Consider the following 60948-nt stretch of genomic DNA (forward strand, 5'->3'; position numbering starts at 1 on the left):
AATACTATGACCAGGACTAGAGGGGCCCTGCCTCCAGCCAGGTGGAGAAAAGGGACAACCAGGTTTACTGGACTGTGTGGATTCGGTGGCCTGGCACATCAGACCCACAGGAGTATAAGGCTCTAGTAGACACCGGTGCACAGTGTACCCTAATGCCATCAAGCTATAAAGGGGCAGAACCCATCTGTATTTCTGGGGTGACGGGGGGATCCCAACAGCTAACTGTATTGGAAGCCGAAGTAAGTCTAACTGGGAATGAGTGGCAAAAGCACCCCATTGTGACTGGCCCAGATGCTCCGTGCATCCTTGGCATAGACTACCTCAGGAGAGGGTATTTCAAGGACCCAAAAGGGTACCGGTGGGCTTTTGGTATAGCTGCCTTGAAGATGGAAGAAATTAAACAGCTGTCTACCTTGCCTGGTCTCTTGGAGGACCCTTCTGTTGTGGGGTTCCTGAAGGTCAACCTGAAGACCAACAGGTGCCAGTCATCACCACAATGGTGCACCGGCAGCAATATCACACCAACTGAGACTCCCTGATTCCCATCCATAAGCTGATTCGTCGACTGCAGAGCCAAGGAGTGATCAGCAAGACTCGCTCACCCTTTGGTGACTGACCCCACAGTCCCATATGGCCAATGCAAAAGTCTAATGGAGAATGGAGACTAACAGTAGACTATCGTAGCCTGAATGAAGTCATGCCGCCGCTGAGTGGTGCCGTGCCGGACATGCTAGAACTTCAATATGAATTGGAATCAAAGGCAGCCAAGTGGTATGCCACAGTTGATATTGCTAATGCATTTTTCTCAATCCCTTTGGCAGCAGAGTGCAGGCCACAATTTGCTTTCACTTGGAGGGGCGTCCAGTACACCTGGAACCGACTGCCCCAGGGGTGGAAACACAGCCCTACCATTTGCCATGGACTGATCCAGACTGCACTAGAACAGGGTGAAGCTCCAGAACACCTGCAATACATTGACGACATCATCGTGTGGGGCAACACAGCAGGAGAAGTTTTTGAAAAAGGGAAGGAAATAGTCCAAATCCTTCTGAAAGGCGGTTTTGCCATAAAACAAAGTAAAGTCAAGGGACCTGCACAGGAGATCCAGTTTTTAGGAATAAAATGGCAAGATAGTCATCGTCAAATCCAAATGTATGTGATCAACAAAATAACAGCCATGTCTCCACCAACGTGAGGAGACATCCTTTCCAAAAAGGAAACGCAAGCTTTCTTAGGCGTCGTGGGTTTTTGGAGAATGCATATTCCAAATTACAGTCTGATTGTAAACCCTCTCTATCAAGTGACCCGAAAGAAGAACAATTTCAAATGGGGCCCTGAGCAACGACAAGCTTTTGAACAAATTAAAGAGGAGATAGTTCATGCAGTAGCCCTGGGGCCAGTCCGGGCAGGGCAAGATGTAAAAAATGTGCTCTACACCGCAGCCGGGGAGAATGGCCCTACCTGGAGCCTCTGGCAGAAAGCACCAGGGGAGACTCAAGGTCAACCCCTAGAGTTTTGGAGTTGGGGATACACAGGATCCAAGGCCCGCTATACTCCAACTGAAAAAGAGATATTGGCAGCATATGAAGGGGTTCGAGCTGCTTCGGAAGTGATCGGCACTGAAGCACAGCTCCTCCTGGCACCCCGACTGCTGGTGCTGGGCTGGATGTTCAGAGGGAGGGTCCCCTGTACACATCATGCAACTGATGCTACGTGGAGTAAGTGGGTCACACTGATCACACAATGGGCTCGAATAGGAAACCCCAGTCGCCCAGGAATCCTGGAAGTGATCATGGACTGGCCAGAAGGCAAAGATTTCGGGATATTGTCAGAGGAGGAGGTCACGCATGCTGAGGAGGCCCCAATGTATAATGAACTACCAGAAAATGAGAAGCAATATGCTCTGTTCACTGATGGGTCCTGTCGTATTGTGGGAAAGCATCGGAGGTGGAAAGCTGCTGTATGGAGTCCTATGCGACAAGTTGTAGAAACTGCTGAAGGAGAAGGTGAATCGAGCCAATTTGCAGAAGTGAAGGCCATCCAGCTGGCTTTAGACATTGCTGACCGAGAAAAGTGGCCAGTGCTCTATCTCTATACTGACTCATGGATGGTGGCAAATGCCCTGTGGGGGTGGTTGCAGCAATGGAAGCAGAGCAACTGGCAGCACAGAGGCAAACCCATCTGGGCTGCCGCATTGTGGCAAGATATTGCTGCCCGGGTGGAGAACCTGGTTGTAAAAGTCCGTCGCGTAGATGCTCACATACCCAAGAGTCGGGCCACTGAAGAACATCAAAACAACCAGCAGGTGGATCAGGCTGCTAAGATTGAAGTGGCTCAGGTGGATCTGGACTGGCAACATAAGGGTGAATTATTTATAGCTCAATGGGCCCGTGACACCTCAGGCCACCAAGGAAGAGATGCAACATATAGATGGGCTCGTGATCGAGGGGTGGACTTGACCATGGACACTATTGCACAGGTTATCCATGAATGCGAAACATGCGCTGCAATCAAGCAAGCCAAGTGGTTAAAGCCTCTTTGGTATGGAGGACGATGGCTGAAATATAAATATGGGGAGGCCTGGTAGATTGATTATATCACACTCCCACAAACCCGCCAAGGCAAGCGCCACGTGCTTACAATGGTGGAAGCAACCACTGGATGGCTGGAAACATATCCCATGCCCCATGCCACCGCCCGGAACACTATCCTGGGCCTTGAAAAGCAAGTCCTATGGCAACATGGCACCCCAGAAAGAATTGAGTCAGACAACATTTCCAAAAGAACCTCATAGACACCTGGGCCAAAGAGCACGGCATCGAGTGGGTGTATCACATCCCCTATCATGCACCAGCCTCTGGGAAAATTGAACAATACAATGGACTGTTACAGACTACGCTGAGAGCAATGGGTGCTGGGACGTTCAAACATTGGGATACGCATTTAGCAAAGGCCACCTGGTTAGTCAACACTCGGGGATCTGCCAATCGAGCTGGCCCTGCCCAGTCAGAACTTTTACGTACTGTAGATGGGAATAAAGTCCCTGTAGTGCACATAAAAAATATGTTGGGGAAAACAGTTTGGGTTATTCCTGTTTCAGGCAAAGGCAAACCCATCCGTGAGATTGCTTTTGCTCAAGGACCTGGGTGCACTTGGTGGATAATGCGGAAGGATGGGGAAGTCCGATGTGTACCTCAAGGGGATTTGATTTTGGGTGAGAATAGCCAATGATTTGAACTGTATGATGTTAATTGCTACGTAATATTATATGCCATACCAATGGTATTACAGTAAGAATCACCCAGATTAATGAAGAATGAACTTCGATGAAACTGAGCAAAGCACAGTGATGATGGAACCAGAACTGACTTCAACGTGAAAAAATCCAACTCCACATACCATCTCCATCTTTCCTGCCCTGAAAGATTAGTATGACAGACGGAGCCCAAAGTCATGGACTAAATGAACTCAATGAACATGTTAGAGGGATGGCCCACAGACTAAGGGAATGATACCTGTGTGCATATATATCAAAAGATAGAAAAAGGGGTGGTGATTAATGGGAATGTATTGCAAAGTGTGGGACCTGGGCATGACGTAGGTGGTATAGAGTAAGAGGTGGATACTGTCCTGGTTTCGGCTGGGATAGAGTTAATTTTCTTCCTAGCTGGTACAGTGCTGTATTTTGGATTTAGTATGAGAATAATGTTGATAACACACCGATGTTTTAGTTGTTGCTGAGCAGTGCTTACACTAGTCAAGGACTTTTCAGCTTCCCGTGCTCTACCGACTGAGAAGGCTGGAGGTGCACAAGAAGCTGGGAGGGGGCACAGCCAGGACAGCTGACCCCAACTGGCCAAAGGGACATTCCATACCATGTGACATCATGCTCAGTACATAAACTGGGGAAAGCTGGCCGGGGGGGCCGCTGCTCGGGGACTGGCTGGGCATCGGTCGGCGGGTGGTGAGCAATTGCATTGTGCATCACTTGCTTTGTATATTATTATTATTATTATTATTATTATTATTATTATTATTATTATTATTATTATTAAACTGTTTTTATCTCAACCCACAAGTTTTCTCAGTTTTACTCTTCTGATTCTCTCCCCCATCCCACTGGGGGCAGGGGAGTGAGCGAGCGGCTGTGTGGTGCTCAGTTGCCAGCTGAGGTTAAACCACAACAGCGTGACAGTGCAAGCATGACTCCACATCCATTTGCAACTAAACTTCAGATGTTACCTGATAGTCATCAGGTTCCTGGGTCTGAGAAGTGCCCAGACAAGCGTTGGCCTCTGGGTACAAGCACTGTGAGCTGGCACTAGAGACATGCCTTAGGGAGCAGTGGAGGTGCCAGCTCACTTAAGATGAGCTGAATTCCTTTACTAAAATGAGATCCTGCCCCGACTTAAAAGCTGCTAGAGGTCTGCCCATGTTACTTTTAGTTGTATCACTTTCTATTCCTTAAATGTCTTTCATATGTTATTCAATGCAATTCTAGTTCAAAAAGCCCGAACTGTGATTTATACCCATTTCCCAAAATAGTTCGATAACATTTGGTTGATAGTATTCCTTATAATCCATTTAAAATTATTGTGAATTCACGTCAGCACAAAATAAATATCTAAACTGGATAATTTGAATGCATTAATTATTTCGACCAATTTCGAGAATTTTGTTATAAAGAATAAAAATAGCTAATACCTTGAGAACTGGGCTTTTAGATTGTATGTTTTAAAATGAAAGAAAAGATACTCTAGCTGTAGATACTCTTCATTTCAATACAGATACAGTGACTGATGCTGAGGTTTTGACCCTATACATGATCTGCATTATTATAAAATCTCTCCTCAAAAGTCAGTAATATTCAAGGCAAGTTCATCCTCAGTGAACCTGCAATGGCTCCAGGTGGATGAGTGGCTCATTTACCGGTATTTTAAAATTATCTTTCAGTAATGCAATGAATTACTTAATGTGTTTATTCTCACAGAGGCATTTACATATTATGAACACTATCAACCAGCAACTGCATTAAATATTTTCCAAAATATACAAGTGCCCCAAACTTTCATTATAAAATGAAAAGTCGTCAAAGTTAACATCATCCACATTGATCCCCATTCCCCTCAGCTACCTTTGGAAGGCTCCTCCAAATAAGAAATGGTAGTGGTTTAATATTTTACTAATTTAATTAAACCCATGCTAAGCCCTAATGCGGTCACTCGCTCCAGTTTATGTGTGGCATATTTCAGTTTATTTTATACTGGCTCCTATCCAATTTAAGCTCAATGAGCCATTGTTACTCACATTTAAGAGTACCCACACAAGGGTTAGCACTGGTTTAATTAAAGACATCTAATTAAGCCAGAATTTTTACTGCCCATTAGCATTCTCTTACATCTGCATTTTGAGTAAGTTTTTGACACTAGGAGCCTAAAGTTAAAGTCCCAGTGCATTGTCTGGGGGGAGCTGCTCAGTGCTTAGCATTTGCAATTCATGGCCTGAGCCACTCATTATTCCCTTGCAGGCCATGAGAACTGCAATTGTCCCATCACTTTGGAAAAAGTGGTCATTATTTAGAAGTGTAAATGAAGATGCCAGAGAGGCTAACCTCAAGTCCTGTCTGAAAGAAAGACTGGCGTCTTTAATCTCGGGACCGTAGCAATGGATTGGACGTATCGTAACAGAGAAATACTACATTTATCCTCAACATTACATATTACATGCACCAGAACTATTTTTCCTTCCATATTCCTCATACTCTCCATTCCTTTTCTAGCTTCTTCCTGATCCAAATTCTTCCTGATCGTCCCTCCCTGACTTAAAGCTGAATCACTGAAATTCCTGTTCATTTGCTTCCTGCCAAAATGAGCCGGTATTTCCAAAAGCACCGCTTCCTCCCAGTGACTAATATGTTACAATACAGGTTTGCTTTGCTTGCTGCGTGTTCTGTTTTGTCCCACAATGGTTATAGAATTAAACAATTTAGTTACAAAGTGAATATGATAATATGCAGATCTTGATATGTACATGCCATGTACAATAGCAGAGGAAAAATAAATCAGGAAAGAAACAATAGAGAAAACTGAAAAACTGAGACTGCAGGACTGATGTAAAAATTATCGATAATGAAGAGTTGAACCATTGCTGAAAATGGTTGCCAGATACAATCTGTATTTGCATGAAATTTGGAGGGAAAAAAATAAATCTATAGTCTGTCTCACCAAAGCAGAGACTACAGAATGGCTTTCCCCAGTGGCAGGCATTTCCTAGCAGACAGCTCTTGTGCCAGGAGAGGTTAAAACAGGTGAAGATGGAGAGTTGGCCAATTATAGAAAAGCAGAAGGATTAGAAAGGGATTAGAAAATGAGCAGAGAAAGACAAGTAGATTGCAAGGAAATGGCTCACCTGATGGCAAACTAAATCAGACACATTTTAAATCGCTGAAGTGTCTGATGTAAGCTAGCTCTCAGGGTGGATACAGGCATTTCATCCTGATTTTAGAAAAATTTTATAAGTAGTTTAGATGGGAGTCCTCTGGGAGTCCTGATTAAAGTGAAATTAATTCTTTCACAGGTGTAGATATGTTTTCAGTCCAAACTGATCATTTCCTTCGGCCAGTCTCTTCTTTAAATTAACCGCCATCGGTTATGTGATCCCCAGAGCAGAAGCAGAGAGATCTGTAGCAAAAACAAATTGGTCATTGTTAAATCAGTTCAGCTCCTATGCAGCCTTCTCCTGTCCCTCCTCATGGACTATCTTCCAGTACATTAGCTTTCCTAGAAGTCACTCACCACTCCATATTTGTGGTCAAATCCCTAGTTACTTCCACTTTGAACAGCATCTCCAAGTGCTGATCCAGAGATGCACCTTTTAGTTATGGCCGGTAAAAAAGGCATTATTTTCAGCAGTATGTCATGTGCTGATATTAAAGATGAATGAACCTAGAAAAACTAGGTAAAAGAGTTTTCACTGGGAAACCATTTGGATATACAGCTCCTAGTACAGACTAGAGCTACTGGTTATCTGGCACATCCATGTTTGACTTCTAACTCTTCCATTATCACTCTTCAAGCCAGTTGTCTCAAATGAAGGCTAATATAGTGTAGGATTCCTTAAGTATAATTCGTTGGCACTAACGCATTTTGTAGAGCTGACTAATCATGCACTGGTAGAAAAACATGAGCCATGGTCTCCCAAAAGTGTTGTAAGCCCAGAGCTGTCGCCTACTTTGGATTTATCACCAAAATAACTATTCTGAAAATTCTGATGTCTATGGCAAGATAAAGTATTTTTGAAATTTTGAAAATATCTTCAGGACAAAAAACCTCTTTCCTGCCCAAGCTCAGCTGACATGAAAATATAGCTCACCATGTCTAACAGTTTCTGCATTTGAAATGCAGAGCTCTGTAAGACGACAGGAACGGTGTCAGGGGGCAGCACGGGCAGGCTGCTCCACCAGGGAAGGCATGGAGGCCGGGAGCTGAGGGTGACAGCTACGCAGGCAGGAGCACTGCCTCGCCGACAAGGTGTCGGGAAGTTGAGTCGGCGAGTCCGGATCAGGAGCAGGTCTGGAGGCAGTGACCAGAGTCAGCCTCAGGCCACCAATCAGCCGGGAGGTCTGTCATGATGAAGCAGGTCTGAGGCCAAGCCAGGGACTCAAGTCAAGGCAGGGAGTCAAGGTCCATGTCAGAACGAGAAGGCCTGAGAGGAGGTGCAGACACAGCTGCACCTGTGTGCAGCTACACAGCTGCGAGGTAGCGCAAGCAGTGCCAGGCAAAAGAGCATTAATTTAAAAGCAGCTCCCAAGGGAAGGAGGGGCGGGCCCCCTCTCTTCATTTCCTTCACAACTGCTCTTACCAGTGAAGAGGCTGAGCTTGACTCAGCCAGCCAGACTCCCTGGACCTGGGGGAGGCACTGAGGGCTCTGACAATGGCGTATTGGGATAGACTGAAGGTCCAGCTGTGATAGTGGCCAGCTGTAGGAAAGAACTGGCTTCACTCTCTTTGTTTTGCTCTGTAGGCCAGGCACTCTCTCCTAGCTGTCTTTCTCTGCATTTTCTTCTCCCCTAACACCCAAGTAAAGAGAGGTAGAAACAAGCAGAAGAACCAGCACCACTATGGCTGCAGCCCTCAGTGCCCCCACCACCAGCATCAACAGTGTGAGAATTGCCACCACCATCTTCTGAAGTTTCATCTTCCATTATGTTTGGGAAGAGCCAAGGACTCTGCGACTACTGCTGCACCGAACACCTTAGTACAGCAAAATCCACAAATCATCACCTGAAGAAATAGCTCCCACCATTCCCAAATTTTCCTCTGTGCCCCCAAGGGCTGTTGGGATCAGCCTTATTTTGTTATGCATTATCACTACCCTTCTCAGCTACTGCTTCTCCTGTCCCTCTACCTATTGCCTCCTTTTTTAGCACAAACGAAACCCATTTACCTTTCATTTCCTCTCTATAATGTTTCTTTTGCACGCAGTTCCTTCTGCTCTCAATCTGTTTTCATTTTCTTCTTTGTCCCTTTTTTTCATTTTTCTTTCACCTGCCACCAAACCATGTCATTTCTTTCCACCTGTCTATAGGCAAAGGGTGAGTTGCATTGTATCATAGTGCACCTCTTGGTTCCTGCCACTTGACATGGTTAGGTGGTGCTATTGGTGGAGGTTGAGCCAGCAGTGGTAACAGAAGTGCTGCAAATTCAACTGCAAGGTGGAAATTGTGGAGTGCTGTGGTGGTGCCCCTCTTTTCTTTCCCTGTGCAAGGGTTGTGAGGATGCAAGAAAAAAGCTCCAGTCTACTCGTACATGCCTCCATTTCCCGCTGTTTGTTTGTGCTGGATGCCGAGGCAGAGAAGATCCTCTAATCACAGGTGGTGGCAAGTGGTGGCCAGCAGCTGGGCTAGCATCTGCATTAGGTGGAGTGCTGCTGCTCTGGAGCAACTGAGAGGCCAGAGAGTTCTCCTCCATGACTATGCTCAAGCTTCCCCTAACCCACGTGAATTTTTAGCATTCCTGATATCACCTGCCCAGGAGCAACGTCTCCTGTGCAATGAACACAGTCTGGAAACCAGCAGCTGGAGTTTAGGTTACTCTGGAAAGAATTGCAAGGAGAATATAAAGTGTTTTAAGGAGACCTACAGAAAGGCTAAGGGCAATAGTCCAGAAGAACCTAATTTTATGAAGAAACAGACCGTGTTACTAGTACCACAAACTCAGGGCCTAACTATATCCAGTGCACAGCACAGGGCCAAAGGCATTATAAAGAGAAGGAGATCAAGAGTGAAACTGGATGTGTTGCAGTGGGTTAACCAGAAATGTTAACCAGAAACATTCTCCCTAGCTTCACAAACATTGTACAAAAGATGTGATGCCTCTAAATGGCTGTTGCCTTCCTTGGACTGCAATGGCAACCACTTGGAAAGCACCACAGCAGTAGTTTCAGGTAGCAGCAGTACACACTACTATCATCCCTTTGCTAAGTATTTGCATAGCGTGCAAGTAAAGTTCCTGAAAAAAGATTAATCATAGCCAGCCAGTGAGGGGCAAATCCTTTCTGTGCTTGTGTTTGAACTCATTGTCTTTGGTGTAGTACTGGACCGCGTGTTGAGGGTACCTCTTCTCTAGCATCTATTGTCACAACTCTTCCTAAATCTTTGGATAGCATGAGACGTAGCAAGCTGCGGATCAAACATCCTCCTCTCTCCAAGGGGCAAATGAGTCCAGGTGATACATTATTTAAGTGAAAAGGCATTATTAGTAAAGGACAGGAGACCAAAATAGAAAATATCAGTATGCAACTATAAATCCATGGTGCACCCCTTTGAATACAATGTACAGGTCTTGTCAATAGCTTTGGTACAGCAGACCTAGAAAAGTTACAAGGATGAAATTTAACATGGTAAATAGGCAATGGGATGGTTTCTGTACAAGGAATGAGTGCTTGGACTTTTAGCCTGTGAAAAATAGGTTTATTAGAAAGAGAGAAAATCACGAGTGCATGGGAAAGACAAATGGGGAATGGTTATGTGCTGTCTCTCATAATAAGAGACCTAGAAGGCATAAAATCAAATTCTCAGGTGGCAAACAAAAGAGATACTTTTCTAGCAGTGCATAATTAAGCTGTGGAACTAATTGCAAGATGCCACGGGTTCCAAAAGCTTACATGATTCAAAGAACAATTAGACAAATTCATGGCTGAAAATAATCTACCAAGTACTATTAAATGAAATCATACCACAGGATCAGGCCTTGGTCTGGATGTGCTAGTGAGAAGCCTGGTTCACTCCCTAGGATTAAGCCCAGAGGATAGCCTGGAGATGCTGATCCTCCCCCAGGCACAGAAGTGGCAGTTGCTGTACTGATGATGATGAAAATAATAATTAACATTACAGAGCTAGATAAAATTATAGTTCTGAAGGATACTGCAACAGGGTGGACCTAATTTGAGGGTGGGAAGCATGGCAGAGACAGGGCATGTGAAAACTAAACGCTATAAGGAAACTGGTGATTTTTGTTTACAAACTTTGCACTTATTAATTTAAGAAGGAATAAATATTGGTAAAAGGCATCTGTCATGATTGCTGTAACCCATAAGTAGGCCTCAAAGACTATAATTAGAGGGGGGTAAAAAGAATAAAAGGGGATTCTTACCATAACCAGTTTTAACTGGGAATATGTTGATACAAGGTGGTACGTGCTGAACAAAGTAGTTTAACAAGAGGAAATAGAAACCTAGAAGGCTGATAAAAATACGCAACTTGTCTTGTCCCAATGCAGCAAGTGAAGGATGTAATCACATACTTATTTTAGGCATCTAAGTTAGATGCTGAAATGCCCACGGAAAATGCATAACTATTCAATTAAAGAAACAAATGTGGCCTTCTGGTTTCAGATACTCTGAATTTGTGTTTAAAGTAGGCTAAGGTAAGTAGCGTGTGTGCCCCAGGATGGCATTCTTGTATTTTTCCAGGCACTGATGTACAGTGTACTCTTCCATTTTCTAAGCATTAGCTGTACTGAGGTGACACAAGGGAACTCTTCTGGATCCACTACAAGCAGGAAAAATACTAAAGGCCAGTAATGAGACAGTCATCACACTTCACCCAAGATAAATGGACATCAGGATCAGCACAAAGCAAAGGGAGAACAAGAGAGAGACCACCCTGAAGAGATACCTGTCACTTCCCTAAAGATTTTTTGACAGAGTGGGGGCCAACAAGGGGCAGGTGCTGTACAGATACTCGCTCTGGTTACCTGTGGGAAACACTGGAAAATCCTGGAATCGGGCATCCTGTGCACCAGGACAGGCAGATGTGTCCTGGGCCATCCACCGGTGCACAGTAAACCTCCCTACACTGAGTGTTGCTCTGAAACTAAGGCCACCCTTAGGATACTGTGCTTCAGTTAATGCCAAACAGCTGCAATCCAGTTTTGAGATCAGCGTACACATTTGTATCTAGCTGTTTGCAGCTGGCTAGCTGTCTGCCTGCAAAGATTCCAATAATATCAAGGTTATTTTATTAATACTGAATTTCTTAACAAATGGATTTGGTTATGTGACACACGGCTGTATGAGCACTTGCAAAAAATGCAAGGCATTGAATCCAAACCATAAAATAGCAACCTATCTTAAAGTATCGTAAAACAAACATCAGACAAACAGTAACAAGACAACTGACTGAAAAGGAATGGGAATATGCCATCTTCATTGCACAACGCTATATTCTTCCACTGCAGTCTAAAACGTCCTCATCTGAACTCTTACCATTCGTCACCGCAAGGCTGTAAGCACAAGACATTCCCTGTTTGTGTTACCATCCCTGCCCAGCCCGTGTGAGTCATTTACCTCCTAGCTGCCTGTTGTACATCACTGATGCCTTAACTTCACCTCTGTGCATAAATTTCTTCCTTCTCCTCATAGGTCCTTTGGAGGTCACTGCATGCGGCAGCAGTACAGATGACATTGGCTTCACTAGTGTTGTAGGCAGAACCACCCAGCCTTTGGCCCAGCCGTATGCTCTCCCTTCACTGCAGAGCGGCTGAGCACAGTAAGACCTGTTCCCCCACGCAGGGCAGCTCATCTGCCTGTGCTGCCCCTGTGTCTGGCAGGAAGGGACTGAAGGCAGAAGCATGCCCATGTGGAAAGTCCTTGGCTGAACATGTCAGCAAGCTACACCCACTCCAACCAAACCAAGCCAAATGGCAGATATTTTCTCTTTCTAGAGGGAAGCAACCAGCTTCTCTGCTTTCCTCTCTCTCTTTCTTTTCTCTGGGAGAAAACAAACTTTACAATGGGCTTTTCTTAGCTTAAGCCCACCAAGTGAGTGCCCAAGAGCCACATCTCCCAGGAGTCCCTTGCACTGAGGCTCCCAGTGAGTTCCATCTCTCCCTGTTGGAAATAAGTTGTTGTGCCCTCACTAGAGCTGGCATTTCGGGTTTCTTCCTAACCAGTGAAGGGTCAAGACCACCTGCAACTTAGCAAATACGGTCCCGCCCCCATGGCCAGTGACTGAGGAGGGGGAGGGCAGTGCCACCACCAGCTCCAAAGTGTCGGTTCATGCTTCTACCCACCCATACAGATTTTCTGGAAAACTTTTTAATCCAAGGAGGCTTTTTTGAGTTTTTGGTATTATACTAAATGTATTTAAAACTTATTAATAGAGGTCTAACTTTTTAAATTTGCCATCTTTCAACTTAAAGCTAGAGGTTTCTTAAAGCATTCAATTTGCTCCAGAAAATCTGAGTGTTGAAGCTAATTAATACTGCTGACTGCATACCCTTCAACTTCATATTGTTCTCCAGAAACTGTGACTTCTCCTTTTTTAAATATAATTTCCCATAAGTCAGAATGCAGTTCTACTGGTATGCTTTTCTTTCTCATTTTTTGAATTCAGTATAACTTGATCCCCATCTCATGTTACTGGAAAAGTATTTATGTTTCATAACCATTTGGCTCCTTTTACTGAACTTGATAATATTTACTGTATCCCTTTTGCTAATATCTTGACTAGGATCTTTACATCTGAATTTAATAATAACTTTGTCCTGTACTCTGCTTTCCTGTGTCAGGGATTATTATCTTATGAGCTTGAACAGAAGCCGGCTCATTGGCTCCCCAACAGATCCGCTGGTGCTGTGAGGGTGCAGAGTTTTACCATCCTCCATGGTGATATTCTGGCAGATAATACTCTGTCATAGATACTCCATTGTGTCTAATAACTGGAGTGACAGTAGCTTTCATTTAAGAGTTTTCAAAGATTTTTACCTGAGAAGCCGTGGAGAGAAGGTGGCTGCACAAAAGCAGAGGGTTTGAGGAAAAAGGCTAGGCTGGGGACGAGGGAGGATTTTAACACCTTTGAGTTGATGTCCAGCACCACACATGGCAGGCTCAGTATTTCTGATATCACTCATGCAGCCCTTCATGCTTGGGGTGGTTATCTGATTCAGATAGCAGGAAAAATAAAGTATGGAAGTTCCTCAAATCTATCCAATGTACAGCTGAGAGAAGGGAGAGCGCAGGGCTGATTGAAAGGTTCGACAAAAGCACAGGCAGTGCTTGTGCTCCTGGGTACACGTATAAAGTAGGGAAACATTTTGCAGAAAATGGAGTCAGGAAGATGAAAAAAAATGCAAATTAAAATGGAGTCAGGAAGATTCAGCATCAGCCGCAGCATCAACAGCCACCCTGTGAAGCAACGCATGTTCCTCAGTGCTGATTTCAGACCAACCTCGTATGTGAGAGACCTGTACGATTGCAGCCTTAAGATGTCAGCAGTCTCACTGGTCTGTGCTGTGCCCCTGGATAAGTGAGTTTTGCCAGTCACCCCCAGCTGTAACCCCTGGCAGAGGCAAGCTGGAAAGTTGTTGGAGACCCCAGGTCCACACCTGAGCTCCTTAACTCGAGCCGTCTGCTCAACTCTGGCGAAGCCTTGGCTCAAAATGCGGTGGGCTGCTGATGGGCAGCTCTGGCACAGGAACCTCTGACAGACGGAGCTCTCGCACGGAGCCTGTCCTCAGCAAGAGAAGTCACTCTCTTTGCTGTTCTGCTCCTCTCTGTCAAGTCATGTCCAGAACTGGATTTAGGTACTTACATGACACAGTTTAAGCGGTGACTTGGTGTGATGTGAAAGCTCTGCCAGCGCTCATTTTGGATGATACATGTAGTTGTAGCACATATATGCTAAAATCATGTTGCCAATTGTCAACCATAAACACACAAATATTTTGCATTTCCATACCCTAAAGATCTTAAATTACTTCAGGCACTAAAGAATGAAAACATACGAGAGCCTTGTGGGTAATTCTGGCGAGCAACATTGTTCTCCACATCCCATGGATGAACGAGAGACAGGTGGAGACAGAAAGCCAAAGACCTTCCTTGCAATCACACTGGAAGTGTAAAGAACACCCAGATCCATCAGCTCCAAAGTCTCCTCATAACAATTCTTTGTCTTCCTGTTTTATTTCTAAGGGACATGAAAAATAAGAAGGAAGAGGACACGCTCTCTAAAACTCCTGGATAGACGGTATAGCTTTCCCCTGAGCCTGTTTTCCTCACCCCCATCACCACAGCAGCTCAGGCTCCTTGAGGCGGGGACCTTCCTTGTCGCAGCAGGGATGCGCTGTCACCCCCCTCCTGGTGGCACCCAGGCAGCGAGGCCCTGCCCCACACCGCACAGGTCCCTGTAGCGGGACGAGGATAAAACCCCGTGTGCCCCGGCCCCGGGCCGGGGAGACAGGGAGCCCGCGGGGCGGCGGGGACGCGCCGCCCGCTCCCCGCCACGGCGCCGCGCGGAGCCGCAGCCGGAAGCGGAGCCGCGGTGATGCTCCTGCCGGCCCAGCAGGTGTCACCACAGCACCAGGGTCGCCTCTGTCCCGGCGGCGTGACGCAGTGCCGGCGCGGGCCGGGCGGGTGGTGGCGTCACACCCGCGGCCGGTGACGTAGGCGGGCGGCGGCAGCCATAGCGAGCGGGCAAATGCAAAGGGCGGCTCTGGAGAGCAAAAGTTTGTAGGAGCGACTTCATTTTGTGACTTTTGGCCAGGCCACTGTTGACATTATTTATGGCATCATAGCAGGGCACTTATGCCTGGGGAAGGGTCAGGGCCCCGCTGCAGTGGGTGAACGCAAGGTGTGTGCCCGTGCCCAGGAAAGGTTACCCACTAAATTGCCTAGGCAGAAAATTGGGCGCGAGGGGCATGTCTTTGGATGGGATGGCAGGTCAGAGAGGTTCAGTACCAAAGCTCATGCACAGTGAAGTCACAGAGAGTGTTTGTGGTCAACAGCGCAGCTGAAAGGCCTAGGTTCATGCCAGCTAATGTAGTCATCACAGTTAGATATACACCTCCAAAGGCTGATTTAAATGCCCCTCCATGGGCTGAATCTGGACTTGTGTTCAATTTCCTGGCAAGTTACAGTGCCAGAAATTGCACATGTATCTCCCCAAGTGCATCAAACACAAGACCTTCCCTTCTCCCTGACTGCAGGACCTGTGACAGATTTGCTTATCTCAGAAATCCACAGTATGTCAACAGACATAATTTGTTTAAATGGGATTATCAGACTAACTCAGATTGAAACAGCTGGTTTTTTCCCCAATCACTAGCGAAGAGAATCCTTGCTTTTTGTACTCCTCCTTTCATGGAATTAAGGCTGGATAACAGGGTAATGCCAAGTCCCTTTGAAATGACTGCCAACACAAACACTGCCACCATTGCACATGCACCCTGTGTGCTCAACATAAGATCCTTTCTGGACCTCCAGTGTTCTTGGCTCTGCACTTTTCATCCCTTAACTACATGGAACCCTAAAATATTTTTTTTTTCCTGTGCATGCATTACATAAATAATGATTTTTTTAATTAAGGATGGCTTGTACAGTCCATTGGCCTCCACACATTTTATCTGCCGTAAGTTTCAGTGAGGTTAATTCATGGTACTTACCTCACTGGTACTGGAGCATCTTGCAAGCTAAATCTGGGATTTCAGATCAATCAACTTTTGACATGCCTTCACTCTTGGCAGACGGACACTGTCCTGAGTATCTTGCTGTTTATCTAAGTGACACTGAGAGAGTTAACTCAGCCAACACTGTTCTTTCCTGAGCTATTAACACAGGCAGCTCATGAATTGAGCATGTCACAGTCAAGCCATGGTCTTCTGGGCTGTTTCCCCTCAATAGCACCCTCCTGGATGCAAACACTCAATTCGGAAACTCCCAGCAACACCTTTTCAAAGGTCCCTTTCATCTACAACTATTGTGATGCCATTTACTTGAAACAGAGGCAAAAATAAGGAAAAAGATGAACCAAAGTGTGGTTCCCACCTCCAGTGCTCAGCCTGTCAAGATACAGGAGTATATTACACTCTTCTGAGTTGACTTTTTGATGGGATGAAAGTCTGAGAAGCCCCATCCTCTGCGCAGGTGCTGATACCCAAGGGACCATGCAGCCTTGTGCCGGCAGGTTGCCCTTCCTGAGGGCCAGCTCTGCGGCACTGATCCCAGTACTCACCATCCTCGTTCTTAAGCACTCGCTTCCCACCACATCTGCAGCCACTCCTCTGGCACAGGCCCTGCAGTGCCTGCTATCCCAGTGCCAGCAACTTCTGTGCCTAAACCAATTTCTGCTATGTAGCCTTCTGTGGTCCATCAGGGGAATCGCCTCTTCTTGAGGGATTTTCAAAACTCTGCCTTCAAAGTCACTCATTCATTTGGGTTTGTTACACATCCCTAATATCAATAATTCGTCCATGGAGGGAGGGCATTCCTGATGAAATGGCCTTCCCTAGAAGAAAGTGTCCTCCTGTCCTCTTTCTCTGGGCATAGCAGGGATTTGCCTTCCATGCATCTATTTTCTTCTCTTTAATGGAATCCAGGAAGAGTCCAAGGACAATCTGGAGTATTCTAGATCCTCTGAGACCAGAGAGGGAATACCCTCCTAGTATCCACCCATGTGTTCCGCATCTGTATATCATTATTCTTGTCAACCTACCAGACACTTTTGGCGTACTGTTGTACTTTGGAAAGACTGCAGCATCTGGTCTATCCAGTACTAGGTCACCCTCTTCAAGGAGGAAAATCACACCATCTCAGCCAAAGCATTTTGTTATTGGAGGCACATGGAAAAAGACTGGGAAAGAACATCAGCTTCCCAGGGAAGAGCAATTGCTCCCTGCTGGGATGAAACACAAGGCTCCTGCATGTCTGCCTCATTATGTGAATTTAGGAAGACTTCCCATAGCTTCTGAAATGCATCAAAGAGACTCTGAATGTTGTTCAAGAGATGAATATTGTGGGCTATGTCTGTTCAGTAGCTGATAGACAACCAGACGAACAACTATAAAGAGATCCAACTCCATGCCCTGCCTGTTTTCAGCCACATAGCTGTATGCAGGCAAGCTGGCCTAACAAAGCCTGGAGGTACGTCAGTCTGACCAATGTACTTGGGATGACGGTGTCCTACACGCTCTGGAAGGCATGATCTGGCCATCTGCCACATTTTAACTGCAAAAATAAGAGACATATATAAAAAGTTTCTATCACACCTATTTAGCTGATACCTGAGGTGGCATGACTCCAGCTGATTCAGGGTGCAGAAACAGACACCGCTACGTTCCCTTTGGGCTTTGGGGTGCAGAACTTCAGATCAAGAGAGAATAAGGCACAGCTTACTTTCCTGGACACAGGGAGCATGTGAAGAGCAGCAGTTACTGCCTTCCACAAGGGACGAGGATAGTCCCACCCAAACTGGGCTCAGGTACCATGTCCTCCCCTGCTGAACAGCTCAGGCTTCATGCTGCAAAATGGAAAAGACAAAAGAGGATTCACAAAAGTTTACTGGAGAGCCCTGGCTTTCCACTGCAGGCAGGAAAGTATGGGGACATGCATTTTATAGGTAATGTAATATTTGTGATGGTAACTCAAGGAATCCTAAAATACATGGGATGTCTGGCAATACCAGCTGTTTTATCTGGGTGATGCTCCCATGTTTGTCTTTAACCATCCCTAGCAGACATAGACAATGGAGGACCATCTATACAGACCAGACTGCCACGTGATGAAGCACTAATATCCACAGCATAATGCTGCCCTCATTTTGTGTGTAATGGATTGACACTTCCCATCCTACTGGTTCCCAGCTTTTCTTAGCTTTTAATTTCTAGGAAGCAAGTATACAAAGTTTCAGGTCTGAATCTGGCTTTTTACTCATTGTGATTGTGCTGGCTGGCTGTCAAGGCTTTGATTTGTCTGTAAAGACAGAAGCTCTATATTCCAGTGTGAGGATAGGTGTTTATTTAGCAAAGCTACCATTACGATGAGGTACTGTCTCCTGCATATGAAGTGCTGTCACAGATGCAACCCCAGCACCCAGGCGGGATCCCCAGCCTCCTCCTGAAAGAAAGAGAACTGCCCACAGGCTCTCCATACAAGGAATTCAGCACTTTGGAATGAAATCCTCTTATTCAGTTCAAAAAAACCCCAAATGTGGTGATCTTCTGGGCACTCTGCTAAGGCCACCTGTTAAAGCTGTTGGAGAAGGTTAAGGGTATGTTTCCAGAAAAGATCAGGCTGGGAAAGAGCTTTCTTTGTAGGTGCTTCTGTATTCAGCTAAACTCTGTGGAGCAAATATATTCTTACTTGAATGTCTTTTTAGTACTACAAGTATGACAGCAGATCAATTAGCCCGCAGGGTGCCCGGAACTCTGGTAAGAAGCACTTTCATGTGTAAAGGATATGTTACTTCAATATACAGAGAGAGGCAATGAGGTAGTTTAAAGGGAAGGCATTTTACATTACTTATTTACAACAACAAAAATACAGAAATCCTCTGATAAAAGTCTACCCTTACATAACTCCTATGCAATGCAAATATATTTACCTCCTCACAGACAGGAAGATGCACCACCATGCACGCATACAGCTGAGCAAATTTTCAAAGATTAAGAGTAATAAATATCAGGACAGGAAGATAACACAGCAACACAGTTCAGAGAGCTTGTCTGTGTAATGTAGGCTCTGGGCAGCAAATTAGACTCATTATTTGCAGTGTCAGAAACTTTCAGAGACTGAGGAAATCCTATCCGTATCTTATATTTAGGAGTACTTAATATAATGCTATTAGACTAGAGGCCTTGTAGGAAGTGTGAACTCCTTTTCTTTACATTTCTCTTTCTGACCTGTTTCGTTTCCTCTGTCAAGTCCCAACACCACAAGATGATGCAATATTGCATCACCACCTAATACTGAGACCTCTGACAGCATCCACAAAAACTTGTAAGTTTCCTCACCTCTTATGAATAACCAGTGGTCTTAAAGATCTGCTTACACACACTCTGCTACCACGAGGAGTACATGTCTCTCTGATAAACTCATACACATATGAACAGACAAAAATAGGTATTCAAGCCACTAAGAGGTATTATGTGAGTTTTATATCTCAGCTGATGTGTGTACGTATGTGGTATGGAGGAAACAGCTTGCACTCCCACCCCTGTGCTTTAAATACCTATTCTGAAGTATAAGAGCCTAAATCAGTAAAATGGGAGACAAAGCTTTCAGCAGATGTATCTCAGAAGGCTTCTGAACACCTGCTGTTTCCTGTTTTGAAAGCTTTAGATGTTTGAAGTGAGCGATTTTGTGCAGAAGCTTCATCACCAGGAGCACCAACCTAGCAGGAGAAAAGGAAAGAGTGAGTATTTCTTGGAGGAGAAGGGACTAGAGATAGGCAAGACTCTTCTTTTCCTTGTTTGAGCTTTCCTGACTCTGCTTTGCCTACAGAGGTTCACAGAGGTCATTCTGGATCAGGCCACAAGGCTACTTTCATGCCCAGCAGATCTTAAAAGATTCCCCTGGATGCCTCTCCCTGGGAACCCAAGCTCACATAGCAGTCATCTTACAGAGGATTTTACTGCCCACTGGCATCCCTTCAGAGGGATGCAGCAAGAGCCCAGCCTTAATTTGCTCTTCTTCTGGAAACCCCCACCACTCCCCCAGGGCCTTCTACTGCTTCCCCAAGCAATGACCCAGAACAGGCATAAAAAGAGATGGGCTGCCTTTCCCATGAAATAAAGAATGAATGGAGAACAGATCTGCAGGCAACACTTAGCTATCAGTTATATCCATTACACGAGCAGCCACCATACCTAGAACGTGATGCAAAAGCCAAACTAAAATCCAGCTCACTCCTCCTCTGCTTGTTGGCAAATTATAGCAAGAAGAAAAACTTGGGTTTGATACCAAAGTTACCATATGATCGTGCATATGGACAAAGCAACTGCAATGATGTTAACACAACTGATTGCATATTTACATGATCAGTTTTCAGAGCAGAGCTGTAAAATAAAGGGATTCTGTCAATTTACTTTAAATCCTGCATTGAATGCATCATAAAGTGCTTACAACCCAATTAGAAAAATCCAACGTAGAAATTCTGCAAGAAAGGAAAAAGCTACCTAGCATTCCATCAGGAAGCACAATGTATCCCACAATGGTTTTTTTCAGTTTTCTTTACGTAAGGAAGCAATTACAAAACTGAATGTAGCTATTGCTGGGATTAGGCAAGCAGGCTCTGGCTTTGTTGGTACAAGACCTACAAAGCTTCTGCATTTAATTTTTTCCTCTGCTGGCAATAAAGAAAATAAAAAACAACCCAAACTATTAGATACTATTTCCTAAATTGCAATGAACCCAGTCTGTCAATGACAACAGAACATTTACATCTAGTTCCAACATATGTCAGTATATAAAGTTGTTCCTGAGCATTTAATGTGGCTGTTATTCTTTATGGCAGTTCTCCATGAAACAACATAAAAACTTATGTTTGAGTGTGCAGAGGACACAAAAGAGACCATCTCGCATTTTTCCAACTGCCAAAACTCCCATTTAAGATCATGACAGCAATTCCTTGTCATATTTTTATTACAGCTGAAAGATAAAGAAAATAATTGCATTTTGACTGCACCCCACAAGATTATATTAGCAAAATGATTGCTTCTTTGCATGACTAATTTTGATTAAATCAGCTTCATTTAAATACCAAATTGTGTTCTTCACCTTCCTTCATTAAGCTATGGTATTCTTGACTGTTTTAAAGTTCCATTTTTTGTATGGTAAAATGTGCATTTCAATTTATTGTACAGGCTGTTCTTGACTGAAAAAAAAGACCAACAGATAATTTAAGGGAAAGGGTTTAAGTCACATTTGGAAATCAACAGGAATAAAATAATGTTAAAATGTGTATTTCCAAAGAATATACAACCTATAAGGAGAGTATCCTTGGCAATAGGAAAGTTTGTATTACTTGATTTGCCACAAAAGGCAATAAAGAAAACTGTGCTGTATGTAGAGGAGCTGAAGATTAACTGCAAAAATCTAGTATTTTACTAACTTACTAAATTCTGAACAAAGATTTTCAGTTTACCTCCTTTTCTCAAATATAATACATAAAATAATTTATTCTTTCATTGCAAATAACATTATGCTGACTTATAGCTGTTTAAAAAATATTTTATACAATTCTGGCTGAAGTCAACATGAAACATGTCATTTGCTCCAGCTGTAAATTATTCCCTCTATAACTGTCTTTTGACAAAGGACAGTCTTTTTTCTTCAGCTGCCTAAATCTCCGTATGTTTGTGCATCCCCAAATAAAGTCCACAGATTTTACCAGGATTAGTCACCAAACTGGCTACGCTTGTGTTCCTGGAGTGATCTATCTGGGGATCCAGCCAACAACAAAAAAGGCTTCAGATTTTGGTAAGGTTTTTTAATCTCTTTTAAAGTATTCAGTAATACATGTACTGTGCAAAGCTGAACTTCTCTGACTGATATTACCCATTGTATCAGGCAAAACCAAGCACGAAGTGACTGAGTCTTCACCGTGTTTCCCCTGTGCTGCACACACATCACGTGAAGGTTGTTAAAGGTTTTTACTTTGCTTTCATCTTTGTAAAAACGGGAACTTGAGGCCAGAATAGAGTTATGATTTCTTATAGCCACAGTTCAGTGTAATGTATATTCATTTTGAAACTCCATGTTTATACAATAGTTTCTCAATTACTTTCTACTTCAGGCTGGTATTACGATTCTTAATGTTGTCATGCAAATGATTTTTTAAGTTAAAGGAACCCTACTGCTATAATGACAATTATCCGACTTTTTATAATAGCATCTGTATGCATAACATACTACTTATTTCTTTCTGATGTTTTCTTTCTATGGAAGTTAATATGTACCTAGAAAAATCAAATTCCTTTTTATAGTCTTTGTGGCAACCTATGATCTTGTAAAGCGCTCCCTGAAGATACGTGTCAGCATGGCTTTCAGGGTGAGCGTGTGGGCTCTGTGCCGTACAGGGTTCACCTGTGAATCTCATTGCAAGATCAGGGTCAAAAAAGGTCTCGGCATAATCATGGAAAGAGTTTTGATGTTCATTCCAAAAAGGAGCTGTGGAGATACAAACACTCAGCTCCGTTCAGAGCCAAACAGCCAGCAGCCAGGGTGGGGAAAGAGCGGTGAGGGGGAATTGTTTGTTTGTTTGAATTGGATGTGAATGGTTATGCCTGAGCTGCATTTGGAGTCCTGGCACCGTAAAGCCGATGAATTAATCCTCCTGCTGTGGGCAGCCTTGGCAAGGCCTTAGCTGGAGTAGTACTATGTCCAGTTTTGAGCAGTGCCTTTCAAAAACAACGTGGCCCATTTGGCAAGAGCCCGGAGGCGAGCTACAGGAAATTGCAGGAGGTCTAAGGAACATGACCTAGAAGGAGAGAGGCACGGCTGCCCAGTCTGGAGATGGGAAAATAGTAGGAAAACAAGAATACAGCACCTTTGAACAAAAAGTAGCTGCAAAAAAACGGAGTAAGACAAGTAAGAGGCTAAACTTGTAGGAGCAGACATTAAGACAGCATGAAAATCTTTCAGAAGGCGGCCACTGTGCGCTAGAGCAGATTGCCATCACCAGGGGTTTTTGAGGACAGCTTAGACAAACTAACTCTGTCCTCTGCTTAGCGCGTGGGGCTGGCCGGGCAGCCCCAGCTCTGGCTGCTGGCACCGCCGCGGTGGTGGCTGCTCAGCAGAAGCCTGCCGCCGGGCACGCCAGCGTCGGGGGCCCCTGGGCAACGAACACCTCGTGAAGCTGCTTCCAGGGAGGTTTTCCTGCCTGTACTGACACCAGAACAGGTCCTGCCTGCCTTGTGCTGGTGATTAAACCACACTAAGGCTGTGGTGCTTTACCCTAATAGTGGATATATCCCCACTCCGGCTGATGTGGCCGTACCGGGCCAGCGGGTCCCGGACCGCGGCAGGGCTGCCCGCCGCCTCCAGGCGGCAAGGCCGGGCACCGCGTTCCGCAGACCCGCGCAGCGTCCCGATCCAGCGCCAGCCCCTTCCCCGGACCCCCGCCTCGCTCGGGGTAAGGGGTCCGGCCCCGACGCCCGGCTCGGCGGGCCGCGGCGGGGGCCGGGCGCAGCGGCGGGGGCCGGGGCCGGGCGCCCCGGCAGGGCCGGGCGGCGGCGATCGAGCGGGGCGGGGAGGCCCCACAGCCGGTTCCCTCTTTGCCCGGCGTGTGATTGGCGGCAGCTCCGGAGCTGCCTACCGCCGGCCATGGAGCCTCCCCTCCGGCCCCCGGCCCGCTCCGCTTCCTGCTGAGGAAAAACACCTGTCTGGAGCCGGGGCCGCGGCCGCGCCGCTGCGGTGAGTAGCTCCGTCCCGGGGGCCGGCGGCGGTCGCCGGCGGACCCTGCCCCAGGCCGGCGCTGCCCGGCCGTGCCCGAGGCCCGGGCTCGCAGGTGGCGGCGGGGGCGCAGGGCCAGGGCGGCGCGGCCCGGCTCCCCGCGGTGGCGGTGGAGAGACCGGCCGGCGCGCCCGCGGCTGGCTGGCCGCGGTCCCCGGCTGCCCCGCCGGGCTAGGCGCGGCGAGGTTTGCCCTCATGCGGCCACGACTCCGCTGCTGCTCCCGCGGACGCTGCGGGGCGGCCCGGCCCCGACCGCCATCTCGGGGCGGCGGGCGGGCAGGGCGGGCGCGGCCTCGGGGCCCGGCCGGTGGGCCGGGTGAGGGAAGCAGCCTCGGCCCGCTGCTCCCCGTCGCGTCGCGCCTCCCGGGCCTGGCGCAGGCGAAGCGCTTCGCCTAGAGCCCCCTTCCAGCAGGGCATGTGTGACTGACCGGAGTCAGCACTGCAGTCTGAGTGCTGACTGACTCTCAGCCTCAGCTGAGAGGCTGAGCGCCCCGTACGCTGCCCGGTCCTTCGCTGCTCGCGGCCTTGGTCCCGGCTTACATCGTGGCCCAAACAAGAATTACAGGTTTGATGCAAAACCTGTTGACGAAACTATTAGTATGTTGAACAATGCAAAGTGAAGTATCACACTAGACAGTGTTAGCAGTTCCCTCTGGTCTTGAGATCTATGAGTCAGCTCTGCTACAACACAGCTTTTAAACAATAAATAACTGTATTTCCTCATCCAACAAATAATAACCTCCTGTGTCTATCTGGTACATGTAGACCATAAAACCTTTCCCCACCACAAATCGTCTGAAATAATAGCTGAGGGCATTCGGGAGTTGGTTGTCGGTGTAGATTAGATCATGCCGTTAACGATCAGTATTTGCAAACCGGGCACAAGTTGAAAGGACAGGCACTATCCAAATAGCTCGTGTGTCCCTGCAGGAGCCATAGCTTCGATCTCTGTGTTTTCAAACTCCATGAAGTGTTGGTTTGAAGGTAGATCACCTGTAACTTGTATAACTCCAGTTAACTAGAACTTTGCCAAAATTCTTACCTAAGTTTTTGCAACCAGCTAGCAGTTACTATTTGTTCCAGAAGCACCCCCAAATAGATAACTTGTGTAGAAACCAAAATATGCAAAGGTCTGTAGTGAAGGCAGTGGGGTCCTGAAAATACTACAGCTATACTAGCAGTCTGATTGACTCAACAACCTCCAGACTGAGATGTTGAGCTGTATCTGCTGATTAGTATACTTTTTGATGAAGCATGTGACTATATTATCTGTGAAGTTTACTTGCTAGTGGGAACCTGCACTGATTTAATTCCTGTGAGAGCTAGTAGTTGCTAGAGGATTTGACAAAAGAACTGAGGAAAGTGGTTTTTGTTGTTGTGTTCATGCTTAACATGGCCTGCATAGCTCAGCACTGGATCGTCATAGATGTAGGGAAGATATATTGTACTCCTGTCCAGCAAATGCAAAGCGGTCTCCTGCTACAGAACAGTGCTGGCAAGCATATGTGGTATGCTGCTTGGAAGACTTTGGGTCATGTCATGGTAGTTTTGGGGGGGGTTTTAGTTTATCTTTAAAGTTAACTTTATCTGAAACTCAATGTAAACAGATTTTTATTATATTTGCATAATGTGTGCATGAGGTAGTTCTTACTCTGATAGAGAGTGCCTATTTTCTTGCAGGTTATGTTGTCTGGGAAGGAGTTCACACTAAAGTGAAAAGAATAATTTTAAAATAAGGTTTTTCACATGGTGGATTAAACCAGAAACAGGAACTAATATAGAATAAGCATGAAAATAACTGGTGAAGAATAAGTAACTGGTAAAACTCTAACACAGTTCTAACAAAGCAGTGGTTTGACAGATATCTTGAATTTTTTGTAGCAGAATATATGAAGTAATTCATGATAATACCACATTGTCTTTTTAAGGCACCTTTCAGCCAATGTTTTCAAATCATTTAACAAGTTTACTCATGAATTTATCTCCTAATCCTGCTGTGAATTATGTTTCAGTCTCAGTTATCCTAAACTGTGCTGGCCCCATTTCCTTCCCTTCTCTTCCCTCCCCTGTTCTACCACTCCTGCAAGTGATGAGTCAGATCGAGGAACTGATCCAGCTGAAAATTAACCAAATTTTTTTGTTGTTCTTGTTATGATCAGTTTACTGACCTGAGCGATGAGATAGGAACATGACTGGAGACAAAGGCGAGCCTGTCTGCTTGTCTTAGTTACCCTTTATAGGACTACCTCCTCCTGCTCCTTTGCACCCCATCAGGATTCGTGGACCGGTGGTAGGACAGTTCTCCTAATACAGGGAAATTCGGGGTTGATGAGGCTCATTAGAATTAGAAATTTAAAAAAAGTGATTTTTTTTTTTTATTTTTTTGTGGTGTGGTCGCAGTAGGCATATAGAAACGTCAATATTCTCCATTATAAACATCAAAGTTTTCTGATGCATACGCATGAGGAAATATGGTTTTGCCATGCCTACACATGGATTAGCAGAAAATAGATACAATTTGGTGTCACCCTAAGAATGGGGACGCTTTTGTGTCTCATTGCAGAGACAGATTAGAGACAGTCATCGCTCCAAGAACTGGCTTCTGAAGCTGATGAAAAGGGGTCAGAGCTGAACTGGAGATGGAGAGTGGACTGGACTAGGTACGACAGGTCACAGCCCAAATGAATGTGGGAAAAGAAACAGTCTTGTATGGGCAGTTACACAAGTGTCATGCATTGTGCATTGTATCTGATGCAGTTTGGGGGGAATATCTGAACCTTTCACAATATTGCTCTACCTGTCTTTTTAAGTGCATGAGAGTGTCAAACATTTACATTCATTGAGCAGTGTACAGGGTAGTTCTCTGCTGCATGAGGTAGAGATGCTGCCTTTGACAGTCTTGATGGTCTTGATTGATGGAGTAGTGCTAGAATAGCTTAGCAGGAGATGGAATATTTGTGTGTATATGTGTTTGAAAAATTAATCTTTAAGTGCATAGCACATGGCAGCAAAATGAGGACATTTTAAAACAGCATGCTTCCTTAGGTCTGGCAAAACCCAATGAAACCAAAATGAATCCAGGTTTACTTAACAGGGTCAGCACAACGACTTTTAGAACGAGGGATATTTGCTAAAAATCTTTGTAGCCTGTTGGCATGAAAAAACCCTTACTGCTAGTTGCTTATGTTTAAATGAAGAAAAATACGCGACTATATTTCATGTTTTAGAAATTATACTTCAAAAGACAGACTCTGCAAAAACATTGCAAAGTCAAGCTTTCCAAAGTCAGGGAATTTCAAAACATAGGTTTTGCCAAACACATTTTCCCCTTCAGCATTGCTCCTCTTCTTTTCCTACACCTCCAGCTCCTTTTCCTTTTTATGTGAAACTGGCTGCTTCCTTCCCCTCCATTATCCTGGGCACTGCTGTTGAGGTTACAGGTGGTCAAGTTTTCCAGCAACTGAGTGCTTTTTTCAGACGAGAGGAGGACCTGAGAGGAAAGTGGTGTGTAGTGCTGAGATGCCACAGAGACTGTGGCTGATGAATGCTGACAGGTTGCACATGCACGGAGAATGAGTGTTGGAGATGTCTTGGCCAAGATGGGTAGATTTCATGGCAGTGACAAAATGTTCGGGGCAACTTCACCAGTTCCTTGAGAAATTTCAAATACTGGCTCTAAAAGGTAGAGGGAGCTAGGACAGAGTGTGTTTTCCTCAAACTCACTTCCTGAGAAAAATAACCTCTAAAAAGAAATCAATCTTAGCTGCCAAGCAAAATGATGCTCTGAGAAAGAAGAGCATGTCTATGGTGGAGGGTATTTTCTTTTTTTAACCCTGGCAAACTGTTAATTTCAGAGGTTGTGAGTGGCACATTGGCGGTAGGTAAGAGACTATCAGATTTTTTTGCCAATAGAGGGAGCTTTCCCCCTCCCCCCCGCTTTTAATAAGAAGGGTGTTTTACGAGATGGGAAGCGTGCATATGTTAAAAAAAAAAACCACCACCACTACTTCACTGTTGCTAAAAGACCTTTCAGTTGTTTCATATTTTGCTCTCCTCAAGAGTCATTATTTTTGTAGGATATGTACTGCTGTAGGATGTGTACTCCTTATTGCTCTTCAAAATGGTTGGTATTTCACTGGAAAAGTTATAAGGAAAAAGGAAACGATTAGAGGTTTTTCTGTCTTTTCTTTCTGATTTGTACATGTTTTCCCAAATCTTTTCCTGTGGGGACTTTTTTTAGTAAAGGAACAGCTCTTCAGGTTGTAGTTAACCACAAGAATTAGGGTTGAAAGTCCATGGTTTAAATTTTTCCCAAATCTTAAGTCATCATTTCTAGTGGATTTCACTGTGTGTTTGTAATCATATAGGAGGAAGATTGCCCATCGGTTCTATTGCTGGGGTTACCACACAAGATCCTTGGCAGACACCATCTCCATGTGATGCCTGTATGGAGACTGGCTTAAAACACTCTAATGAATTTGAGTTGGGAATTCTCAAAGGGCTATCACCATGAAAATAAAAATAAGGAAACATTGCAGATTTAGGTGTCTTTAGTATTTTTATTTAACTCTTTTATAAAGTAATTAGGCTCTCCAAAATATAATGTTTTTAAAATGTTTTATTTGGATTCATTAGATTTATTGCCTGGATTATTCTTAGCTATTTTTAAAAGGCTTTAAGCATGTCTTCTATGCATGTGTGTTAAAATTAAATTGGTGTACTGTTGGTGTATTTTTACTGTTGTAACAGGAAAAGCATTCTGACTTTTTTTTAAATGAGCGATCATATGTATAATCAACTTGGTTAAAACTTCCTTCCTGGTAAGTGCATCACTTCCTTTGCATCTGGATATGAGGGCGAGTAAGAAAAGCAGAACAGCTTAAACAAAGAAATTTTTTGTGTGAATGATCTTCCTTTAAAAAAATAGGAACTTCAGACATTAAACAAATGAATCGTCTTCAGCAATTCAGCCTTTATTTTATAAGCAGGTAATATTTCCTTGTGCTTTGTGAATTATAGAGGTGGTGTGTCCACGGTCGTTGCTTTCCGGAACTTGAAAAAATAATTTTAGTTAGCATGCTATGTTGTTTCAGTTTAACCTTTTATATTTTTATCTTCTTGTTTTGTTATCTGCTAAGGCATCGTTACAGTGGTTTTAGTTTTTCCAGCAGTTAGAGAAAGATTCTATGTGTAGAGCATCATCTGGAAAAGAAGTTTAGTATGTTGCTGTAACTTAGCTTGTGCGAGCGCGTTAATCAGCGCTGCCTTCCTCTCCCAAGCTCTTGGTGAATAATTTCCACTTTTATATCGTTCAATGGAGATTAACTGTGAGCAACAATATTTTTTGTTTACTGAAAGCTGATAAGGTAGACTACTCGTGTTTGAAGTTGTTTTACAGGTGTTTTAGGTGTGATTTGATGTATAGGGTAATAAATCGGCATCAGCTTGGGTGCTTTTTCTTCTGTAACAAACTAATAGTTTATACTGGAAGTGTTTACTTTTAAAATGGATGGATGTTATCAGTCTGGTGAATTAATGTATTTAAAAGAAGCCTATCTAAGGATACTGGGCTTGAATTTAGATGCATGTTAAGTATCTGTCTTCAGAAGTAGTCCCTGACTTTTGCATCCTAAGGGCTTTTTTTGGTGTAAGTCCTTATTCCTCATCACTAAAAAGAGAGGCAGAGGAAAATGGGAATAGGCTCAACCTCTGTCCAGTCTGCAAATAAATTGCTTGTTTTGTTACTTTCTGTCATTCCTGGAGCTCGATGGGATCGAGTTATGCTCATACACGGTAGTGTGTCTTTTGATTTCTATGAAAATCTACTTACGGTAATATCAGCAGCATCAAAACAGATGAAGCAGCAGAAGAATCAGTGCTTGATCAAATAGCTGCAAGAACAAATCAGTATGGAGGAAATACATAGTCAGACTGCTTATTCTCAGTGAAATCTGGGAAGGCTGTTTGAAAGCTCTATTTTAATTATTTAATCATTGGAGGGTTGTTGTGTTTTTTTTATATTTGGTACTGAATTGAGTGGATTCCGTCTGAGGTAGCTTATGTAAATCAAGTATTTATGACCAGAAATTAAGGGGAAGGGGAAGTATAAAAAGCGTATACATAGCAGGATTCTGATTGGCCTGTGATTTTAATTAAGAGTTAAAAAATAAGAGTAAAGAAAAATGTAAATGAGAAGGTAATCAAGTATTTGTATGTTTTGCTAGATTTCTTCTGGCATGGAGTTGGGGGATTATGAACAGCCCGTTGTTATGAGAGAGGAAAACAAACGAAGGAGAAGAAGAATGAAACCTCATTGTACATCGAGTAATTTGTCGTCAATGGAACTGATATCCATTGAGTTTATTTTACCTACAAGCAATAAACATACTAAAGTACCAGAAATGATGTTACTTGAAATAGCTGGCAACTGTACCGTTGAGCAAATGAAAGCACAGATTTGGATGCGTGCAATAGAGATGAGTCAAACCACGGACTTCTACCACGCATTCACCCCAGATCAATTTATTCTGCAGTATCAGAAGAAGGGGCAATGGTATGAAATTTATGATAAACATCAAGTATTACAGACATTAGACTGCATACTGTACTGGAAAGTGTTACAGAAAAAGGTAGGCAAGATCTATGTTGTCCAGAAACAAAAACCATCAGAAGAAGTTCAGGAATTTCAGCGGCAACTTAATGATTTAATTGGTTACGATGTCACTGATGTAAGCAACGTGCATGATGATGAACTAGAATTTACCCGTCGCAGATTAGTCACTCCACGAATGATAGAGGTAGCCTGTAGAGATCCTAAATTGTATGCAATGCACCCATGGACTACATCTAAGCCACTCCCAGAATATTTATTTAAAAAGATCACTAATAATAACATTTTCATAATCATACATAGAGGAACAACTAGCCAAAAAATTAAAGTGTCAATAGATGACACTCCAGATATGATTCTCCACAGCTTTTTCACAAAAATGGCAAAGAAAAAGTCTTTGATGGACATTCCTGAAGATCACAGTGAACTGGATTTTGTTCTCAGGATTTGTGGCAGAGATGAGTACATTACTGGAGAGACACCAATCAAAGATTTTCACTGGATAAGACAGTGCCTTAAGAATGGGGAAGAAATCCACCTTGTCTTAGACAATCCCCCTGACCCAAATGAGGATGAGGTTCAGAAGGAGGAGTGGCCCTTGGTGGATGACTGTACAGGAGTTACAGGGTATCATGAACAATTGACAATAGATGGAAAAGATCATGAGAGAGTCTTCACTATCTCTTTGTGGGATTGTAATAGGAAATTTAGGGTGAAAATAATTGGCATTGATATCCCAGTTTTACCGAGAAATACTGATCTTACTGTGTTTGTGGAGGCTAACATTCAACATGGGCAGCAGCTCCTTTCACAGAAGAGGACTTCATCAAAGCCTTTTACTGAGGAGGTTCTGTGGAATATTTGGTTGGAGTTTGATATCAAAATCAAGGATTTGCCTAAAGGAGCACTCCTGAATCTTCAGATATACTGCGGCAAAGCACAGGGACTGTCCACAAAGACGAACCTTCAGTCACATGAATCCCCCAACTCTGATTCAAAATGCAAAACTCAGCTTCTCTATTATGTCAATCTTTTGTTGATAGATCACCGTTTCTTGCTGCGAAGTGGGGAGTATGTGCTCCACATGTGGAAAATTCCAGGCAAGGGGGAAGAACAAGGAAGTATTAATGCAGACAAACTCACATCAGCAACTAACCCGGATAAAGAAAACTCAATGGCTATCTCTATCGTGCTGGACAAATATTGTCACCCAATTGCCTTGCCCAAGCACAGGATAACGTCAGACCCCCAAGGGAATAGGACACGAGCTGAAATGCCCAACCAGCTTCGCAAGCAACTTGAAGAGATCATAGCAACTGACCCACTTAATCCACTTTCTCCTGAGGACAAAGAACTGTTGTGGCACTTTAGGTATGAAAGCATAAAGCACCCCAAGGCGTATCCTAAGCTGCTTAGCTCTGTGAAATGGGGACAACAAGAAGTAGTGGCCAAAACATACCAGTTGCTAGCTAAAAAGGAGGTTTGGGATCAAAGCACTTTAGATGTTGGACTCACAATGCAACTTCTGGACTGTAACTTTTCAGATGAAAATGTCCGAGCAATGGCAGTTCAAAAACTGGAAAGTTTAGAAGATGATGATGTTCTTCATTATCTTTTACAGCTTGTGCAGGTAAGGTGAATTTGCATTCTTGAACCCTGCCTTCCACGAATATTTGCATTACCCCATCATCATTCCCATCTTAGTGGGTCTAGTTAGTAATCCCTGGTTTTGAAGTCTTCAGTGTTTAGTCAAAGCAGTGGTAGTAACCAAATTAACCCCAAACACACTTTCTATATTTCGCCTTTTGCCTATGTTGTTATTTTTGTGTTACCGTTTCCTTGTGTCTTACAATTTGCATCTTGTGTTTACAGTATGTTTTTCTAGAAATTGTCAACACTAGCACAGCTATGATGGGAGCAAATCCTAACTGTGCTGTCTCTAATCCTGTTCATATCAGGTCTGAATCACACAGCACTGAAGAATTGTTGCCCAGCTTTACCAATAGTTTAGAAGGAGTGTAGACAGAAAGAAAGTTAAGGTGGATGTTGACACGGGCAAGGCCTGAAGAAAAATCTGGGGTTGGGTTTTAGGTCAAAAATAAGTGTAGTTACATATGTTGCAATGAGTTCAGTCTGGTACTGTTAAGGGGACCAAATTTATCTAGAAGCTTCCAAAAAATTTTAAAAAGTAAATAAAGGGTCGCTAGGACTCCATAATAAGATTAATTCATTCTGGGAAGTTGGGTGAAAAATTGTGGGTTTAATGGCAATGAATCACCGCTGTATCGATTTGAAGCGCTTTGTGTGCGGATCTGCCAAATGAAACATCGGGAAGGTTTATATCAGTTATACAAGAAAATTGGTTTGCTTTTTTGCAACGCGGTGCTGGAGCTGTGCAGCCTGGCAGTGGCAAAGTCATGTCTGATGGCTGATGAAAGGTGTAACCCTGCGGTTCTTCCTGGTAAACGCGTCCCCTGAAGCAAGGCGACTCTGCAGGCTTCCCACACCCGACAGGGCTCTGGTTCGTGCAGAAAGGCTGTCGCCCCGCAGAGCAGGAAATACTTTTTTCAGAGAATCAGAGGACAAAATCGGCATTTGAAATTAAAAAAAAAAAAGGAACTGCTGCAGCCGGGGAAGCTGCGGGATAGGGCTTTTAATTTCTGCAGGTTCAGAGAGAGCCCAGGTTCCCAGGAAAATGAAGTCAGTATTTCAGATTTTGCTGCGCATCAGTAGTGCTTTAAACAAGGCCTTTTTAGCCTTGTCTTTGCTTGTCTGAAGATTAGGCTCCCCAGGCAGAATTTATGCACTTCTGCATTAACCAAAGGAGTCGCTACGGTTACCTCACTGGGCCTCCCACGTAGCTGCTGCTATATATATACTTGGCTTGTGAGCTTTTGCTGTCTACATGTGGCTCAGCAATTTTACTCGCTTTTGTATCCAAATTAGGGGTTTGGGTTGGTGATTGGTTGATATCAAAGTGCCTGAGAGAATGGGGGAAATACCGAGTTTTTTCCATTTGTTTTTGAAATTATTTGTTTTCAGGAAGTACAAATCTGGAGAGTTTTAAAAAGAATAAATCTCTCTAACAGTAAATTAAATTGCTGTAGCATAAAATCATAGTAGCTTAACTTCACTGTGTCATTTTTAGTAAGAAATGTAGTAAGAAATTAAAAGATTGCCATCCCCAAAAAGGAGAAAAATACTAGATCTCAACTTTCACCTCTCTGCTGGTTCCTTGTCTTTCCTTCCTTGGCTAACAACAGAGCATAGGCCGTCAGCATCCTGCAGCAAACTATTGGTACCACAGTGTATTTGAAAATCCACGTTTTTCAGAGAATGGATGTCAGCCATTCCTCTGCTCTAATGGACACATCCGAGATGTCTCTTCTGCAAACGGTCATCACTTTTCACATGCATGCCTTCATGAAAGCTTTATGGCTTATTTCACTCTGCACAGGATATTCCCATTTTACCTCCCAGTAGAGTTAGAAATCAAACAAACATTTTATTTTCACCCAGGTTTATCCCAAATAGAAGCAGCCATGCCATAAATAAACCTGTTGAGCTTCCTATAAAGGTCTGTTCTCTGTGCAGTTGACAGAACATGAATAGGATAATTAAAATACAACAAAATCCATTGTAAACCAAACACCAATGACTGTACTGCTTGTATATGGCAGCGAGTAAAGCTCTTCTGCTGAACTGACAAGGCAAAGTTACGTGCAGGGACCTGATGAAGTGCCAGCAGATGTTTTTTAATGGCTAGCTTTTATGTTGCTATTCAAATGTTGATATTTGACTTTGTGAAGAAAAAAGAAAAATGGGATTGACTTTTTAAAATAATTATTTCTAAAACAGAAGCATAATAAGGATGCTCATAATACATTTTTCTAATATTCTTTTATGTTAAAATATATTTGCAACCTTAATATAAGGAGGTTCTGTTTTGAAGCAATGGCCGGTTGTTTGGCTGTATTTCATTCTTAAATTGTTTTTCAGGGATATGCACTGAGAACATTCAGCAAAGTATATACCAGAATGAGGTTTTTAATAGGCTTTCTTGGAACTGTAAGCAAATCCATTTGAATTTATGTAATAATTATAGCTTTTGGGTGCCTTATTGCAGTGAAAATTAATTTTTATTAAAAAACCCTCATACCTCATAATCTCTTACATACTTACACAAAGTAAAAGGATCTATATATTTTAAAATCAGTTTATGTTTGTGAGTTCTCGTTATCTTTCCTAAATAAGATGGTGTTGCTTGGGGAAATAAAACAGTATTGCAGAGGTGGTCAAGACAGTTCTTGCAGAATTATGATACTGTAGAAGGGCAAGTCTGGTGCTTGGCTTTCTTGTCTGTCTCTTAGCCAGCAGCTGGAAAGAACAAGTCTTCGTGGCATTTTTATAAGTTGGTTCATTCTAGAATGTTGACTGAAAAAGCTCGATTTTTTTTTTTTCTGTTGAATAAACCCACAGGATGATGTACATTTCAGAAATAGTGTTGATATTTTAATAATAAAAAATACAACTGTGTGCCGCAGTACTTTTAAGAGTTTATAAAACCCTGTGATTTGTTTGATGAATTTAGTAGACCTCTGCTGATGGCTTGGTTGCTTCTTTGCAAGCTTCAGACCACAGTGATCTTGAAAGAGCCATTATATTGTGTTGAATAACTATCACTAGAGGTTTGCATACTTTGTTGCTTCTGAAAGCTGAGCGTACTACATGCACCCGGCTCTCTGCACATCCCTTTGTTTTCCCTTAGTCTCCCTATGTGCCGCTTCCTGGCTCTCTATTTCCAGAACCTGAAGCCATTCACCAGCCCCCTCAGTCCACGACAGGGATTTTGTGACTCTTTTCCAGAGATTGTATGCTTCTTATTTCTTTTTTCTTGCCATGGGATACACATGCATATCTTTTTTCCCCCATTAATCTTAATACAAACCTCTTATAGACTTGAGTCCCTCAAGCAACAGGAAAGAAGCTGCTGGAAAAACCACTTGAAGTGGACAAGTTCCCTGGCACAGCCCAGTACCTGGAAGTGTGATAGTTTTCTGGTAGACCAATTCGCTTCGTTATTGGGATGGGGAGGAGACTAACAGCAAAAAATTCCAATCCTGACAATTCAAAAAAGTTGTTGACTTTTTGTTTCCACCCTTTTTTGGCAGTTGCTTAGAAGTATCTGTGGGCTTGGGTGGAGGGGAGCGGCTGTTGGAAGATAAAAAATACATCTGTGCTCACAGAGTCATTAAAAAAAAAAAAAGCTCTGGTGAAGTCTTCCTCTTAATTGTACTCCGTTACTATAGGATGTGCATCAGAGCCTTCATTCTATTTTGTGGTTCATTTAGGGGCGAAAGGCCAGAATGCCTGAGATGAGGTGCTCTGAAAAGCTGCTCCTGTATCCCATGCTTGCTGGGGAACCCAGCAGTGAACCCTGGTGCCCCAGTCCCAAAGTGGCGGATGTTGTAAAAAAACAGTGCTTTGTTATTGAAAATTTTCATTACAGAATGATTACAAATGCATCATTTCATTTGGCAATAATCTTTTCAAGCCTTCTCTGTGTCAGTCAGACTGCAGACAGTTTTCTGATCTTGCTGGTTTTTGCTATGGCCTGAGAATGATGTTGCTTTGTTCACATGGCTTCATGAGTAGCTGGTTAGCTACTCCCTGCATTGCTTGCTTTGTCACATTAATAATATACCTGAAAAGAACCTGTTGCAAATAAAAAGTGCGTCTTGAATCAAACACAGAGAAGCCTTGCTTTGTTTTTTTCAACTTTGTTTCCTCAAACGACCAGTTTTGTTATACATTTTCTCCTTGCAGCAACGCGCTCTCTAGATGTCATTGGTAAAGTATTAAGTGCAACGGGATCTTAAATATGTTAATAACACGTCTTCTGTGTTTGTATTCCTCAGGCTGTGAAATTCGAGCCATATCATGACAGTGCATTAGCCAGATTTCTGCTAAAACGGGGTTTGAGAGTAAGTCTTTAAAAATACAGCCAACTTACGCTGAAGTTACTGGCATTATTAAAACCCTTTGTCAAGAAATGCATGCTGATTGTAGTATTTTTTTTTACCTCTAGAACAAAAGAATTGGTCACTTCTTGTTTTGGTTCTTAAGAAGCGAGATTGCCCAGTCCATGCATTACCAACAGAGGTTTGCAGTCATCCTAGAAGCTTATCTTAGGGGCTGTGGAAAAGCAATGCTACACGATTTCATGAAGCAGGTTCAAGTAATTGAATTGCTGCATAAAGTCACAATGGAGATAAAATCAGTTTCTGCAGAAAAGTATGATGTCACTTCTCAAGGTATTTGCTAACAGGCATTTCTTCATTTGCAATAATACTGTTTTTTCTCTTTGGGTGTGAAAATCTAGGCAGCAAATTGTACTGTTTATTTTGAAAATTAATGGATAAATGACTGTCAAAGGGCATCATTATTACTTCCTTTAAAATGCCAGAGTAAGTTGATAGTGATTGAACCAATAATACATTTGTTTGCTCATTCCACCCCAAAAGGGGAAGAATATCAATGTTATGGACACCCAGTACATTCCCGTGCTTTGGCTTATCTTCTTGAACCTCACGCCATGCAACTGGGAAACAGCTAAGTTCTTGTACATAGGACTTAGCTGAATGCCAGCACTGAACAACAGGACACAAATATTAACTGGAAATAAAGAGAAAAAGTGACACTTGCCAAGAAACACAGCCTTACCCTAAGCAGTCACTAAAAGACTCTTGGCAAGAAGACCGGGGAGGAGTCCAGTACAGCCTTTGCTAGGCCATGAAAGTAGCTGGTGGATCAGCAGTGAATATACAGAGCACATCTTTGGGGCTTTGCAATGTGCTGAATAGGAGTCCTGTGAGACACAGATGTGGTATTGTTATTTCTAGTTCCTGTAAGCACTGCTTTGGAAGCCACAGTAGGGTTATGCAATGCCTGTTTACCTCTGGGTTTTGCCTGCCTTCCCGCCCCCCCCCCCCCCAACTTCCTTAAAAGCTTGTTTGTCATCATTCCTGTTAGTTGCTTGGTGTTGGGAGTAAGTGCGAGAAGACATACGACAATATCCAAATTCTAAAAGCTGTAGAGAGACCAGCTCTTCCTGCATGTTCAGCCTGCTATGTTCCAGGCCAGGAATTCCTTGGTTCAGAAAGCCGTTCCACTCTGGTTATGCAGAAGTGGCTGTGGTGGTGTTTCAAAAGAAATTTGAAGGAAATATGCGTTTATTCTTCAATATATAATGTAATATCAGTTACGTTACCACATAGTGTGAGTTAGGGGACTTACTGAACCCCCATATAAAATATTCTTTCTAAACAACTTTCTAAAATTTATCTTAAAATGCTCTATGATCTAAATATATTTGGTCAGAACCCCATGTTTTGAAAAGAGACTTTACAGCCTTGCAGATGTACATGTCTGTAACAGCAGCGGTTTCCATAATACATTATCTTTGAAGGATATGTGGGCAAAGAAGAAAAGTTTCAAGAGAAAGCAATCACATTAACACCCACCAGGTTTTGAAGTAAAAGAATCTTTGAATGTAATGTGCAGCAGAACATTGAAAGATGACTTATATAATTGACATTTTCACTGAATAAGGCTTCCTGAAACTATGGAGTGTCCTACTAATGCTATATCTAATTTAATTTATTCTCAGATTATTGAGGATATGATTTTTCCTACAGGCTTCTACTTCTTACATTTTCAAAAATGTATATCCTAAAATTTCTTCTTTAGTTTATTGCTTCTTTTTTGCCCCATCATTTCTAATGTTCATAGTTGTTTATATTTTCAGTCTGAATGTTTTGGACTATTTAATTTCATTTCATTCTGTCATGCAGCCTCATCTAATTCTTGTATATATTTTTCTTCCTCCAGTATTTATGGATTTTTTTAAAGAGTAAATTCCTTCCTGTTAGGTCCATACTAGTCCAGTAGCAGTCATGCTGTCAAACTGTTTCTTTCACTTTTCATGTAATCTCTTTGCTTATATTTAAACATAGCGAATAATAATAAATAAATAAATTCTTAAGATCATAATATTACAGCTTGCATAGGATTATCTGCTTTCATCACCACGCTAGTAGATGTTTTGTCTCCCAAGAATGTGTCTATGCAGCTGTTTCTTCTCTTAAAATGCCTAGCACTTTGTTCTTAAGCCAGATCAACTTGAAATTGTTTTAGCAAGCACCTTCACTTGCGTTTTAAAATCAGCTAATTCCTAATCTTTAATAGCTTCAATTGGTTGGCATACAATTTTCAAGTTACATTACATTACAATGAGGAGACTTACGAAATCAAGCTAGATTTGCCTAGGAAATCGATAGTTACATTTTAGAAAGCTGTTTCATGACCCAAGTTACTACAACCTAGGGGTATTTTGGTTTTGGTTTATTTTGGTTTTGTTTTTGAAAGGTGTCTGATTATAAAGTCCACTTATTAGCTCCTGTATCTTGCTGTCAGATTTATTTATTTTTTACCAGAGGAGATACCACATTGCGCACCTGGCACTGCTAGGTAGTTCTTTTCTAAAAGCCTTTAGGATAAATGTAACATTTGTGTTGTGTGAGTTCTCAGGTAATTCTTTTGACTTGACTTTCTTAACTTGATAGCAACTTTTGAAATGTCTTCATTTTCTGGACATGAGCTGGCAATGTGCTCTTGCAGCCCAGAAAGCCAACCGTATCCTGGGCTGCATCAAAAGAAGCATGGCCAGCAGGTCGAGGGAGGTGATTCTGCCCCTCTACTCCGCTCTGGTGAGACCCCACCTGGAGTACTGCGTCCAGCGTCCTTTCTCTCAGGAAAGACATGGACCTGTTGGTGTGGGTCCAGAGGAGGGCCACAAAAATGATCAGAGGGATGGAACACCTCTCCTATGAGGACAGGCTGAGAGAGTTGGGGTTGTTCAGCCTGGAGACGAGAAGGCTCCAGAGAGACCTTATTGCAGCCTTTCAATACTTACAGGGTGCTTATACGAAAGATGGGGACAAACTTTTTAATAGGGCCTGTTGTGATAGGAGAAGGGGTAATGGCTTTAAACTGAAAGAGGGTAGATTCAGACTAGATCTGAGGAAGAAATTTTTTAGGCTGAGGGTGGTGAAACACTGGCACAGGTTGCCCAGCGAGGTGGTGGATGCCCCATCCCTGGAAACATTCCAGGTCAGGCTGGACGGGGCTCTGAGCAACCTGATCCAGTGGAAGATGTCCCTGCCCACGGCAGGGGGGTTGGACTAGATGACCTTTAGAGGTCCCTTCCAACCCAAACCATTCTACAATTGTATGATTTTATGATTTTGTATATTAAGTATCCAGGTCCATGTCTAGATTTCTCATTACAATTTTTTTTTGCTCTTTTATTTTTATCTCCAAAATTACTTGAACATGTATATGCAGGCTCTGCTGTGTAGCTGCAGTTTCTTTTAGAACAGCGTTCAGGTCTTTGTCCTAACGAAGGGTAATACCCAGTGTATTGCTTATGCTCCTAACACCTGTTAGCTGAGATGAACAAAGTGCATCATATGTAGTATAATGCATACTGTTCTAAGCTGAAGATTCAGAAGCTTGAGGTTTTATGAATGAAAAGATGCAGTTTATATATGAACATTAAAATTCTTGTTTGTATAAATATACAGCAAATTTTCTTCTTACCTATTGAGATTATCAAGGCTGCACTATGAAACCAGTTTTAGGATGATAGGACATTCAGTATCTCTATAGTTGGAGTCCTTATGATTACAGTATAATTGACTCCAAGAATGCAAAAGCCATGAGTCTGTCTGCAAGAGCAATGAGGTAGGTCAAAATAATACTGGAAAATGCAAGGTGCTTTTAAATGCCTCCTCCTTCTGAGCCTTTGGGGAAGATAGTTCAACGTTTCCTTGGCAGTTATAAGGGCAAAATATTTTTTGGTGTGTTGTGCTGTGTTTTGTTTTTTAAATGAAAGGTGACATTTTAATGTAATCTCCTGACTTCTTCAGGAGAACACCAAGCACTGTGCAGTGCTTCTAACACTGTGTAGAGGGCACGTGACTTGTGAGGTGCTTGAAGACTTTACCTTTAGGTATCTGAAACAGCCCTGACCATTAATAGTGCATGTTTAAAGAGTCTTTCTCCATTCCTCAAATCCGGAGATCCTTGAGGAAAGCAGTTTAAAAAGTAGCTGAACAGAGGAGGTTTTTAGCTAAGTCATGACGCTTAACAAGTTTGAAATCCTGTAACTTTTTTGCCTTCCAACTTTTGATTTCATTGTGTTTTCTTACTTGTAATTGCAGTTATTGCACAGCTGAGACAAAAGCTTGAAAAACTACAGAGCAGCAAACTTCCAGAAAGTTTTAGAGTTCCATATGATCCTGGGCTAAGAGCAGGAGCCCTAGTGGTAAGTATATTCTGAGTTTCTACAAATCCTTTTTGGAAAAAATCTCCTATTTGCAAGTATGTGTAATTTGGTAAAAATTTTTGCTAATATGTCTCAAGGTCTTATTTCATTGTGAGTACAATGACATTTCATGGACTCCATAAGTTTTTGTTCCCAAAGCTATTAGCATTTTTCAAAATGTAATGACATGCCACCATGCACTAAAAAAATGCAACAACCCATAAAATCCTAATCATTAAATGGCAATTATGATTTTTCAGTTACTTATGAACCAGGAATTCCAGAATAGAAAGTATTACATACTACAGTTGTACTAGACATAATTAGTTGAGAAAACATTTCAAATAATGCAATTTCAGTAGTTTTAGTGCTGAATTTCTCAAGATTAAAAATGTAATAAAACTAAATAGGGAATTTATGTTCTTATTTTATGAATGATTATGTTAAATTAGTTGCACAAATGCCATTTTCCCCATGAACTTGAACGATTTGCTAAAGGAATTGAATGAAGCAATCTGGAATAACTGAAGTTGCTAGAAGTCACAAGGGTGGATGATGTGGTAAATTGCATTGGACAATGATTATGTTCCGGTTTTGCAAAGCACCTGTCAGAGTGCTGTTGTGAAGGTCTGTTATTTGCTACTTTTTTCAGAATCTCTTGTTCGTGGTTTAAAAGGGTTTTTTTCTGTCTGAAGCAGATTTACAAGCTAAATCCAGTTTCAGAGAGTCAAGGCATGCTTTTTCCTTTATCATGGACAGTGTTAAAAGTTGTGCAGGTTCAGTGAGGCTTTATGTGGCAATTGAATACCATTCCTTACATGTGCTTTCATTGTGTTTCTTGTGGTATAACTGATTGGAAGTTGGTAAACTACTGTGTAGTTGGTGTGTAAAAAGGTTAGTTGTGTTGGTGTTGGAGTACAATGGCTAGCAATAAATGTATCATCTTTCACAGATAGAAAAATGTAAAGTAATGGCATCTAAGAAGAAGCCCCTCTGGCTTGAGTTTAAATGTGCAGATCCAACAGCTCTATCAAATGAAACTATAGGCATAATCTTCAAACATGGAGATGACCTCCGTCAGGACATGCTTATTTTACAGGTATGACAGCCAAAATGTGTAAAATGAATAACATGAATATTTTAAAATATTTTAAAACCTTTTTACTTTTCAGAAGTGTGTATACCTTATCTTTACTGTCCATATGAAATATGAGGTTGTCTTTTGTTTTTTAAACTGTGTATGGCAAGGCTGACATCAAAACTGGATCTTCTTTCTTGTACTACAGTTTTTTATGTTACTGTGTTGTGGGTTAACCCCGCTGGCATGGGGAAAGAGGAAAGGAAGAGTAAAAGCGAGAAAACTTGTGGGTTGAGATAAAATTGTTTAATAAGCAAAAGAGAAGTGGAAGAAGAGAGAAAGAAAACAAAACAAGTGATGCAAAGGCAGTCACACACCACATCCCATGGGTAGACCAATGCCCAGCCAGTTCCTATGCAAAAGATGGTTAACCTACCTAACCCCCTTCCTCTCTGTTTTATTGCTGAGCATGACATTATTCAGCATGGAATATTTCTTTGCTTGGTTTGGATCATCTGCCTGGTTGTGTCTCCTCCCAACCTCCTGTGCACCCCTGATCTATTCACAGTGGGGCAGAGTGAGAAACAGGCAGCCTTGATGCTCTGCAAACACTGTTCAGCAATAGCTGGAACATCAGTGCGTTACCAGCATTGTTTTGGTCACCAACCTAAACCACATCACCATGCGAGCTGCTCTTCAAGAAAATTAACTTCATCCCAGCCAGACCCAGTACATACTGTTACCCTGTTTTCTCCTGCCATGTGCCATACATACTGCACATTTTGGTGTTCTGGAGAAGGAATCTTATTTAGTGCAAGATGGCCTGTTTTTCTGGTGAAGCATTTTTATCATTTATTTATGCAATGGGTGAAGTTACAAATGACAAAGTAATCGGTAGGTAGCATTGCTCTAGTAATATTTCAGTGATTGTTCTGACAAACTGGTTTGTTAGCACTTCTGGGGTTATTTATGGGAAAAAATGGACATACTTGCTAATGTATTCAATCTCAGCTCATGTAGAAATCATACAATATATTTATTAATACTTTATAAAACAGTAGAGGTTGCCTGGGCACAGGACAGATGAGGAAATGTAAACCCTGGTTCTGTAACTGATAATCTTGAATGGCTGAACACTTTCTGTATTTCTCTCTTAATCTGTAAAATAGTGTCATGGTTTATCCCCAGCCGGCAACTAAGCCCCACACAGCTGCTTGCTCACTCCCCCTTGGTGGGATGGGGGAGAATTTTGGAAGAGTAAAAGTGAGAAAACTTGTGGGTTGAGATAAAGACAGTTTAACAGGTAAAGCAAAAGCCATGCACGCAAGCAAAGCAAAACAAGGAATTCATTTACTAGTTCCCATCGGCAGGCAGGTGTTCAGCCATCTCCAGGAAAGCAGGGCTCCATCACGCGTAACGGTTACTTGGGAAGACAAACGCCATCACTCCGAACGTCCCCCCCTTCCTTCTTCTTCACCCATCTTTATATGCTGAGCATGACGTCATATGGTGTGGAATATCCCTCTGGTCAGTTGGGGTCAGCTGTCCCGGCTGTGTCCACTCCCAGATTCTTGTGCACCCCCAGTCTACTCACTGGTGGAGTGGGGTGAGAAGCAGAAAAGGCCTTGACTGTGTGTAAGCACTGCTCAGCAATAATGAAAACATCCCTGTGTTACCAACACTGTTTTCAGCACAAATCCAAAACATAGCCCCATACTAGCTACTATGAAGAAAATTAACTCTATCCCAGCCAAAACCAGCACAAATAAACAAGTAAATTTAGCCCCATCTCAGAAGTCTGGGTAGTGTTATTTGTGTGAGTAATAAGTAATGTCCAAATAATTTGAAATAACTTAGCATATACATTTGGTTTTACTAGATTCTTCGAATTATGGAATCCATTTGGGAAGCAGAATCCTTGGACCTCTGTTTGTTACCATATGGTTGTATTTCTACAGGGAACAAAATAGGTATGTGATCACACTTACCATGATTAGAAATTCAAAATACCATAGTTACAGAAGTTGCATGTAGGAGAACTGTTCTAGTATGCACTGTGGTCCTGAGATAAATAGCAGTTTATTACACTTTCTGTGAGCAGTCTTCAGCTGCATCTTAGCAATGGTTTCTCCCCTTCTGATGGGTATCCTTCAGCTGCTGCACTAGCTTAACTGTGATTCCTTTGCAAGTCCAACTGTTTGGGTCCTGCTGCAAGTTTTTGTTTAATAACAATATTTGGTATGAAAAAGCGGTGAAAGTGAGTGACTTATTCAAGATGTGTTTTAATGTGTTGATAAGAATAAAATAGAGAAAAGAGTTAAAATAGCAAAACATTTATGTTTTTTTCCTGACCTAAAGCTTCATACCCTATACTACATAGAAGCAACGGCATTACTCAACAGGATGCTCAGGCAATATTTCTCAGTGCGCATTAGTTCCTGCAGTACAGATGATCTATTTTCCAGAATTCATGGTGGGAGAAATCAAGTAGTTGCTTACAAAGCTTCTGGTGAACTGCTTGATGGTGTGTAGAGCAACCTGATCAGCTCTGGAAGAGTCCAGTTACATCCAGAAATGCCAAACTGATGTATAATTTATACATCCTGATGGCTCCAAACTGACTCTTTGTGGTTGGATTTGCATATATTATGTACCCTAGCACATCCACATTGCACAGTTTCCTAGTATCCAGATAATACAGAATTGACTGTAGAGTCAATTTTGCTGGGCAGTTCTTGAACGATTGGCTGGAGGAAAGCTGCCTCAGTGCAGAAAAATTGGCCATGCCCAAGTGAAGCTATTGTGTGGAAAAAAATGCTTTGGCTGGTATAAACAGTGTGTCAGTGAGACAGATTAGCAGGTACAGCTCTGCCATTTTCTTAAAGCTTGAACATGTGTAAAAATCAGCAAGTTTGTTAATTCCTGTCATCAGTGTAGCTGGCAGTATGATAGTAACTGCATGGATTGATAAAATAATGATAATACACATATTGCTATGTGTCTCCCATGATCTCCAGCTTTTTAGTTCTTTCTTTTTCAGCAATATATTTTGCTTTATGGATCGAAGAATAATGAACTGAGTCCCAGTAGAATTAAGAACTCTTTTTAGTATATATCTGTAATGTACTTCCTCTCTAAAATCCATTGCCACATAAAATTTTTATCATCCTTTCTTTTGACTTCAAGGTATCTCAGCAATGCAAAAAACCCAAACTCACTGATAAAATACTTGGTAGTGTGACACAAAAGAGTTTCCTTTCTCCTAATTAAATGTTTTAAAATTAAATAAATTGTATTGATGGAATTCTAATAATAAAGGAAATGGAACATTATATACCAAAATACTAACTAACTGTAAATATAAGGAGGGTTGGGTTTTTTCCTCTTCTTTAGGTATGGTATAACAAACCTAATTTTTAGAGAGATTTTTAGGATTTAATTTAATTTTGTTTAAAAGCATCTTAAGACAATGTAATATATTGAAATAATGGAGGAAGGTGGAGGAATTCTGCCAGTGATCCTAGCATTCTTATATTCAAGTTACAGACCATTATTCTTTCATGAATTCTTAATTGACTTCCCATTTTTTTATCTCAAGGAAATAATTGTTTATTTTCCTATACACATGGGGGAGATGTAAGGATTTAGCATCCTTTCAGCACCACAGTAGGGGCATGGTTAATCACATAAAGACTCCTGTTCAGTTTGCTGAGAATACCTGCAGCCTAAATTAGTAATACCCTGTGTGGGACACTTTGACATAGAGCTACTGCTTGTTTGGAACAAAACCAAAGAGCAGCAGCATGCAAATATGCTTTCACAATATTCTTATGTGGCCTTCTTCCAAGCATCTTCTTCCCTCCCTCTTAGTATTTCCATGGAACTTGGGGCAGTTTCTGTGTATTGAGACAAGGACAGTACCCCATTCTACACTGAGCACAGGGAAACAGCCAGGTGTCTTACACCTGGGGCTGGCATCCCCTCCTGTGTAGAGCTTTCTCAGTCTGTTGAAGACATATGCATTCAATGCAGTTTGGGATTTTGGAAACATCCGTCCTCCCCACTGCTGTTGCCAAATAGACCTCTGTAGGAGCAACTTTCTCTTCTATGTATCGCTGGTAAAAGATCATACCCTATTCTCTCTCCCTTTGATATGGCCATATGTTCCCAGCTCTGCGAGGCAATTATCACTACTTACTATGCTGCATCACTGCCAAATTTAAGAAGTTCAAGCTGGCACTTAATGTTAGAGTCACCTGCTTGAGTACCGCAGATCCCCAGAAGCACATAGCATAGTGCATTTACTGCTGCGCTTCCTCCCAATTGAATACAGCCCAGCTGAGATCCTTTATCCCAGTTACTGAAGCCTAACTTCAGTAGTCCTTGGTAGGACTAACCTACCAAGAGGCATGTCTATTTAGAAGGATTTGCCAGTAGAGCTATACTATTCCAGCAGATAACTTTTTTTACCACGATACCTTTAAAGTATTTACTTGGGCAGAATAAGCTGCACAACATTCTGTGTTGGTTTTATACCACCCTTTTGGCAGTGCAGTGGAGAATGATCAGTAAAGGGTTTTCATTAGCAGCTGCTTTAAAATCTGGGGACTTTTCACACTGCTAATCAACATAGCTATGCTAGGAGAAGTTTTAAATGCAAGGGGAAGCAGAAGATGCCTCCTGCAACAGCTCCGCTCCCCTGGAATCAAGGACCTGTTGGCCGGTAGAGGGAGATTTGTGAGCACAGGCAGGGGAAGCCTTTTCAACAGCTGGAATGTGATCTGGAGCTCACTCCCAGGAGGAAGACAACAGCTTGACAAGCACAGACCAAAATGCAGAGCTTTTTAATTTGGTGGTGTTGGTGGTGGGTTTTGGAGGTCGTATTTCCACAACAGTTCTATTACAAACAAATCCAGGCCACTGTCAAAACAGAAGAAATATCTCCAGGGGGTATTCAGCCATGAATTCAGCCATGTGTGGAAGGCAGGGGCAGGAAGAGATTACTGCGTTGTTATTCTGTTACTGAAAAATTTGCACATAATTCAGTAATTGCAAAAGGGTAGGACTGTGAATAGATAGAAATTCATCCATTTCAGAGAGTCAAACTGAAACCAAATCAGAAACTGCTTTGAATCACTTTGGGGAGAAAGGGATATTTTTGTTTGCTGCTTATCTTTGAGCTGGAGCTGAAGCCAGGCTTTTACCTAGAAGACGCTGTTGAACTTGAACCAGAGGAAGAAAATATAATATTTCCAGTTACCAAATAAGTTCAACTAAAATCTGACCTTCCTTCATACCGGCATGCCCAGTACAAGGGCAGACTGCATTTGCTAATCTTGGCTACAGTGCAGAGTTGTGTTGCAGCCTCTGTTTCTGCTTTTCTCTCTAGCTTCCCCTTCATCGCATGCCATGTTAGTATGAACAGTACAAGTCCTTGTTTCTGCACCATATTGCTGTGATGTGATGATTTGCCTTTGTGAGGATCTATTCAGTTTAGGGACCAACCTCTGGCCCCAACAGCCAGAGCTTTCCACCAGCAATCGCACTGCTATACCTCACTGTATACTGGTATTTCTGAATCTTTCTGTGCACGTGCACACTTAAGCTTAAATTGGATTTACTGCAGGAGGGCCAGCTCTGTTCCTCTGCCACAGCTCTGGCAACACTTGCATCCCTAGGCTGCTGCAACACTGCAGCTTCTCTTCAGCTCCTCAAATTTCTGAAGTTGGAGAGAAGCTGGTGGGAATGTGAATGGTACCTGGGCTTCTGCAGGGGATCAGGACAGGAGGTAGTTCCTCTCCTTGGGAAGAGCCTTATGCAGAGGGTCCCCACTCGTCATGTGATTCTTCCCATTTTAAAAGGTTTTACATTCTCGTGGAGGAGTTTAGGATGCCAGGCTAGTTACGAGCTCTGGCTGGTGTCAGCTGGGAATGAACAAGAACCACTGTTGCTTGTAAAATGAATTTCTGCTCACAACCTGTGAAGTTCTGTAGTTGATTTAAAAAACACAGTTTTAAATTTAATTTTGCATATTTTTAATATGCTTTGGTATAAATTTAGTAACTTCTTCTAACTTCTTCCTTGTTTTCTCTAGGAATGATTGAAATTGTGAAAGATGCTACAACAATTGCCAAAATTCAGCAGAGTACCGTTGGCAACACTGGTGCATTTAAGGATGAAATACTAAACCAGTGGCTCAAGGAAAGATGCATGATTGAAGAGAAGGTGAGTTCTTTGAATTTTTAAGTAGGATTTTCAAATGCGCCCTACTAATTTAGAATCATAGAATCGTTTAGGTTGGAAAAGACCTTTAAGATCATCAAGTCCAACCGTTAACCTAGCACTGCCAAGTCCACCACTAAAGCATGTCCCTTAGTGCCACATCTACATGTCTTTTAAATACCTCCAGGGATGGTGACTCAACCACTTCCCTGGGCAGCCTGTTCCAGTGCTTGACAACCGTTTCGGTGAAGAAATTTTTCCTAATATCCAATCTAAACCTCCCCTGGCACAACTTGAGGCCATTTCCTCTCGTCCTATCACTTATTACTTGGGAGAAGAGACCGACACCCACCTCACTACAGCCTCCTTTCAGGTAGTTGTAAAGCGCGGTAAGGTCTCCCCTGAGCCTCCTTTTCTCCAGGCTAAACAACCCCAGTTCCCTCAGCCGCTCCTCACAGGACTTGTGCTCCAGACCCTTTACCAGCTTTGTTGCTCTTTGGACACGCTCCAGCACCTCAATGTCCTTCTTGTAGTGAGGGGCCCAAAACTGAACACAGTATTTGAGGTGCAGCCTCACAGTGCCAAGTACAGGGGGGACAATCACTGCCCTAGTCCTGCTGGCCACACTATTTCTGATACAAGCCAGGATGCTACTGGCCTTCTTGGCCACCTGGGCACACTGCCAGCTCATGTTCAGCCAGCTGTTGACCAACACTCTTGGGTCCTTTTCCGCCAGGCAGCTTTCCAGCCACTCTTGCCCAAGCCTGTAGTGTTGCATGGGGTTGTTGTGGCCCAAGTGCAGGATCCAACATTTAGCCTTGTTGAACCTCATACAATTGGCCTCAGCCCATTGATCCAGCCTGTCCTTTTTTTTTTTAAATTTTATTTTTTAAATTCCAAGTTTGTTGTGGTTTTACTTGAAGAGCTCTTACAGTTTGTAGAGGAAAAAAAAATCCTAAGTCGTAAAGTTGAATATACTGGTCTGTACCCTCTGAACAGATTAGAAATGAAGTTAAACTTTATTTATCACTAATTCCTTTAGATAACTAACTGGGTTGATATAATTTACATACAGTGTACCAACTAAAACTCCACTTTCCTGCAAGCATACGGTTCTCAAAATTGTTAATGCAAGTATTATTTGTAATTAAATTATTAAACTATGGAATGTATATCTAAACAGTAGATACCTGCAGAAACAACTGGTTGCATCAGTACTGTGAATAAGTAATTTTTAGACCCTGTTTCTAAAAAGGTTTTAAAGCACAATTGAGAATTATGAAAAGTCCCAATTCTATTTATTATAACAGTAATCAGTATTGAGGCTACAGGAACTGGCCAATTAGGTCCACAGAAAGTAGTTCTTCTACACCCCTAATACTAAGCGATTTTTAAAACCTTTCAACTGAAGGAAGTTTATTCTGCTTCCATCTCTCCTCTACTGCTGAAACATTACAGCCAGTGGTGGATACATGCATGTTAAAATTTTAGGTCAAAAAACCCCTCTGTATCATGAACTTGACTATTATCATAAGTCTCTTCACTGTTTGGAAGCTGTACTGGGCCAGGTTAAGCACTCCAATTCCATGGTTATTAACAGTTAGGAAGCAGAATATTCAGAACAGTTTAAAGCAATTGATGTTGTAGTTACTACAGCATTGACTGTTGGGTGGTTGCGTGGTTTCAGTAAGGTCTACTCCTCTTCCTCTGGCAGAGTTGGCTCCTGCATTCTGTGGTTCATTCTTGGGCAATTTTTTTGCAATTGCCACGAATATTTCATTTACATTCATAGATGTTTTGGCAGAGGTCTCCATGAACAGCAAGCTGTTGTCATCTGCGTAAGCCTGTGCTTCCTGGAAATCCACAGCTCTTTTGTTAGCTAGATCAGCTTTGTTTCCTGCTGAAGCTATTACAATGTTAGGACTTGCTTGTCGCTGAAGTTCTTTGACCCAATTTTTCGCTCTGGCAAAAGGAGCACAGAGCCCATACGGTTGTGTTTGTGTTACTTACGTGAGTTTGAAAAATCCATTCATTTTCCCTGTACTCATCCACGGGTGTCTGTGAAAGAGCCTTTAGCATCCAGCTGGCAGCCGAGCTCCTGAGAAACAAGATGCTTTAGAAATGACTCCTTTGTCAGTGGTATTTAGCAGTGATACATGAAGAGCAGATTGAAAGGACATCTCAGAACACTGAAAGGCAGTGTGGTTTTAGAGGATTTTAATACAGGTTTGGGTACTCACAACTCCTTTGCTTAGGTAGGTCCACTGACTTACTAGAGCTTTCTGCCAGCTTTTTTTCTCAGAAAGTGTGGACAACTGTATGCTTATTTTACTTGTGCTAAGGGATAGAGCCTGCTCGCACAGTACAGTGAGTGCCATGCAGGGCTGTGATCTTAACCTCTGCTGTGCAACGGTGTATTTTATAAGGCACTTTGTCTAACTGTTGATAGGCACATGTTGACAGAAAGGCATATGACTTTGAGAATGACTGAATTTAGTTTCTAGCATTGAAGCATTTAACATCTCTAAGATTTATTTTTAGTTTCAGGCAGCTGTGGAAAGATTTGTTTATTCTTGTGCTGGATACTGTGTGGCAACCTTTGTACTTGGAATAGGAGACAGGCACAATGACAACATTATGATTACAGAAACAGGTGAGTTACTTTTTTAGAATTTCATAGAAGTGGGGACTGTCTATACTTCACTAGATTTATCTTTCATTTTAATAAATAATGCATTTAACAATGAATGAAGAGACACAATCCAGTTCTGTCAGCATTGCTTCCAAGTTCAGGTCCTCCTCTGACATTGAAATGTATTGTCACCCCTGTTGGCCTTCATATAGGCTCTAGATATTTATCATGAATAATGCCATTCTTTTCCAAGAATGAGTTTGTTACAAACTAAGTCATGAGGAATGTAAAATGTATTTTTTTAGTGTCTAGATCTAAGATCTAAAAGCCAAAAAACTTTAAAAAGCAGACAGCTGTTCACCTGTCTGAAGTGTGGATATGGTTCTGACAGTACTCAGTGGAACCGTATCTGTGTCAGAATGCAGATGCTACTGGACTATTTTCACTTCTGAGGAACATAACTGCTTTATATACCTTTGTAGAAAATCCTAGAAAATAAGTGTACATGGAGCGTATTGGGTTTGCTACTGAAGTCTGTGGGATGGTTGCAATCCTCCTGAAAGAACCGTAATTTTTTTGTATTACAAACTTTGTGAAATTATTTCTGTAGCTGCACATTGCTTCATCCCTAATTTTACTTACCTATGGAAGCCCCAGAAAGGACCCCAGAATAAGCAGTACATATGGAGGAGTTTTATTTGGTCTAAGAAACTCACTTCCAGTTTCATGATCCTCTTGCTTCATAATTAGTCTTTACATAATGCTAAGAGACAGAAAATACTTTTGGGCTTAGTTAGAAGGCTGTATATTTAATATTAATCATATTATAGTTAAAGTTTTATCAGTTGAAGGCTAGAGAGAAGAAGTACCCAGAAGGCAGAAATGAACTAATTGAAGACTACAGTAAAAAAGTTCACCAGAAGTCCTTGAGGAAAAGAAGACAAAGAAATGCTTTAATTTCAACATTCTATATAATATAAAGCAATGTTAGTGCCCATTGGAAGAAAATGAGGGACAGATCAGTAGAAAGGGAGACAGAGAAAGAAATGTTATTCTGTTGTGGTCAGGAGGAGATTTGCCTTAGAGTCTTTAATGGGAGCAACAAGCCAGAAGGATGTCAGTCTGAGAGGTCTGCAGAGAGGTTGGGAGGACTTGGAAACTGGCTGAAATGCTGGAATGACTAAGGATGTTCCACCTACCGACCACTGTTAAGTATCATCTTACATATCATCTTACATCATTTGATGTTTTATCTTTTTTTTATACATGTACCACTATTACAAATCTATGTTTTTAAGTAACCATACTCTTTTATCCTTACATCTTGTCTGCCAGTGAAGGTAATAAAGTAATCTGAAGAGCAGCAGCACACTCCAGTCCTGTAGATGTAGTGATCCTTAGAAAGGGGAGTTTTTCATCGCTTTCCTGGGAACTGATACCCTACTACAATTTCAAAGTTATCCAAAGGGTGACAATGCAAACTTACTCTGCACAGTACAGGGTGGTTTAGAAATTGGTAATGCAGGTCTGTGAGGAAGAAGCATGTTCTAGTAAATGACATTAGCCAAGGAGCTGGATAGCACCAGAATCCCATGGGCATTTGAAACATAATCCACAAGCCTCTTCCATGTAGTGGTGTGCTGGGAGCTGATTGTTACGGATCTGAGGCACAAGCTTTCCTTGGTTGATTTTTGAAAAGCTGTGAGTGTATGTTTAGAAAATACAGCAGTTCTGCCAGGTTTTTAACAACTGCCAAAGATAAATAAAAAGTAACTTTGCCAAGAGGACAGAATTATATATTTAAAAAAAAAAGAGAGAAATAGTCTTTTCTGCTGAACTAAAGAGTGATAATATATACCCCAAAAAAGAGGTTTTGAATTATTGTGAATAGAAGTAAGTGTTCATGGCAGTTTATTGTATTTGAGCCTAACTGTGAATTCTTCTCTTTATGAAGGTAACCTTTTCCATATTGATTTTGGCCATATTCTTGGGAATTATAAAAGCTTCCTTGGAATTAATAAGGAAAGAGTTCCTTTTGTGCTGACTCCGGATTTTCTGTTTGTCATGGGGACTTCTGGAAAGAAGACAAGTCTCCATTTCCATAAATTTCAGGTAGAGTGAATATCTAGCTGCAAATCAATTAAGCAATGTTTTTTACCCTCTGAAATGAACATTAGTGCCTTACTTTTCAAAGGTCTAGGCTCCTGGGTATTACATTAATAAAATTTACTGAATCATAATACAATTCCGGGATATTTTAGGCCCAATTAAGACCAAAAATTATCTGTAGGATTATGGGGACTAGAATTCAAAGATCCACAAAGCCACACTGAAAAGCTTCAGTTAGCAGCAGACCAGATAGGCAGTCCTTTCTTTGCTTCTTGTCTTGATTGAAAATACTTTGCAGAGGGCTTCAGTATTCATGCAGTTAGAGGACACTCATAGCGCAAAGCAGAGCCTTCTGTGTAGTATGAGCAGGCGCGAGGCATTCCTCAGCTGGCCTTGCCAGTGTTATTCCCTCCTGATTCTGCCCTCGTGTTCTGGGGCTCGGACTACTGCATCTGAGTAGAAATCTGCAGTGACCCGAAGCTATGTCAGATTCTGGTTTTGTGAAGTGGATGGACTTAACGCTCTGAAAGAAAAGAATGGTGTTAAAAATCTATTCTACTGCAGCTTCTATTTGAAATTGAGCCCCTCCGAAACAGTTCTGATTTTTCAAGCTTCTGTAGGACCTGGGGAAGGAGGGAGCAAAGCAAAATGCTGTTTAGTATGTTTTATGAAATGGCTGAGAGCACAGCTGAGCGGAAGTAAATGGATGTCTGGGGTGTTACTCCTGTGCTCATCTTTAGGGACTTTAAAAAGTCCCTGATTTAGAAAGCAGGTTTCCTATAATATCAAAAGAAAAAGTCTCCTCCAGAGTGTGAGTCAAAGCAAAGCCTAACTTAGATGTTCTGGATTCCCTGTGAATGAACTAGTCTCTCCATTCTGGTAAGGAGTCTGGTTTTCTAACCTGAGTACCTAATTGAGGTTCTTATTGTTGGACAGTGAATATGTCCCTTTGAACGTATACATGACTGTACAGCAAGTAACAAGGCAATTGTCATCCTTGAGCCCAGACTTCTGAAAATAACTGAAGAACCAGGTGCGATTTTTGAGTCTTTGTTTTGCACAAGGACTAGCTTTATCACAGTGCAGGTGTTTTGAAGGGGGCTTGTAGCTCAAAAGATTTAAGAGCAGGGTGAGTTTTGCTATGGGAGGGGAACGCAGAGCCCATGCTTTCAGAGGAGCCTGTGAGCTGTGCTGCGTACAGGAAAGATGCTGTTGCCGCAGCTGTAAGCCATGTGCAAGTGTGGGGCTGAAACACCACTCTAGGGTATGTCATTTCATAGAAGACCTCTGTTCTGGAAGCAGAAAATAGCTGAAAATGTGGAAGTGTGCTAATGGAGAATTGGAAGACTAGCAACCTGTTAGTGTCTGCAGTCACGTAATGTTGTGTTAGTATATATGGATCATCCAGCTTTTTAGAGAATATCTGACCTTTGCTTCAGCAGCCCAAATACCAAAAGCAGTAAGAGGTGATTTTGGTCTTAGCCTCTCTTCAATAAGCCATGCTTTCATCATAGAGTCCGAGGTTTGACTGAACACCTATTTTGTTACTCTGGTACGAATTTCTGAATACTGCTACCATCCCACTAATGCAGACAGTTTAGGAATGCCGTGATAGTGCCAGTGTCATTTCCGCTAGTGTCATTAACCAGATGAAGGGTGATTTATGTGCTTTACCTTTGTGAACTGTGACCATGCTATGTGACCCGGTCATTTTAAGTGGGATGATTTAGGCACAGATAACAATAATACTGACCAAAAAAATGTAAGTTCATGTACAGTTCTGCTGCATTAGATACTGTTTATAAACTGCTATTCTGGTAGTGCATTAAAAGGCTTTTCTGTCTCAAAGACCAATTAAAAAAAAGTTAAAATACTTCCATACAAGTAAAATAGTAATACAGAGCAAGATCTGCATCACGTATTTTGCTGTAAAAAATATATGTTTTAATTATATGGTCAGAGTACAAAAATAAACAAAATTATAGCTTCACTTTTCATCTGGTTTCATCATGTTTCCTAATACTGAGGGATTCATTCAGTGTGCCTGCTGACTCGTTCATATATTAATGGAAGAGTCTCAGCATTTATCCTTCATTAATTTTTAAGAGCATCTCTCATTAATTTGTACTTCAACTATATTAAAATAGGTGGTACTTCAGAGGAATCCTTTGTTTTTTACAGGCTTTGGTGTTTTTAATATTTTAAAACATCTACTTTAAAAATTTTATTTCTCTGTCACCTATTGGATACAATCCATACAGATGTGTTAGGCATAGCTCATATTGCAGGTGTCAGAGGAGGTTAATTAGACAAATAATTTTGACCAAAGTTCACTGCAACAGAGTGTAGTTTGTTGTTAGAGAACTTCTAAAGCTGTCAGTGGCCTCGCAACTTTTCTGGAACTAGCAATAAAGCTCATTCCTATTAGCTCCTAATCTAAATTTTGCTTCCCTTTTTGTTTGTGTTTCTTATGATGGTTTAATGAAAATTAGAGGCCAGAGGTTATTAATGACGTCACAGAAATGCTTAGTAGGAAGCAGTATTTTATGATCTTTTGTCCTAATTGCAAAAATGTATTTAAGCATGACTTAATCTGAGAAGACAAGTATTTTTCTGTTCCATCTATGAATTTTTCAGCTGCCTTAGTACTGTCCAGATTTCTCTTGCTGCAAGTGTCATATGCGGTGGCATTTCCTTTGTAGCCTTTGGCTGAAACCTATGCAACCCTCTTACTCCTATGTACATGCAACTTTTTCACTTCTTACTTGTAGAAACCCTTGAGAGAGCCTCGTCTAAGATCTTCGTAGTCTTTTGAGCTTTGTCCACCTACCTATTATTAGTTTGCCTAAAATTGTCTTTGCTAGTTTTTGCATTAAATTCTGAATGCATTTTTATTCATTATATTTAATTTATTTAATACATTCATTTTTCATTACTCTGCTGACTTGATAATACAGAGATCTGTATTTTCAGTACTAATCAAATTCTTCTGTACCATTTGTTTACAAAATCTCATGTATTTGATTGTCCAATAAAGATGACAGAAAGCAGAAGGGTGTACAATTCATCATTGAAAAATACTTATTTGTAGTATACTGTGCAGGGAAGGAATGGCCTATATAACAGAACTTGGACACTTTGTATTATAAAAATGCCTGACCTTTAGGATACTAATACTTAGGACAGTTTCAAGCTCTCAAAATAATTATTCTTTATTGTCTGTTCGACAACAGGATTTTGGTTTCTCCTCAGCTCCTCTCATTTTGCCTATGGCTTTAGATCAGTTAGCAGCTTTCTTCTTAATCCCAAGGTAAACATCTACATATCCTTGACACATACGTATGTGTTATTTTTGGTTCTCTCTGCCTCTCTCAGAAGTGTAAAAATTAGTTTTCTTGGAAGATGTTAATTCAGAACTCCATTCAGTTCCTGTCTGAATAAATAACTTTAACAGGCAGATACAGATTTTTTTACATCTTTTGAATTCCTGGAAGGACTGCCTTTGAAATGCAGTGATGCCAGGTTCTTGACTGCATAATTGTTTTTCTGTCTCAGACACCCACAGTAGTGAGATGCATCATCCATAGAGAAATGTAAAACCTTCTTTGATATAACTATAAAGAGCTTTCATCTCTTTCAAGGGGAACAAAACACACACTAACTCTTGTGACAAGATTTCCCTGTTTGAAGTTGAAAATATATAAGTAGAATTTCTTTTTTTTATTTTTTATTTTTTTCCCCTGTTGTCATGGAGAGAAACTAATCCCTGTGATAAGGCGATGGTGTTTTCTGTTGTAAATTGTGCTTTGACCATTGCAATTTATCTTCTGCTTCACGAGAGCTATACTAACATTAGAGTTCGTAAGTATGGTCGTATTTCAGGAGAGAATTTATTTGGAAACAGAGTGAAAGATTTAAGGGCCCAGGCAATAGGAAAAAAGAACCCCTACAGACAGATCTTCAACATATCATCTTCCTTCCTTAGTATCTTCCTAACCTGTCTGGTTGGTTGTCCTGGTGTTGCTGATGTGAACAGTGATAGATGTTAAGATTATTTGTGCGCTTCTTACTGTTTCTAAGGAAGAAAAAAAACATACACCTCGTCAAAAATAAATGGTGTTCTAGGGGGCTGGTGAGAGTTGGTGGAACTTTACGTGAAAATATTTGGATTTCTTAATATTTTTTTAATAAATTCATACACATTTGTGGAAAGTTTAAATTGAATATTTAATTGGGTAAAAATTAGCATTGCTTCAGCCTTGGTTTTAATAGCAACAACCTTCTTGGAAATATTTTTCATCTTTTTACATTACTGCATTGCAGGCCCAATTTAACTTTCTAATATATGATTGATTTCTTCGTTGCATTGTCTTCCTTAAGATGTTATTTCTAAAAGTAAATGAGTAATAAATTTAACATAAGAAATAATCATTTCAGTTTATGTATTAGTCACTTAGCATTAAATATTCTTTTAAAAAGCATTGTGTGTTTTTCCAAGCTGCAGAAATTTCATTCTTCTAAAGGTTATGTTGTTAAGCACAAATTACTTACATATGGAAGTGAAAAAGCTATAAAAAAAAATCTGTGGAATCCAGTATGACAGTACAGAAACACAGAAGTCCTACAGCAAGGCAGAGTGCCTGAAAACTAGAGCTGTCAGCTGGAAAAATTTCTCAGAACACCAAGCCTGAAAAATCTTCTCCATTAAATAAGCCGTTACCTCTGCAAAGTTAATAGACATATATATAAAATGAAGAACAGTCCCCTGGAGGTGCTGCTTTATTCAATATCACTTGCCAGCCATGGCCTTTAAATGGGAATATACCAACTGGAAAGGAAGACCGTGAATTACTGCCGTCTCTTTTAACAGCCACAGAAAGAGATGATACGACACGGAAATTGATTTGAAATTTTGGTGAAGCTAAGGTTTTATGCTTTAGTAATTAATATAATATTATTAAAAAGAGCCTTTAGTTTGTACACCAAAACAGTACTTGTTGCCCCAAGGTGTGGTGATGAATGAAGTAATACTGAGCGACGGATGCAGAAGTTCGCTTCACGTTTCTGCTCAGGTGAACGGCTCTGTTGGGTCTCCTCTCTCTGATGTACTTGAGTGATTGAATAGCATTGGTTAATGAGAGTCCTGTGAAATTCCTACACCATCCCTCTCAGTTCACCTCATCAATTAACAAAAAATTCTTCTCTCTTGTAGGACATATGTGTGAAGGCTTATTTAGCTCTTCGACACCACACAAACCTGCTGATCATCCTGTTCTCCATGATGCTAATGACTGGAATGCCCCAATTAACCAGCAAAGAGGATATTGAGTATATCCGGGAGGCACTGACAGTAGGGAAAAGCGAAGAAGATGCCAAAAAGCATTTTCTTGATCAGATAGAGGTTTGCAGAGATAAGGGCTGGACTGTGCAATTTAACTGGTTTTTACATCTTGTGCTTGGAATCAAACAAGGAGTAGAAAAGCATTCTGCTTAATATTTTATGTAAATTACCTGTGGGTGTGAATAGGAGGTTAGTGAATCTACATGTTATTTATGAATTCCGAACAAATGAGCAGTCAAAATTGCCTTTACTTTGCTGGCAGCTTCAATGGATCTTCTAAAAAGGCAAGGACTTTTGCTCTGCCCTTCCAGAAGGTCTTCCTGCAGTTAAGATTTTTTTTTTTTTTTTAATGTCTAATGACACTTCAAGTTGCTGGATTCTTGTAACTAGTTGCTTTGCTGATGCGGCCTGCATTTTTCTTGTTTTCTTTAGTAATAATTTCAGATAAATATGAAGGAGGAGCTTGAGTAAGATGATAACCTGCAAATTCAAATAGAAATCCCCTATGACATTACCTTAATTGTTCATGAGGGTCAAGCCCTTAAAAAGCAGAAGAATCTATTTAAAATCTGTGGTTATATTGAAATCCCTGTAGGCAAGTCACTTCTTTCTCAGGATGGCTTACACTCAAGTGTTCTTCACCCACATCCTTCTCTTTTGTCACTTCCTTAACGCTTTGCCCTTTTTGGAGCTTTGGCTCTACCACTAGAGGAAATTACCTTACTATTATTGTAGCCTCCTGACATAGACAACTGAGCTTGACTGTCCTGCCAGGAGAACTTCATTGTTACCTGGAAGTTCCTCAGGTTTGAACCTGAAATTCTGCAGGTTTAACTTTGAAAGGTTTTTTTACTGTACTTTTTCATGGGGAACGTCCGTATTATATTACAGATTATATTCTTACTGTAAAGTTACTAAAATTCCACCTGTATAGTAAAAGTTTTGTAGAAAAAGCAATGGTACTTCCTTATTCCTCAGAGAAAACTCCTTGTGTAAGAGTAATTGACATTTTACCAAATATTTGAGAAACCCAAAGTTATTTATTCTTTGGTGATATATTTTCAGGGTATACCTAGAAGGAATTAAATGTAATCTTTGAAACTGTGTATATTTTGCTATTTATTTTTAAATTCCTTAAGAGACTATACTACTGAAAAGCTATTTATGAAAGAAAAAAAATCCTTATCTTTAATTTCAATATTTAAACTTAAAAGAGGAAAAAATGGGCAGTGTTAAGTAGAATTTTAACTTCCCTTCTGCAGGATGCCTGCAAACCATCAAGTCTGCCTATGGTAGGAAAGGAAAAAAATATATAGCATGCATTAGTCTTTGACTTGAATTATTATGATATACTTCCTGCTAATTGATTTTTACCAAAGAGAGAAGATGGCTTACAATATTGCTTTTTTGCACTTGTGCCTGTGTAATTTCTTCCTTCATCGTAGTGTTACATGGGTTTTACATTACATATAAATGATTAACTGGATTTTTTAATTCTGTTATCATTTGCTTTGATCATTTCACAGAACTGTGTAAGATTTTAACTACTGCTACCACTGTTACTACTGAGTGTATTCTTGAAGGATTTTTAATAAATGTACTGTAATTGGTGTCTCAGTTATGAGATACAGCCAATCTATTCTTGAAATGTAGATGTTTAATTGGTTACTGTGCACGGCTATTTTTGATGTATATGGTAGACTCTAGTTAAGGAAATCTAAAACGTTAAAATGTAGAATATTTTGTTGTTCTGTTACATTATTATTCTGTGCAAGATAGGCTTACGACCATACTAAAATGTAAACTAAATGGTGAATATTGTCTGTAAAATGATATTTTTAGATTTGTATTTTATAGATCTGAAATAAATTGACATGTTCATTTGATTATCATTCATGAATAAGCAGCTTAGCCCAAAATACACGTAAGTATTTTTTATCCAGTTACTTAAAGACTATGTAATCTCAGTAAGAAATCGTATTCAAAGTCCCACTCAGAGGAATTGTTTTCGTTCCATACTAATAACTCCGTATGATGTCAGATATCTTAAATTTTAATAGTCTACAGTTTTAGAATTTGAATTATTATAATTATAAAATGTGAATAGAATATTACCACTTTCTAAGAGCACTTTATTCATTCCTGGTTTGTTCTATAAAGAAAAATCTGAAGATTTTAGTAAGTTCCTAGTTTTAAAAAGTAAGTAAATCTACTGCTAAATTTAACTCCAGCATGGGGAAATAAATGCTAATCACAACTTCAAGGGAAATGGCAGTCTTGAAGCAGCCTCCATTTGCAGAAAAAGGTCTACGAGAGATCTGCACCCAGAGGAAAGCAGTTTAGTCCTACACTAAACTTAAACTGATGATTTTTATCAGCAGTTTACAATGTGCTGTATTGAATTGTATGCAATGTTTGTTACAGACATCTGAACCACCTCTGTGCTGAGCTAATTAGCAGACTTTTTAATTGCTTTCCTTGCCCGTGAAGCCTACGTTTGGGCTGCCTGGGGCAGTGCTAAGCTGCCTTGTGTCTTCCTTTGAACACCCCCTCTGCATCGGGCGCTGGGTGTTTGCCAGCCTGACTTCTGGGAGATCAAGAGTAGCTGCCAAATCTCCTTTTTACCTACAGAACAAGCTATTAGGCAGCTTACCGGCACTTCACTTATAAATAGCTGTGGATTCATACGGCTGATTATCTGTTGGCTTTCGTGTGTCTCTGGAAGCCTCCACCCACTACTGACTGTTTTCGGGCAGAAGGAAAAACAACGCAGAGATGTGGTTTGGGGCAGTCCAGCTTCGAGGTGGAGTGGAATTGCTTTTCAGGTGAGGAGGTGGGCACG

The 60948-nt window shown here is 41.6% G+C and overlaps 1 protein-coding gene across 3 annotated transcripts; it reads left to right on the plus strand.

Moving 5' to 3' along the window:
• Positions 1–23110: 23110 nt before the first annotated feature.
• PIK3CG (phosphatidylinositol-4,5-bisphosphate 3-kinase catalytic subunit gamma) lies at positions 23111–59992 on the plus strand. 3 transcript variants are annotated; one of them, XM_076328615.1, is made up of 11 exons: positions 23111–23175; positions 29952–31967; positions 36256–36321; positions 36426–36651; positions 40621–40724; positions 41677–41823; positions 43682–43772; positions 47897–48027; positions 50566–50677; positions 52611–52768; positions 57978–59992. In XM_076328615.1, exons 2-11 carry the CDS (start codon positions 29964–29966, stop codon positions 58257–58259), a joined length of 3321 nt encoding a protein of 1106 aa, XP_076184730.1. In that variant the 5' UTR covers positions 23111–23175; positions 29952–29963; the 3' UTR covers positions 58260–59992. The 3 variants fall into 3 exon arrangements, with proteins under 3 accessions (XP_076184730.1, XP_076184724.1, XP_076184735.1); XM_076328609.1 differs by lacking the exon at positions 23111–23175 and adding an exon at positions 23520–23688; XM_076328620.1 differs by lacking the exon at positions 23111–23175 and adding an exon at positions 28695–28715.
• The last annotated feature ends 956 nt before the right edge of the window (positions 59993–60948 follow it).

Source organism: Aptenodytes patagonicus, chromosome 1 (assembly GCF_965638725.1).
Source record: "Aptenodytes patagonicus chromosome 1, bAptPat1.pri.cur, whole genome shotgun sequence".
NCBI classification, from domain to species: domain Eukaryota; kingdom Metazoa; phylum Chordata; class Aves; order Sphenisciformes; family Spheniscidae; genus Aptenodytes; species Aptenodytes patagonicus.

Coding starts and splice junctions, on each gene's coding strand:
- PIK3CG (XM_076328615.1), top strand. CDS start 29,964: ATGGAGTTGGGGGATTATGAACAGCCCGTTGTTATGAGAGAGGAAAAC. Junction 31,968..36,255: donor ATCTTTTACAGCTTGTGCAG/GTAAGGTGAATT, acceptor TGTATTCCTCAG/GCTGTGAAATTCGAGCCATA. Junction 36,322..36,425: donor TGCTAAAACGGGGTTTGAGA/GTAAGTCTTTAA, acceptor TTTTACCTCTAG/AACAAAAGAATTGGTCACTT.